Source organism: Aegilops tauschii, chromosome 2 (genome assembly GCF_002575655.3).
Source record: "Aegilops tauschii subsp. strangulata cultivar AL8/78 chromosome 2, Aet v6.0, whole genome shotgun sequence".
Taxonomy (NCBI): Eukaryota; Viridiplantae; Streptophyta; class Magnoliopsida; order Poales; family Poaceae; genus Aegilops; species Aegilops tauschii.
In genome coordinates this window covers 166877484-166949572 of record NC_053036.3, presented here as the reverse complement: position 1 = coordinate 166949572, position 72089 = coordinate 166877484, and the positions used below count along the sequence as shown (strand labels likewise).

The window sequence follows — 72089 nt, the reverse complement described above, 5'->3', positions numbered from 1 at the left end:
TCGTTTATCAGGATGCTTGGGTCAGCCTTGACTTTGAAGGGAGGAATTTCATGAAACTTTTCATAATCTTCAGACATGTCTGTCTTGCCCTCCACTCCCACAATGTCCCTTTTTCCTGAAAGAACTATGTGCCGCTTTGGCTCATCGTATGATGTATTCGCTTCCTTATCTTTTCTTTTCCTCGGTCTGGTAGACATGTCCTTCACATAGATAACCTGTGCCACATCATTGGCTAGGACGAACGGTTCGTCAGTGTACCCAAGATTGTTCAGATCCACTGTTGTCATTCCGTACTGTGGGTCTACCTGTACCCCGCCTCCTGACAGATTGACCCATTTGCACTTAAACAAAGGGACCTTAAAATCATGTCCGTAGTCAAGTTCCCATATGTCCATTATGTAACCATAATATGTGTCATTTCCCCTCTCGGTTGCTGCATCAAAGCGGACACCGCTGTTTTGGTTGGTGCTCTTTTGATCTTGGGCGATCGTGTAAAATGTATTACCATTTATCTCGTATCCTTTGTAAGTCAATACAGTCGAAGATGGTCCCCTGGACAACGAGTACAACTCATCACAAACAGTGGTGTCACCTCTGAGACGTGTTTCCAACCAACTGCTGAAAGTCCTGATGTGTTCACATGTAATCCAGTCGTCACACTGCTCCGGGTGTTTGGAGCGCAGACTGTTCTTGTGTTCATCGACATACGGGGTCACCAAGGTAGAGTTCTATAGAACTGTGTAGTGTGCTTCAGAGCAAGAATATCCGTCCCTGCATATTATTGAGTCCCCCCCCTCCAAGCGTGCCTTTTCCAGTCAGTCTCCCCTCATACCGCGATTTAGGGAGACCTATCTTCTTAAGGCCAGGAATGAAGTCAACACAAAACCCAATGACATCCTCTGTTTGATGGCCCATGGAGATGCTTCCTTCTGGCCTAGCGCGGTTACGGACATATTTCTTTAGGACTCCCATGAACCTCTCAAAAGGGAACATATTGTGTAGAAATACGGGCCCCAGAATGACAATCTCGTCGACTAGATGAACTAGGACGTGCGTCATGATATTGAAGAAGGATGGTGGGAACACCAGCTCGAAACTGACAAGACATTGCGCCACATCACTCCTTAGCCTTGGTATGATTTCTGGATCGATCACCTTTTGAGAGATTGCATTGAGGAATGCACATAGCTTCACAATGGCTAATCGGACGTTTTCCGGTAGAAGCCCCCTGAATGCAACCGGAAGCAGTTGCGTCATAATCACGTGGCAGTCATGAGACTTTAGGTTCTGGAACTTTTTCTCTGGCATATTTATTATTCCCTTTATATTCGACGAGAAGCCAGTCGGGACCTTCATACTGAGCAGGCATTCAAAGAAGATTTCTTTCTCTTCTTTCGTAAGAGCGTAGCTGGCAGGACCTTCATACTGCTTCGGAGGCATGCCGTCTTTTTCGTGCAAACGTTGCAGGTCCTCCCGTGCCTCAGGTGTATCTTTTGTCTTCCCATACATGCCCAAGAAGCCTAGCAGGCTCACGCAAAGGTTCTTCGTCACGTGCATCACGTCGATTGAAGAGCGGACCTCTAGCTCTTTCCAGTAGGGTAGGTCCCAAAATATAGATTTCTTCTTCCACATGGGTGCGTGTCCCTCAGCGTCATTCGGAACAGCTAGTCCGCCGGGACCCTTTCCAAAGATTACGTGTAAATCATTGACCATAGCAAGTACGTGATCACTGGTACACATGGCGGGCTTCTTCCGGTGATCTGCCTCGCCTTTGAAATGCTTGCCTTTCTTTCGACATTGATGGTTGGTCGGAAGAAATCGATGATGGCCCAGGTACACATTCTTCCTGCTTTTGTCCAGGTATATACTTTCAGTGTCATCTAAACAGTGCGTGCATGCATGGTATCCCTTGTTTGTCTGTCCTGAAAGGTTACTGAGAGCGGGCCAATCGTTGATGGTTACAAACAGCAACACGTGCAGGTTAAATTCCTCCTGTTTGTGCTCATCCCACGTACGTACACCGTTTCCATTCCATAGCTGTAAAAGTTCTTCAACTAATGGCCTTAGGTACACATCAATGTCGTTGCCGGGTTGCTTAGGGCCTTGGATGAGAACTGGCATCATAATGAACTTCCGCTTCATGCACATCCAAGGAGGAAGGTTATACATACATAGAGTCACGGGCCAGGTGCTGTGATTGCTGCTCTGCTCCCCGAAAGGATTAATGCCATCCGCGCTTAAACCAAACCATACGTTCCTTGGGTCAGCTGCAAACTCAGCCCAGTACTTTCTCTCGATTTTTCTCCACTGCGACGCGTCAGCGGGTGCTCTCAACTTCCTGTCTTTCTTACGGTCCTCACTGTGCCATCGCATCAACTTGGCATGCTCTTCGTTTCTGAACAGACGTTTCAACCGTGGTATTATAGGAGCATACCACATCACCTTCGCAGGAACCCTCTTCCTGGGGGGCTCGCCGTCAACATCACCAGGGTCATCTCGTCTGATCTTATACCGCAATGCACCGCATACCGGGCATGCGTTCAGATCCTTGTACGCACCGCGATAGAGGATGCAGTCATTAGGGCATGCATGTATCTTCTGCACCTCCAATCCTAGAGGGCATACGACCTTCTTTGCTGCGTATGTACTGTCGGGCAATTCGTTATCCTTTGGAAGCTTCTTCTTCAATATTTTCAATAGCTTCTCAAATCATTTGTCAGGCACAGCATTCTCTGCCTTCCACTGCAGCAATTCCAGTACGGTACCGAGCTTTGTGTTGCCATCTTCGCAATTGGGGTACAACCCTTTTTTGTGATCCTCTAACATGCGATCGAACTTCAGCTTCTCCTTTTGACTTTCGCATTGCGTCCTTGCATCGACTATGACCCGGCGGAGATCATCATCATCGGGCACTGGTTCCTCTTGATCTTCAGCAGCTTCCCCCCTTGCAGCATCATTGGGCACATCGTCTGGTTCCTCTTGATCTTCAGCAGCTTCCCCCGTTGCAGCATCACCGTATTCAGGGGGCACATAGTTGTCATCGTCCTCTTCTTCTTCGCCGTCTTCCATCATAACCCCCATTTCTCCGTGCCTCGTCCAAACATTATAGTGTGGCATGAAACCCTTGTAAAGCAGGTGGGCGTGAAGGATTTTCCGGTCAGAGTAAGACTTCGTATTCCCACATATAGGGCATGGACAACACATAAAACCATTCTGCTTGTTTGCCTCAGCCACTTCGAGAAAATCATGCACGCCCTTAATGTACTCGGAGGTGTGTCTGTCACCGTACATCCATTGCCGGTTCATCTGCATGCATTATATATAATTAAGTGTGTCAAAAACCATTACAGAACATCATGAATAGATAATTAAGTGACCAAATATATAGTTCTCATCTAACAACATATATATAGCTCTCCAGAGCATCTAATTAATTAAACCACACATTGAAACTATGTAAAACATTTCAATGCGAAAACAAATGCGATCATAATTGCAACCAAGGTAACAATTGATCCAACGGCATAATGATACCAAGCCTCGGTATGAATGGCATATTTTCTAATCTTTCTAATCTTCAAGCGCATTGCATCCATCTTAATCTTGTGATCATCGACAACATCCGCAACATGCAACTCCAATATCATCTTCTCCTCCTCAATTTTTTTTCCTTCAAGTAATTGTTTTCTTCTTCAACTAAATTTAACCTCTCGACAATAGGGTCGGTTAGAATTTCCGGTTCAACCACCTCCTAGATAAATAAAATCTATGTCACGCTGGTCGGTATATTTGTCATAAACAATAAATGAATCAAATAGTTATAAAAAGATAATATATACCACATCCGAATCATAGACAGGACGAGGGCCGACGCGGGCGGATACCAAAACCATCGCACTATGTAATAAGAAGGAATAAAATAGTAAGAAAATTAGACAAGTATCTATCTAAAGTAAGAATATTTTTTTCTTTCAAAAAGAAGATAAGAACAAGAGGCTCACCACGGTGGTGCCGGCGACGAGATCGGCGCGGGCGGTCGACGGCGGTGAAGACGGGAATGGGACGTGACGGGCCGCTAAACCTAGACAAATCTCGAGGAAAATGGAGCTTTGAGGTCGAGCTTCGAGAGGACAAAGCTTAACTAGTGTGGATCGGGCATTTCATCGAACACCTCATGTGCATAGGAGGTGAGCTAGAGCACCACAAAGCCCTCCCCTCGCCGGCCAGAGAAAAACAGAGCACTGGAGTGCTCTGCTCGCGGGCGAGGGGTATATATAGGCACCTCATTGGTCCCGGTTCGTGGCATGAACCGGTACTAAATCCGGGCCTTCTGTCCCGGTTCATGCCAAGAACCGGGACCAATGCTTGTGGGCCAGGAGCGAGGACCATTAGTCCCGGTTCATGGCTCGAACCGGGACAAATGGTTCCATACGAACCGGGACCAATGCCCACGAGGCCCCGGCTGGCCCCCTGGGCTCACGAACCGGGACGAATGCCCCCATGGGTCCCGGTTCGTGACTGAACCGGGACTAATGGGCTTGCCATGCCCGAACGAAAGCCCTGTTTTCTACTAGTCATGAACGCGGTCATGTATTGTCGGTCTGGGCAACTTCATCCAACAATACCGCCGAATCAAAGTATGACATGCTGGTAAGCAGTATGACTAGTATCGCCCACAAATCTTTGTGTTCTACTCGTGCATATAACTTCTATGCATAGACCTGGCTCGGATGCCACTGTTGGGGAACGTAATATTTCAAAAAAAATCCCACGATCACGCAAGATCTATCTAGGGGAAGCATAGCAATGAGCGGCGAGAGTGTGTCCACGTACCCTCATAGACCGAAAGCGGAAGCGTTTAAGTAACGCGGTTGATGTAGTCGAACGTCTTTGCGATCCAACCGATCAAGTACCGACCGCATGACACCTCCACGATCTGCACACGTTCAGCTCGGTGACGTCCCTCGAACTTCTAGATCCAGCTGAGGTCGAGGGAGAGTTTCGTCAGCACGATGGCGTGTTGACGGTGATGATGAAGTTACCGACGCAGGGCTTCGCCTAAGCACTACGACAATATGACCGAGGTGGAAATATGTGGAGGGGGGCACCGCACACGGCTAAGAATCAACTTGTGTGTCTATGGAGTGCCCCCTCCCCCGTATATAAAGGAGTGGAGGAAGGGGAGGGCCGGCCTCCTATGGCGCGCCCCAAGGGGGGATTCCTACTCCTACTAGGAGTAGGTTTCCCCCCTTTCCTAGTCCAACTAGGAGGGGGAAGGAAGGGGAAGAGGGAGAGAAGGAAAGGGGGGCCCGGCCCCCCTCCCCAATTCAGATTGGGCCTGGGGGGCTCGCCCCACCAGTTGGCCGCCTCCTCCTCTCTTCCACCATGGCCCATTAAGGCCCATTAACTCCCCAGGGGGTCCCGGTAACCCCCCGTACTCCAGAAAATGCCCGAACTCATCCAAAACCTTTCCAGTGTCCAAACATAACCTTCAAATATATCAATCTTCATGTCTCGGCCATTTCGAGACTCCTCGTCATGTCCGTGATCACATCCGGGACTCCGAACAACCTTCGGTACATCAAATCACAAAACTCATAATACATATTGTCATCGAACGTTAAGCGTGCGGACCCTACGGGTTTGAGAACTATGTAGACATGTCCGAGACTCATCTCCGGTCAATAACCAATAGCGAAACCTGGATGCTCATATTGCTTCCTACATATTCTATGAAGATCTTTATCGGTCAAACCGCACAACAACATACGTTGTTCCCTTTGTCATCGGAATGTTACTTGCCCGAGATTCGATCGTCGGTATCATCATACCTAGTTCAATCTCGTTACCGGCAAGTCTCTTTACTCGTTCTGTAATGCATCATCCCGCAACTAACTCATTAGTCACATTGCTTGCAAGGCTTATAGTGATGTGCATTATCGAGAGGGCCCAGAGATACTTCTCCGACAATCGGAGTGACAAATCCTAATCTCGATCTATGCCAACTCAACAAACACCATCGGAGACACCTGTAGAGCATCGTTATAATCACCCAGTTACGTTGTGACATTTGATAGCACACTAAGTGTTCCTTCGGTATTCGGGAGTTGCATAATCTCATAGTCATAGGAACATGTATAAGTCATGAAGAAAGCAATAGCAACAAACTAAACGATCATAGTGCTAAGCTAACGGATGGGTCTTGTCAATCACATCATTCTCTAATGATGTGATCCCGTTCATCAAATGACAACTCATGTCTATGGCTAGGAAACTTAACCATCTTTGATTAATGAGCTAGTCAAGTAGAGGCATACTAGTGACACTCTGTTTGTCTATCTATTCACACATGTACTAAGTTTCCGGTTAATACAATTCTAGCATGAATAATAAACATTTATCATGATATAAGGAAATATAAATAGCAACTTTATTATTGCCTCTAGGGTATATTTCCTTCACGCACGTGAAGCCAAGATCCAGGAGGAAGTTGCCCGGAGGGTGGCGAAGGCTCGTGTGGATCTTGCCACGAGTACGACCTGAAGATGAAGTTCTCGAAGGCCGAAGCTGAGGGCAGGACCTCTGCCCTTAGGTCTAGGCTGGATGAGGCAGAGCAGCGCGAGAGGACCGCTGCAGCGGCCCAGACTTCCGCCCAGGCCGACCTGGCCGAGGCTCGCGCTGATCTGCATTTGCTTCAGCAGCAGATTGATCATGCTGCTTCCCTCGCGCAGCAGAACAGGGAGGAGGCGTGTCCTCGGTAGATGTTGCAGCGTGAGCACGCCCCCATGCTCCAGGCCCTCGGAGTGAGGGCCAATCGAGCACTGGGCGTCATCTGTGAGGAGAACATCCCTCATCCCCGCGTGGAAGACTACGCCAGCCACCTTCGCTTCTTCACCAACGTCGTGACGTGCCTGGAGGACCGGGCTGCGAGGGCTCGCGAGCTTGTTGAGGAAAGGAGCCGGGGTATCCTTGGGCGCGCGTTCTCGGCGTCTTCGGCCATCTCCAGAACCCTGACCCCCACTTCGACTTTGATGCCGCCATTGCTCCAGTGCCCGGGGCCATCCAGGACAACCTGTCGCACTAGGTGGACAATCATGTGGATGCCCTGGTCAGGGCGTTTGCCAGCGAGGACGACGCGGTGGTGGTCATGGCAGATGAAGACGGCATAATCGACGACGGCGAAGACGATACTAGCGACAGCGCCAGCAGCGCGTACGAGAGTGACGAGGACGACGTTGCATGCGACATGTCCGAATAAGTCGTTCCTTCGCTTGAACCTACACATAGAGACCTGGGCACAGCCCTGTAGGGCGTGAGAGCATTTTGGAGGGGGAGCCCCTCGTGTATGTAAATTGATGTTATATCTCTTAGGCCGAACCTGAAACGCGCTTTTACAAGCTTGCAAGTCCCTCAGCAGGGTTGTCAATGTGACTTACCTTGGTTCCTGTAGGCCTTGCACGGGCTTTGGGGTTGCTGATGCGTCCTTCTCCTGAGGGGAGCCTTTTAGGGGCTCGCGAGATTTTAGATCTCCCGAGGAGCCTGCTAATCTGGCCGAGAGAGCCTCGCGAGGAACAGATGCCAGCAGCGGCAGGGTGTGCGCACGGTGATCCTGCGGCAATGGTACTCTCGACCCTGCGGGGTTTTTCGCCACCCGGGCTTGCCTGAGCGCGGTCGGCGCGCGCATACCGCGCCCAGCCCCCGCTCGCGAGGCGCTCGCAAGGGGAGGGGAAGCAGGCGTGAGCCTCAAAATAAAGCACGCAACCAAGACGCAAGAAATCAACACGAACAAGAGAAGACTCCCCCCATGCTTGGCAATAAAAAAGACTTCAAGTTCAATCCAAAAGGGCGGCGAGCCGAGTTACAGAAAAGCGGATGAAAGCAAATGGCCGCGTCCGGCACCTAGCTAGTCTTCTTGTCTTCCCACCAGCGCGGAGCTAAGTGCTTTCACTGGCTGTGAGCATAGTCATTGGGGGACAGTGTTGACGGCCAGCACGGAGCATGGTGCTTCCACTAGGGCGTGGGCGGGAGCCCCCGAGGCCCGAGGGCGGCACTCCGGAGACTCCGGGGCATGTACAGCCCCACTCATTATTACATGAGAGTGTCACGAGCGGAGACCTTCACAGGCGTGAGCCTTGCTTCATATCGCCAGACGAGGACCCCGCCCTGCGCAACCCCCTACCACCATTGGGGCGTCCGGAAACAAGGACGAGTCCAAAGGGGCAAGGGGGACGCTGGCGGCGCCCTCGGCGACCACGGGCCCTCTGCTAGGGGGAGAGCTCGCCGACGCCTGACGGTGTCCTGGACTAGGGGGTACTCACCGTGTTGTCTCCCGATGTTCGATTGGGCCGAGGACCCCCATGGCCGTTTGCTCATGGGCCAGTTCGAACAGCCAATGTATACACGAGGAAGATTCCACAAGACTTGGTGATCAAGACAAGGACTCCTCTCCACCGGCGTATTCGACTAGGACTCTTGTTATCCTAGGCCTCTGGTACATTATATAAGCCGAGGCCAGGCTAGTCGATAGGGTATCATGACATTACTCATCATACCTCTAGGGTTTAGACCACAACATATGATCTCGAGGTAGATCAACTCTGTAATCATACGCATCGAATACAATCAAAAGCAACATGTAGGGTATTATCTCTTCGAGAGAGCCCGAAGCTGGGTAAAATACCGTGTCCATGTTACCATCAATCCTAAGACACGCAGCATGTAGGGTGATGTAAGACTACATCAACCGCGTTGTCATAACGCTTCCGCTTAATGGTCTACAAGGGTATGTGGACGACACTCTCCCCTCTCGTTGCTATGCATCACCATGATCTTGCGTGTGCGTAGGAATTTTTTTGAAATTACTACGTTCCCCAACAGTGGTATCCGAGCCAGGTTTATGCGTAGATGTTATATGCACGAGTAGAACACAAGTGAGTTGTGGGCGATACAAGTCATACTGCTTACCAGCATGTCATACTTTGGTTCGGCGGTATTGTTGGATGAAGCGGCCCGGACTGACATTACGCGTACGCTTACACGAGACTGGTTCTACCGACGTGCTTTGCACACAGGTGGCTGGCGGGTGTCAGTTTCTCCAACTTTAGTTGAACCGAGTATGGCTATGCCCGGTCCTTGAGAAGGTTAAAACAACACTAACTTGACGACTATCGCTGTGGTTTTGATGGTTGGTAAGAACGGTTCTTGCTCAGCCCGTAGCAGCCACGTAAAATTCGCAACAACAAAGTAGAGGACGGCTAACTTGTTTTTGCAGGGCATGTTGTGATGTGATATGGTCACGACATGATGCTATATTTTATTGTATGAGATGATCATGTTTTGTAACGGAGTTATCAGCAACTGGAAGGAGCCATATGGTTGTCACTTTATTGTATGCAATGCAATCGCCCTGTAATTGCTTTACTTTATCACTAAGCGGTAGCGATAGTCGTAGAAGAAATAGTTGGCGAGACGACAACGATGCTACGATGGAGATCAAGGTGTCGTGACGGTGACGATGGTGATCATGACGGTGCTTTGGAGATGGAGATCAAAGGCACAAGATGATGATGGCCATATCATATCACTTATATTGATTGCATGTCATGTTTATCCTTTATGCATCTTATTCTGCTTTGTTTGACGGTAGCATTATAATATGATCTCTCACTAAACTTCAAGGTAAAAGTGTTCTCCCTGAGTATGCACCGTTGCCAAAGTTCGTCGTGCCGAGACACCACGTGATGATCGGGTGTGATAAGCTCAACGTTCATCTACAACGGGTGTAAGACAGTTTTGCACACGCAGAATACTCGGGTTAAACTTGACGAGCCTATCATATGCAGATATGGCCTCGGAACACTGAGACTGAAAGGTCGAGCGTGAATCATATAGTAGATATGATCAACATAGTGATGTTCACCATTGAAAACTACTCCATTTCACGTGATGATCGGTTATGGTTTAGTTGATATGGATCACGTGATCACTTAGATGATTAGAGGGATGTCTATCTAAGTGGGAGTTCTTAAGTAATATGATTAATTGAACTTAAATTTATCATGAACTTAGTACCTGATAGTATTTTGCTTGTCTATGTTGTTTTAGATAGATGGCCGGTGTTGTTGTTCCGTTGAATATTAATGCGTTCCTTGAGAAAGCAAAGTTGAAAGATGATGGTAGCAATTACACGGACTGGGTCTGTAACTTGAGGATTATCCTCATTGCTGCACAGAAGAATTACGTCCTGGAAGCACCGCTAGGTGCCAGGCCTGCTGCAGATGCAACTGACGATGTTAAGAACGTCTGGCAGGGCAAAGCTGATGACTGCTCGATAGTTCAGTGTGCCATGCTTTACGGCTTAGAACCGGGACTTCAATGACGTTTTGAACGTCATGGAGCATATGAGATGTTCCAAGAGTTGAAGCTAATATTTCAAGCAAATGCCCGGATTGAGAGATACGAAGTCTCCAATAAGTTCTACAGCTGCAAGATGGAGGAGAATAGTTCTGTCAGTGAACATATACTCAAAATGTCTGGGTATAACAATCACTTGATTCAACTGGGAGTTAATCTTCCGGATGATAGTGTCATCGACAGAATTCTTCAATCACTGCCACCAAGCTACAAGAGCTTCGTGATGAACTATAATATGCAAGCGATGGATAAGACAATTCTGGAGCTCTTCACAATGCTAAAGGCTACAAAGGTAGAAATCAAGAAGGAGCATCAAGTGTTGATGGTCAACAAGACCACCAGTTACAAGAAAAAGGGTAAAGGGAAGAAGAAGGGGAACTTCAAGAAGAACGGCAAACAAGTTGCTGCTCAAGAGAAGAAACCCAAGTCTGGACCTAAACCTGAGACTGAGTGCTTCTACTGCAAATAGACTGGTCACTGGAAGCGGAACTGCCCCAAGTATTTGGTGGATAAGAAGGATGGCAAGGTGAACAAAGGTATATTTGATATACATGTTATTGATGTGTACCTTACTAATGCTCGTAGTAGCGCCTAGGTATTTTATACTGGTTCTGTTGCTAATATTTGCAACTCGAAACAGGGGCTACAGATTAAGTGAAGATTGGCTAAGGACGAGGTGACGATGCGTGTGGGAAATGGTTCCAAAGTCAATGTGATCGCCGTCGGTGCGCTACCTCTACATCTACCTTCGGGATTAGTTTTAGACGTGAATAATTGTTATTTGGTGCCAGCGTTAAGCATGAACATTATATCTGGATCTTGTTTGATGCGAGACGGTTATTCATTTAAATCAGAGAATAATGGTTGTTCTATTTATATGAGTAATATCTTTTATGGTCATGCACCCTTGATGAGTGGTCTATTTTTACTAAATCTCGATAGTAGTGATACACATATTCATAGTATTGAAGCCAAAAGATATAAGTTTAATAATGATAGTGCAACTTATTTGTGGCACTGCCATTTGGGCCATATTGGTGTAAAGTGCATGAAGAAACTCCATTCTGATGGGCTTTTGAAATCACTTGATTATGAATCACTTGATGCTTGCGAACCATGCCTCATGGGCAAGATGACTAAAACTCCGTTCTTCGGAACAATGGAGCGAGCAACAGACTTGTTGGAAATAATACATACTGATGTATGCGGTTCGATGAGTGTTGATGCTCGCGGGGGGTACTCGCGGGGGGTATCCTTATTTTCTGACCTTCACACATGATTTGAGCAGATATGGGTATATCTACTTGATGTAACATAAGTCTGAAACATTTGAAAAGTTCAAAGAATTTCAGAGTGAAGTGGAAAATCATCGTAACAAGAAAATAAAGTTTCTACGATCTGATCGTGGAGGAGAATATTTGAGTTATGAGTTTGGTCTTCATTTGAAACAATGCGGAATAGTTTCACAACTCACACCACCCAGAACACCACAGCATAATGGTGTGTGTCCGAACGTCGTAATCGTACTTTATTAGATATGGTGCGATCTATGATGTCTCTTACTGATTTACCGCTGTTTTTTGGGGTTATGCTTTAGAGACGGCTGCATTCACGTTAAATAGGGCATCATCTAAATCCGTTGAGACGACACCATATGAACTGTGGTTTGGCCAAAAAAAACCAAGTTGTCGTCTCATAAAGTTTGGGGCTGCGATGCTTATGTGAAAAAGCTTCAGCCTGATAAGCTCGAACCCAAATCAGAGAAATGTGTCTTCATAGGATACCCAAAGGAGACTGTTGGTTACACCTTCTATCACAGATCCGAAGGCAAGATATTCGCTGCTAAGAATGGATCCTTTCTAGAGAAGGAGTTTCTCTCGAAAGAAGTGAGTGGGAGGAAAGTAGAACTTGATGAGGTAATTGTACCTGCTCCCTTATTGGAAAGTAGTTCATCATAGAAATCAGTTCCAGTGATTCCTACACCAGTAAGTGAGGAAGTTAATGATGAGATCATGAAACTTCTGATCAAGTTACTACCGAACCTCGTAGGTCAACCAGAGTAAGATTCACACCAGAGTGGTACGATAATCCTATTCTGGAGGTCATGTTACTTGACCATCACGAACCTACGAACTATGAGGAAGCGATGATGAGCCCAGATTCTGCAAAATGGATTGAGGCCATGAAATCTGAGATGGGATCCATGTATGAGAACAAAGTGTGGACTTTGGTGGACTTGCCCATTAATCGGCAAGCCATAGAGAATAAATGGATCTTCAAGAAGAAGACTGACGCTGACGGTAATATTACTGTCTACAAAGCTCGACTTATTGCGAAAGGTTTTCGACAAGTTCAAGGAGTTTACTACGATGAGACCTTCTCACCCGTAGCGATGCTTAAGTCCGTCCGAATCATGTTAGCAATTTCCGCATTTTATGATTATCAAATTTGGCAAATGGATGTCAAAACTGCATTCCTTAATGGATATCTTAAAGAAGAGTTGTATATGATGCAACCGGAAGGTTTTGTCGATCCAAAAGGTGCTAACAAAGTGTGCAAGCTCCAGCGATCCATTTATGGACTTTTGCAAGCCTCTAGGAGTTGGAATATACGCTTTGATAGTGTGATCAAAGCATATGGTTTTATACAAACTTTGGAAGAAGCCTATATTTACAAGAAAGTGAGTGGGAGCTCTGTAGCATTTTTGATATTATATGGGGATGACATATTGTTAATCGGAAATGATACTGAATTTCTGAATAGCATAAAAGGATACTTGAATAAGAATTTTTCAATGAAAGACCTCGGTGAAGCTGCTTATATATTAGGCATCAAGATTTATAGAGATAGATCAAGCCGCTTAATTGGACTTTCACAAAGCACATACCTTGATAAATTTTTGAAGAAGTTCAAAATGGATCAAGCAAAGAAAGGGTTCTTGCCTGTGTTACAAGGTGTGAAGTTGAGTCAGACTCAATGCCCGACCACTGCAGAAGATAGAGAGAAAATGAAAGTCATTGCCTATGCTTCGGCCATAGGTTCTATCATCTATGCAATGCTGTGTACCAGACCTGATGTGTGCCTTGCTATTACTTTAGCAGGGAGAAACCAAAGTAATCCAGGAGTGGATCACTGGACAGCGGTCAAGAACATCCTGAAGTACCTGAAAAGGACTAAGGATATGTTTCTCGTTTATGGAGGTGACAAGGAGCTCGTCGTAAACGGTTACATCGATGCAAGCTTTGACACTGATTCGGATGACTCTAAGTCACAAACCGGATACGTATTTTTATTGAATGGTGAAGCTGTCAGTTGGTGCAGTTCCAAGCAGAGCGTCGTGGCGGCATCTACGTGTGAAGCAGAGTACATAGCTGCTTCAGAAGCAGCAAATGAAGGAGTCTGGATGAAGGAGTTCATATCCGATCTAGGTGTCATACCTAGTGCATCGGGTCCAATGAAAATCTTTTGTGACAATACTGGTGCAATTGCCTTAGCAAAGGAATTCAGATTTCACAAGAGAACCAAGCACATCAAGAGACGCTTCAATTCCATCCGCGATCAAGTCAAGGAGCGAGACATAAAGATTTGCAAAATACATACGGATATGAATGTTGCAGACCCGTTGACTAATCCTCTCTCACGAGCAAAACATGATCAGCACCAAGACTCCATGGGTGTTAGAATCATTATAATGTAATCTAGATTATTGACTCTAGTGCAAGTGGGAGACTGAAGGAAATATGCCCTAGAGGCAATAATAAAGTTGTTATTTATATTTCCTTATATCATGATAAATGTTTATTATTCATGCTAGAATTGTATTAACCGGAAACTTAGTACATGTGTGAATACATAGACAAATAGAGTGTCACTAGTATGCCTCTACTTGACTAGCTCGTTAATCAAAGATGGTTAAGTTTCCTAGCCATGGACAAGAGTTGTCATTTGATGAACGGGATCACATCATTAGAGAATGATGTGATTGACTTGACACATCTGTTAGCTTAGCACTATGATCGTTTAGTTTATTGCTATTGCTTTCTTCATAACTTATACATGTTCCTATGACTATGAGATTATGCAACTCCCGAATACCGGAGGAACACTTAGTGTGCTCTCAAACGTCACAACGTAACTGGGTGACTATAAAGATGCTCTACAGGTGTCTCCGATGGTGTTTGTTGAGTTGGCATAGATCGAGATTAGGATTTGTCACTCCGATTGTCGGAGAGGTATCTCTGGGCCCTCTCGGTAATGCACATCACTATAAGCCTTGCAAGAAATGTCACTAATGAGTTAGCCATGGGATGATGCATTACGGAACGAGTAAAGAGACTTGCCGGTAACGAGATTGAACTAGGTATTGAGATACCGACGATCGAATCTCGGGCAAGTAACATACTGATGACAAAGGGAACAATGTATGTTGTTATGCGGTTTGACTGATAAAGATCTTCCTAGAATATGTAGGAACCAATATGAGCATCTAGGTTTCGCTATTGGTTATTGACCGGAAGTGAGTCTCGATCATTTCTACATAGTTCTCGAACCTATAGGGTCCGCACGCTTAACGTTCGATGATGATCGGTATTATTGTTTATGTGTTTTGATTTACCGAAGGTTGTTCGGAGTCCCGGATGTGATCACGGACATGACGAGGAGTCTCGAAATGGTCGATACATAAAGATCGATATATTGGAAGGCTATGTTTGGACACCGAAAGGGTTCCGGATGAGTTCGGGCATTTACCGGAGTACTAGGGGGTTACCGGAACCCCCCAGGGAGTCAATGGGCCTTATTGGGCCTTAGTGGGAGAGAGGAGGAGGCGGCCAGGTGGAGGGCGCCCCCCCAAGCCCAATCCGAACTGGGTGGGGGCCGCCCCCCCTCCCCTTTCCTTCCCTCTCTCTCCCTCTTCCTTCTTCTCCTACTCCAACAAGGGAAAGGGGGGAAACCTACTCCTACTGGGAGTAGGACTCCCCCCTTGGGCGCGCCCTATGAGGGCCAGCCCTCCCCTCCTCCCCTCCTTTATATACGAGGGAGGGGGGCACCCCATAGACACACAAGTTGACAGTTGTCTTAGCCGTGTGCGGTGCCCCCCTCCACAGATTTCCACCTCGGTCATATCGTCGTAGTGCTTAGGCAAAGCCCTGCGTCGGTAACTTCATCAACACCGTCACCACACTGTTGTGCTGACGGAACTCTCCCTCGGCCTCAGCTGGATCAAGAGTACGAGGGACGTCACCGAGATGAACGTGTGCAGATCGCGGAGGTGCCGTGCGTTTGGTACTTGGATCGGTTGGATCGCGAAGACGTTCGACTACATCAACCGCGTTACTAAACGCTTCCGCTTTCGGTCTACGAGGGTACGTGGACACACTCTCCCCGCTAGTTGCTATGCATCACCTAGATGGATCTTGCGTGTGCGTAGGTAAATTTTTTGAGATACTATGTTCCACAACATGTTATTGCGGAAACACTCTGTGTAGCATCTACAAGGGGTGGAAGCCGACGATGGGCCACTTTCAACTAATAAACGGTCGCAATGGAGTCAAAATAAACATATCATCGGCATTTGTATTTAATATACAAGGGTCACCTTCTGTAATCATCATTATAAAGCCATAAATATGCATCAATTTGGCTTAAGATTTCGGTCAAGCTGGGTTGCCTGCTCCTGTGATTACCCCTATGTTCCCGATTGTTTGGCTAGGAGGTAAAGGGAGCACCTCTGTTATTGTTACTTCCGGGTCATCCATGTTAGTACCGCAGACTGGGAGAAGCCGAAAGCTAGCCCATCTTAAAGAATATAATTGGTCGGCAACGACGGAAGTGAAAATTTTGGTCCATTAAAAGCCACAGAGATCGGGAACTTACCCCGAACTAAATCCTCAATATTTTTTCCTGCATCGATCGGAGTTGAGGTTTCATGATCATGGTCGGCATGGCAACCCAAAGAAAGGAACTGATAGCGGGATTATTTTCTTTGGGAGATGTTTCTTACATCAAATAGTAATATAACATTCTCTCCGCATACCTTTGTTTATAAAACCATATGGCCAGATTGCCTTGTTTGTCGTAAACCTTTGCCCTTGTAAAGGCTTTATAAAGTAGGACAAACACTCCCCGGCCACTGGCCGAGGAGGTTGAAGCCGATGGTCGGTCAACAAGGTGTTGTACAATGCGGATCTGAGCATTCATGATGTAAAGTACTTGGATACATAGAATCATTACACATAAAAATTGCGAGTAAAATCCATTTACTGCAATCCATCTTTTAAACCCCTTGGGGCCTACCTTGGCGAGCTCGGATTTCGACCAGCTCTAAGCTCCTTTAAGAGATCTTTATTCTCTTTCCGAGAAGTTTGTGTTAAACACAACAAATTTTGCTGCCAAATGGATATTGATCCTTAATTCGGCCACCCGTGCCCACATTAAGGCTCGGGAGCTACTGGGCTTCGCGTTCATTATTTATAAATATTAAAGAGGCACATCGATCCCCGGATTTGGTGTTGCCACCCGACCAGTGGCTCCGGGGCTACTGCATTGCCTATTCAATGTAGAAAATTCAAAGTGCTCGGTGTTCGGCATGGCCGAACTATGGACAAGCACGTCTTCGGACAACAATAAGTACCATCTGGGACTTATCCACCATCAATCTAATATATCACGGTGAATTCTCATGACCCTCTCTCAGGGGCCCGTCCACCGATCACTGTTACCTCTAATATATTACACTGCGTTTCTATTCCTACGTATGCTGTCGAGCTAGGAGTTGATCCTCAGGTCGATTTCGTGAATCGACCTGAGTCTCAGGGGCTACTAGGATCAGCAGTTTTATGTTTTCCTTCAGGTGCATCTCGGATTTTAGACCGACACACGCCTTGAGGGCTACTGGATATACATATACTGGTTATATATCTCGGTAGAGAATAAATTGCACCAATCAAAAATATTCACAAAAAATTCAGCCCGCAGTCGGGGTGGTGCACCACCTCGGAAGCAGTCCGGCATAAAGCTTGGGCGCCAGTGGCTGGCTCCATAGAGGACATTTCCGGCATTAAGCTCGGCTGAATTCGTTCAATCTTTTAAAATACCGAGGTAGTTTACGACACCTCGGACGTTGACCATCGTTGGAGCTCGGAAGTGGTCCGGCATAAAGCTCGGATTTGAATGGCTCCTTCCATAGAGAACTTTTTAGCGTTAAACTTGGATAACCTCCTTCAAACTTTTTCAAGCCAAGGTGATCTATGACACCTCGGATATAGTCTGGCGTTGGAGCTCGGATATAATCCAGCGTTGGTGCTCAGCTGCAAAAGATATCTCGAATGCAGTCCGGCGTTGAAGCTCAGATGCAAGAGGACACCGCCGCATGGGAACAACTTCAAACCCGAGGTGTGGCGTAAAAAATAATAACAAGGCATTGATAAAGTCCGAGAACTTAAAGGGGCTCCTCGGATACCCGACGTGTAAACTCTTCGGATTCACTTTGGCGATCCTCAGATCGAAGATGAGATGATTTGTTGAACCAGTTTTCAAGACCGACGACCGAAGATGAAGAACAGTTCGGAAGAATCGAGGAGCATCCCCAACTTGAAGACCGGTTCAGGGGGCTACTGACGATGTCCTGGACTAGGGGGTACTCACCATGCCGTCTCCCGGTCAGTTGGATTGGGCCGAGGACCCCCATGGCCGTTTGCTCATGGCCAGTTCGGACAGCCGATGTATACACGAGGAAGATTCCACAAGACTTGGTGATCAAGACAAGGACTCCTCTCCACCGGCGTATTCAACTAGGACTCTTGTTATCCTAGGCCTCTGGTACATTATATAAGTCGAGGCCAGGCTAGTCGATAGGGTATCATGACATTACTCATCATACCTCTAGGGTTTAGACCATAACATATGATCTCGAGGTAGATCAACTTTGTAATCATACGCATCGAATACAATCAAAAGCAGCATGTAGGGTATTATCTCTTTGAGAGAGCCTGAAGCTGGGTAAAATCCCGTGTCCATGTCACCATCGATCCTAAGACACGGTGCATGGGACCCCCTACCCGAGATGCCGGTTTTGACACTGAGAGCGCCTCCCCCGGTAGAGAACCTACCTCCATGCAGCGCCTTGCTCCGTGCGGCATGGGGGAGGCCCTGGCTCTAGGCCCCGCCCACGCAGCCCCCAGTGCACCACTCCCGTCGGGGGCGGAGCCACCGCTCTGGGGTCTCCGACTGCTGCGGCGGCCTGGTTCACCTGCAGCCCATGGTTAGTGTAAACTTCCTCCTGAGATGTTGGCTGTACCCCATCATCATCGTCGCTGAAGGGGTCGGCAAAGCCTCCGGGCGACTCATGGAAGGCCCCTGCTTCGGGTGTTCCGACCTCCCATCCTGGCTCGGGGAACGGGTTGGGGCCTTCCCTTGGCATCAACCCCAGGTTCACCATGCGGGGCACGTAGGCGTCTTCGGTCGCCCCGCCGGAGCCATCGCCTGGATGCCCCGCGCCTCGAGCTACTTGCTGGGGCGCCTGGTTCTGGTGGCCGCTGGGTGGCACTCCAGCACGTCCTCAGGGCAGTCCGTCAGCACTTGTCCCTCCTGGCGACGGCGCCGCCACGGCAGGAAGGGCCGCACCGGGGTCCATCTTGGTGTTGTCGGGTCCCCCTGGCGCTCCAAGAGGCGCGCGAGCTTCTTGTTGGGGAACGTAGTAATTTCAAAAAAATTCCTACGCACACGCAAGATCATGGTGATGCATAGCAACGAGAGGGGAGAGTGTTGTCCACGTACCCTCGTAGACCGACAGCGGAAGCGTTATCACAACGCGGTTGATGTAGTCGTACGTCTTCACGATCCGACCGATCAAGTACCGAACGTACGGCACCTCCGAGTTCAGCACACATTCAGCTCGATGACGTCCCTCGAACTCCGATCCAGCCGAGTGTTGAGGGAGAGTTTCGTCAGCACGACGGCGTGGTGACGATGATGATGTTCCACCGACGCAGGGCTTCGCCTAAGCTCCGCAACGGTATTATCGAGGTGTAATATGGTGGAGGGGGGCACCGCACACGGCTAAGAGATCTCAAGGATCAATTGTTGTGTCTCTGGGGTGCCCCCTTGCCCCCGTATATAAAGGAGCAAGGGAGGAGGAGGCCAGCCCTAGGAGGGGGCGCACCAAGTGTGGAGTCCTACTAGGACTCCCTAGTCCTAGTAGGATTCCACCTCCCATATGGAATAGGAAAAGAGGAAGGGAAAAAGAGAAGGAAGGAAGGGGGCGCCCCCCTTCCCTAGTCCAATTCGGACCAGACCAAGGGGAGGGGTGCGGCCACCTTTGAGGCCCTTTTCCTTCTTTCCCGTATGGCCCAATAAGGCCCAATACGTATTCCCGTAACTCTCCGGTACTCCGAAAAATACCCGAATCACTCGGAACCTTTCCGAAGTCCGAATATAGTCGTCCAATATATCGATCTTTACGTCTCGACCATTTCGAGACTCCTCGTCATGTCCCCGATCTCATCCGGGACTCCGAACTCCTTCGGTACATCAACATACATAAACTCATAATAAAACTGTCATCGTAGCTTTAAGCGTGCGGACCCTACGGGTTCGAGAACTATGTAGACATGACGGAGACACGTCTCCGGTCAATAACCAATAGCGGGACCTGGATGCCCATATTGGCTCCCACATATTCTACGAAGATCTTTATCGGTCAGACCGCATAACAACATACGTTGTTCCCTTTGTCATCAGTATGTTACTTGCCCGAGATTCGATCGTCGGTATCTCGATACCTAGTTCAATCTCGTTACCGGCAAGTCTCTTTACTCGTTCCGTAATACATCATCCCGCAACTAACTCATTAGTCACAATGCTTGCAAGGCTTATAGTGATGTGCATTACCGAGTGGGCCCAGAGATACCTCTCCGACAATTGAAGTGACAAATCCTAATCTCGAAATACGCCAACCCAACAAGTACCTTTGGAGACACCTGTAGAGCACCTTTATAATCACCCATTTACGTTGTGACGTTTGGTAGCACACAAAGTGTTCCTCCGGTAAACAGGAGTTGCATAATCTCATAGTCATAGGAACATGTATAAGTCATGAAGAAAGCAATAGCAACATACTAAACGATCGAGTGCTAAGCTAACGGAATGGGTCAAGTCAATCACGTCATTCTCCTAATGAGGTGATCTCGTTAATCAAATGACAACTTATGTCTATGACTAGGAAACATAACCATCTTTGATTAACGAGCTAGTCAAGTAGAGGCATACTAGTGACACTCTATTTGTCTATATATTCACACATGTATTATGTTTCTGGTTAATACAATTCTAGCATGAATAATAAACATTTATCATGATATAAGGAAATAAATAATAACTTTATTATTGCCTCTAGGGCATATTTCCTTCACTTCTGCCACAACCTGAGGCGTGGGCAAGGAGCAGAAAGGCAGCGTACCTCTAGAGGCAGCGTCCACCAGCTCGCCGGCGCGTTCCAGTAGCGCATCACGGCCGCTCTCCGCCAGCCGGCATCGCAGCAGCTCCCGCGCCACGATGAGCGCGGCTCGCATGTTCGCCTGCTCCCGTCGGGTGTGCGGTGCCGTTGCCGCAGCGTAGCCTCAATACCGCATGGCAGTGCGCGTTGATGTCTACTACACAACCTTCTTCTTGTAGACGTTGTTGGGCCTCCAAGTGCAGAGGTTTCTAGGACAGTAGCAAATTTCCCTCAAGTGGATGACCTATGGTTTATCAATCCGTGGGAGGCGCAGGATGAAGATGGTCTCTCTCAAGCAACCCTGCAACAAAATAACAAAGAGTCTCTTGTGTCCCCAACACACCCAATACAATGGTAAATTGTATAGGTGCACTAGTTCGGCGAAGAGATGGTGATACTAGTGCAATATGGATGGTAGATATAGGTTTTTGTAATCTGAAAATATAAAAACAGCAAGGTAACTAATGATAAAAGTGAGCGAAAATGATATTGCAATGCGTTGAAACAAGGCCTAGGGTTCATACTTTCACTAGTGCAAGTTCTCTCAACAATAATAACATAATTGGATCATATAACTATCCCTCAACATGCAACAAAGAGTCACTCCAAAGTTACTAATAGCGGGGAACAAATGAAGAGATTATTGTAGGGTACGAAACCACCTCAAAGTTATCCTTTCTGATCAATCTATTCAAGAGTCCGTAGTAAAATAACACAAAGCTATTATTTCCGTTCGATCTATCATAGAGTTCGTACTAGAATAACACCTTAAGACACAAATCAACCAAAACCCTAATGTCACCTAGATACTCCAATGTCACCTCAAGTATCCGTGGGTATGATTATACGATATGCATCACACAATCTCAGATTCATCTATTCAACCAACACAATGAACTTCAAAGAGTGCCCCACAGTTTGTACCGGAGAGTCAAGACGAAAACGTGTGCCAACCCCTATGCATAAGTTCACAAGGTCACGGAACTCGCAAGTTGATCACCAAAACATACATCAAGTGGATCACATGAATATCCCATTGTCAACACAAATAAGCACATGCAAGACATATATCAAGTGTTCTCAAATCCTTAAAGACTCAATCCGATAAGATAACTTCAAAGGGAAAACTCAGTCCATTACAAGAGAGTAGAGGGGGACAAACATCATAAGATCCAACTATAATAGCAAAGCTCGCGGTACATCAAGATCGTGCTGAATCAAGAACACGAGAGAGAGAGAGAGAGAGAGATCAAACACATAGCTACGGGTACATACCCTCAGCCCCGAGGGTGAACTACTCCCTCCTCGTCATGGAGAGCGCCGGGATGATGAAGATGGCCACCGGTGATGATTCCCCCTCCGGTAGGGTGCCGGAACAGGGTCCCGATTGGTTTTTGGTGGCTACAGAGGCTTGCGGCGGCGGAACTCCCGATCTAGGTTATGTTCTGGAAGTTTGGGTATATATATGAGGTTTTGGCGTCGGGAACAAGTCACGGGGGTCTCCGAGGCGGCCACGAGGTAGGGGGCGCGCCCAGGGGGGTAGGGCGCGCCCCCCACCCTCGTGGGTGCCTCGGGACTCTTCTATCCCATCTCCGATACTCCGTGGGCTTCTTCTGGTCCAAAAATAATCTTCGTGAAATTTTAGGTCAATTGGACTCCGTTTGGTTTTCCTTTTCTGCGATACTCAAAAACAAGGAAAAAACAAAAACTGGCACTGGGCTCTAGGTTAATAGGTTAGTCCCAAAATCATATAAAATAGCATATAAAATGCATATAAAACATCCTAGATGGATAATATAATAGCATGGAACAATCAAAAATTATAGATACGTTGGAGACGTATCAGCATCCCCAAGCTTAATTCCTTCTCGTCCTCGAGTAGGTAAATGATAAAAATAGAATTTTTGATGTGGAATGCTACCTAACATATTAATCAATGTAATCTTCTTTATTGTGGCAAGAATATTTAGATCCATAAGATTCAAAACAAAAGTTTAATATTGACATGAAAACAATAATACTTCAAGCATACTAACAAAGCAATCATGCCTTCTCAAAATAACATGGCCAAAGCAAGCTATCCCTACAAAATCATATAGTCTGGCTATGCTCTATCTTCATCACACAAAATATTTAAATCATGCACAACCCCGATGACAAGCCAAGCAATTGTTTCATACTTTTGATGTTCTCAAACCTTTTCAATCTTCACGCAATACATGAGCGTGAGCCATGGACATAGCACTATAGGTGGAATAGAATGGTGGTTGTGGAGAAGACAAAAAGGGAGAAGATTGTGACGCCCCAAGACCGACGCTTCAGACGCCTTCCATGTTTTTCGTTGTCGCCGTGTGTTTTATTTTGTTTGTTGCATTTCATCATGTCATCATGAGCATTGCATCTGCATGTTTTCTTAAAGTTTGCATCCGTTCGTAGTTGCCGCATACCTCCTCGCCTCCGTTGACCTTTTCTCAGACCCACCATTCTTTTGTTGCCCGATTGTTTGACCCTCTCTGCACAATGCACAAAACCCCTTCTCGCGCGCGTCCGAAACCTGTCCCGAACCCGACCCGCTCAGTCATCACCGTTGGGTCCGGATCATCCCCAAACATCTATAAAACATCTCCGTTTTCTTTATTGGACTCCACAGCCTATTTTTCTCGACCGTTCAATTTTGATCGGAGGGTCCGTTTTGCCTTAAGCTAGTCCACCTAGCTATTTAAACAGTCCAAACCCTATTTTCTAGGGATCCATTCCATCCATGCCCCTGTTTGCAATTATGGTGTGCCCTAGCATGACTCAATCTTGCTCTACTTTTGCTATAAAATATTTCTGGCAGATTCTTAACATGATATTCAATTTTGCCAAGGTTGTTGTAGTTGATCCATTCATGCTATGTATTTGCTCTTGCCATGGATAGCTTCATAAACATGCCATCTTGCTGTAGATATGCTTGTTTTGTCATGCATTGCTTTGTGGTGAGTGAATCAAGCTCACAAAGATGCCTTCATAATGCTGTTACTGCAATGCTCTGTTTTCTGCTAAGTCTGAAACCTGTTAACAAAACTTGCTATGTTTACATGGGCGCTATCATATTTTCTGGTCCTTTTTGGCTTATGGTCAGTAAGGGACTTTTGTTCTATGCATTTAGTAGATTCATGCCATGCCTTGTTTTGCTATGATAAATTCCTGTAGCATGTTGATTGCTTGCTCTGAACATTGCTATCTGATGCTGTTTCAGCCATGCCCAGTAATTTCACCAAGTCTGTGAACCCGATATCTTTTGCACTTTTGCCATGCCTGTTTGAACCTGTTATGTTGTGATCTAGCCGTAGCTCAGTGTTCATCTTTTGTCAAGCATCTCCTGTAGATTACTGTCATATGCTTCGTTGCTATGTTGGAGTGCTGTAGCATAGTTACTTGATGTATTCTAAGTGCTATCATGCTGTTAATCGCAGATCGTGTCATTCTTGTTTTGCTTGCCATTTGCAAACCGTGCATCCGTTTCCAGTGATCTTTATATCGATTTCGACCGAAATCATCTCATCTTTCCAGTGACATACTTGGTTTGCCAAGTTACTGCCTTGTTCATCATTTTTCTTCCGGAGCACGCATATGCGTCACATACCACATCTCGCATATCATACATGTTTTGCATCATGTTGCTTGTGCATTTCCCGTGATTGATTGTGGTTCCATTGCTTGTGTTCTTGCTGTGGGTAGATCGGGGAGACGAGTTCGTGAACGAGGAACCTGTTGAGTACGCTTACGAGGATCAAGCTTTCGACAACTCTGAGAACCTTGCAGGCAAGATGACCATACCCTCGAAATCACTTCTATCTTTGCTTTGCTAGTTGTTCGTTCTATTGCCATGCTGCGCTACCTACCACTTGCTATATCATGCCTCCCATATTTTCCATGTCAAGCCTCTAACCATCCTTTCCTAGCAAACCGTTGTTTAGCTAAGTTACCGCTTTTGCTCAGCCCTTCTTATAGCGTTGCTAGTTGCAGGTGAAGTTGAAGTTGGTTTCATGTTGGAACATGGATATTTTGGAATATCACAATATCTCTTATTTAATTAATGCATCTATATATTTGGTAAAGGGTGGAAGGCTCGGCCTTATGCCTGGTGTTTTGTTCCACTCTTGCCGCCCTAGTTTTCGTCATACCGGTATTATGTTCCTTGAGTTTGCGTTCCTTACGCGGTTGGGTGATTTATGGGACCCCCTTGACAGTTCGCCTTGAATAAAACTCCTCCAGCAAGGCCCAACCTTGGTTTTACCATTTGCCACCTAAGCCTTTTCCCTTGGGTTTTCGCGAGCCCGAGGGTCATCTTTATTTTAACCCCCGGGCCAGTGCTCCTCCGAGCGTTGGTCCAAACTAGAGCACCGTGCGGGACCATCCCTTGGCAACTTGGGTTACGTTGGTACATGTACGCTTAGCTTATCTAGTGTGCCCTGAGAACGAGATATGTGCAGCTCCTATCGGGATTTGTCGGCACAGCGGGTGGTCTTGCTGGTCTTGTTTTACCATTGTCGAAATGTCTTGTAAACCGGGATTCCGAGACTGATCGGGTCTTCCCGGGAGAAGGTTTATCCTTCGTTGACCGTGAGAGCTTATAATGGGCTAAGTTGGGACACCCCTGCAGGGTATTATCTTTTGAAAGCCGTGCCCGCGGTTATGAGGCAGATGGGAATTTGTTAATGTCCGGTTGTAGAGAACCTGTCACTTGACTTAATTAAAATACATCAACCGTGTGTGTAGCCGTGATGGTCTCTTCTCGGCGGAGTCCGGGAAGTGAACACGGTTTGAGTTATGCATGAACGTAAGTAGTTTCAGGATCACTTCTTGATCATGTCTAGCTTCGCGACCGTTGCGTTGCTTCTCTTCTCGCTCTCATTTGCGTATGTTAGCCACCATATATGCTTAGTGCCTGCTGCAGCTGCAGCTCCACCTCATTACCCCATCCTTTCCTATAAGCTTAAATAGTCTTGATCTCGCGGGTGTGAGATTGCTGAGTCCTCGTGACTCACAGATAAAAACAGTTGCAGGTGCCGACGATGCCAGTGCAGATGACGCAACCGAGCTCAAGTGGGAGTTCGATGAGGAACGTGGTCGTTACTATGTTTCGTTTCCTGATGATCAGTAGTGGAGCCCAGTTGGGACGATCGGGGATCTAGCATTTGGGGTTATCTTATTTTCATTTGGATTTGACCGTAGTCAGTCTATGTGTGGATTTTGGATGATGTATGAATTAATTTGTGTTTTGTGTGAAGTGGCGATTGTAAGCCAACTCTCGTTATCCCATCCTTGTTCATTACATGGGATTGTGTGAAGATGACCCTTCTTGCGACAATACGTACAATGCGGTTATGCCTCTAAGTCGTGCCTCGACACGTGGGAGATATAGCCGCATCGTGGGTGTTACAAAGATAGTCTCACATCAACTAGGCGTATCAACGGGCTATGAAGTTGCCCATCAATAGATATCAATATGAGTGAGTAGGGATTGCCATGCAACGGATGCACTAGAGCTATAAGTGTATGAAAGCTCAAAAAGAAACTAAGTGAGTGTGCATCCAACTCGCTTGCTCACGAAGACCTAGGGCATTTTGAGGAAGACCATCATTGGAATATACAAGCCAAGTTCTATAATGAAAGATTCCCACTAGTATATGAAAGTGACAACATAGGAGACTCTCTATCATGAAGATCATGGTGCTACTTTGAAGCACAAGTGTGGTAAAACAATAGTAGCATTGCCCCTTCTCTCTTTTTCTCTCTTTTTTTGTTTTTTGGCCTTTTTTATATGGCCTCTTTTTCTCTTCTTTTTTATTTTTGTCCGGAGTCTCATCCCGACTTGTGGGGGAATCATAGTCTCCATCATCCTTTCCTCACATGGGACAATGCTCTAATAATGATGACCATCGCACTTTTATTTACTTACAACTCAAGAATTACAACTCGATACTTAGAACAAAATATGACTCTATATGAATGCCTCTGGCGGTGTACCGGGATGTGCAATGAATCAAGAGTGACATGTATGAAAGAATTATGAATGGTGGCTTTGCCACAAATACAATGTCAACTACATGATCATGCAAAGCAATATGACAATGATGAAGCATGTCATAATAAACGGAACGGTGGAAAGTTGCATGGCAATATATCTCGGAATGGCTATGGAAATGCCATAATAGGTAGGTATGGTGGCTGTTTTGAGGAAGGTATATGGTGGGTGTATGGTACTGGCGAAAGTTGCGCGGCACAAGAGAGGCTAGCAATGGTGGAAGGGTGAGAGTGCGTATAATCCATGGACTCAACATTAGTCATAAAGAACTCATATACTTATTGCAAAAATCTATTAGTTATCGAAATGAAGTACTACGCGCATGCTCCTAGGGGGATAGATTGGTAGGAAAAGACCATCGCTCGTCCCCGACCGCCACTCATAAGGAAGACAATCAAAAATAAATCATGCTCCGACTTCATCACATAACGGTTCACCATACGTGCATACTACGGGAATCACAAACTTTAACACAATTATCTCTTAAATTCACAACTACTCACTAGCATGACTCTAATATTACCATCCTCATATCTCAAAACAATAATAAGGAATCAAACTTCTCATAGTATTCAATGCACTTATATGAAAGTTTTTATTATATCCCTCTTGGATGCCTATCATATTAGGACTAAATTCATAACCAAAGCAAATTACCATGCTGTTTAAGACTCTCAAAATAATATAATTGAATCATGAGAGTTCATCTATTTCTTCAAAATAAAACCACCGCCGTGCTCTAAAAGGATATAAGTGAAGCACTAGAGCAAATGACAAACTACTCTGAAAGATATAAGTGAAGATCAATGAGTAGTTGAATAATTATGCAACTATGTGAAGACTCTCTAACATTTAAGAAATTCAGATCTTGGGATATTATTCAAACAGCAAGCAAAACAAAAATGACGCTCCAAGCAAAACACCTATCATGTGGTGAATAAAAATATAGCTCCATGTAAAGTTACCGATGAACGAAGACGAAAGAGGGGATGCCATCCGGGGCATCCCCAAGCTTAGGCTCTTGGTTGTCCTTGAATATTACCTTGGGGTGCCTTGGGCATTCCCAAGCTTAGGCTCTTGACACTCCTTATTCCATAGTCCATCGAATCTTTACCCAAAACTTGAAAACTTCACAACACAAAACTTAACAGAAAACTCGTAAGCTCCATTAGTATAAGAAAATAAATCACCACTTTTGGTACTGTTGTGAACTCATTCTAAATTCATATTGGTGTAATATCTACTGTATTCCAACTTCTCTATGGTTCATACCCTCCGATACTACTCATAGATTCATCAAAATAAGCAAACAACACAATAAAAAACAGAATCTGTCAAAAACAGAACAGTCTGTAGTAATCTGTATCATTTGAATACTTCTGTAACTCCAAAAATTCTAAAATAAATTGGTGGACCTGAGTAATTTGTCTATTAATCATCTTCAAAAATAATCAACCTAAAATCACTCTCCAGTAAAAAATGGCAGCTAATCTCGTGAGCGCAAAAGTTTCTGTTTTTTACAGCAAGATCGCAAAGACTTCACCCAAGTCTTCCCAAAGGTTCTACTTGGCACAAAATCACTCTCCAGTAAAAAATGGCAGCTAATATCGTGAGCGCAAAAGTTTCTATTTTTTACAGCAAGATCGCAAATACTTCACCCAAGTCTTCCCAAAGGTTCTACTTGGCACAAACACTAATTAAAACAATCAAACCACATCTAAACAGAGGCTAGATGAATTATTTATTACTAAACAGGAGCAAAAGGCAAAGAACAAAAATAAAATTGGGTTGCCTCCCAACAAGCGCTAACGTTTAACGCCCCTAGCTAGGCATGATGATTTCAATGATGCTCACATAAAAGATAAGAATTGAAACATAAAGAGAGCATCATGAAGAATATGACTATCACATTTAAGTCTAACCCACTTCCTATGCATAGGGATTTTGTGAGCAAACAACTTATGGGGACAATAATCAACTAGCATAGGAAGGCAAAACAAGCATAACTTCAAAACTTTAAGCACATAGAGAGGAAACTTGATATTATTGCAATTCCTACAAGCATATGTTCCTCCCTCATAATAATTTTTAGTAGCATCATGAATGAATTCAACAATATAACCATCACATAAAGCATTCTTTTCATGATCTACAAGCATAGAAAATTTACTACTCTCCACATAAGCAAAATTCTTCTCATTCGGAATTGTGGGAGTACCATAAGAAACTCGAATACTATAAATTGTTTCCACATTAAAAGAGTAATGTTTAGAAAAAGGGTAATCATAATCATGACAAGTTTTAATATAATCATCACTACTTTTTATAGCATAAGTGTCATCACAATAATCATCATAAGTAGCAACTTTGTTCTCATCATAATCAATTGAAACCTCTTCCAAGATAGTGGAATCATTACTAAATAAAGTCATGACCTCTCCAAATCAAATTTCATAATTGTCACAATAAGATTCAACACCCTCCAAAATAGTGGGATCATAACTTCCTAAAGTTGACACTCTTCCAAACCCACTCTCATCAATATAACCATCATAAATAGGAGGCATGCTAGCATCATAATAAATTTTCATATCAAAACTTGGGAGGTTAAACATATCATCTTCATAAAACATAGCATCCCCAAGCTTGGGACAATCATTAATTGCAGCAAATAAATTCTCAAACTTTTCATTCTCATAAAACATGGCATCCCCAAGCTTGGGCCTTTTCATATCATAAGCATAATCACTCTCATCATTAATAGTATGGATAGCACCAACAGTATAGCAATTATCATCATCACAATGAGTAATAGGAGCAACATCATTTGGGAGGGATACCTTTTTACCTTTGCTTCTCCGTCTTTTCTTTTCCTTCTTCACTCATGTGTGGGTTTAATCCTCTTTTTGGAGCTCCTTATTAATGAGATTGGTTGAATAGAAAGCTCCTCCTCGTTACCTGATTCATCATAAGAAATAATAGGAGAATATTGGGAAATCTCTTCCCTTTCATTAGTATTCTCTTCATCTTCTATTTGTTTTCTTGTCTTTATGTAATTGGCAATATAAGGATTTTCAATGCAATTCACCGCACAATACATATAAATTTCCTCTAGATCAAAATCAAGAACTTTATCAAGGACAAATTCTGGAATATCCTTAGTTATACGTTTCATTTCATCATAACCCAAAAGCAAACTAAGTTCATTATGATGTGCAAGGGAAATCAAGTCATCACAATTTTTGGACACGATTTGATCATGAAACAATTTGCATTGGAGATTTAAATGACCACGTTCATTGCAAAGTTCACAAGTACGGCTAAGAAAATTTAAATTTTCAGAACAAACATCTAGCCTCTCTTGCAACCATTTAGTTTTTAAATACTTATGCCTCTTGCAAAATCTATCTTCCCTATTTGGTGTGTACTTGCAAACTCTATGCACTCCACAAAAGTTGACATGCTTATAAGAGACATTTTCATCATGACTAGTGCAATCATCATGAGTACTATGGATATTCAAAGAGTTCATACTAACAACATTGCAATCATGCTCATCATTCAAAGATTTAGTGCCAAACATTTTAATGCATTCTTCTTCTAGCATTTTGGCACAATTATCGGAATCCTTATTTTCACGGAAGATATTAAAAAGATGAAGTATATGAGGCACCCTCAATTCCATTTTTTTGTAGTTTTCTTATATAAACTAAACTAGTGATAAAACAAGAAACAAAAAGATTTCATTGCAAGATCTAAAGATATACCTTCAAGCACTCACCTCCCCGGCAACGGCGCCAGAAATTGCTTGATGTCTACTACACAACCTTCTTTTTGTAGACGTTGTTGGGCCTCCAAGTGCAGAGGTTTGTAGGACAGTAGCAAATTTCCCTCAAGTGGATGACCTAAGGTTTATCAGTCCGTGGGAGGCGCGGGATGAAGATGGTCTCTCTCAAGCAACCCTGCAACAAAATAACAAAGAGTCTCTTGTGCCCCCAACACACCCAATACAATGGTAAATTGTATAGGTGCACTAGTTCGGCGAAGAGATGGTGATACAAGTGCAATATGGATGGTAGATATAGGTTTTTGTAATCTGAAATTATAAAAACAGCAAGGTAACTAATGATAAAAGTGAGCGAAAATGGTATTGCAATGCATTGAAACAAGGCCTAGGGTTCATACTTTCACTAGTGCAAGTTCTCTCAACAATAATAACATAATTGGATCATATAACTATCCCTTAACATGCAACAAAGAGTCACTCCAAAGTTACTAATAGCGGGGAACAAACGAAGAGATTATTGTAGGGTACGAAACCACCTCAAAGTTATCCTTTCTGATCGATCTATTCAAGAGTCCGTAGTAAAATAACACGAAGCTATTCTTTCCGTTCGATCTATCATAGAGTTCGTACTAGAATAACCCCTTAAGACACAAATCAACCAAAACCCTAATGTCACCTAGATACTCCAATGTCACCTCAAGTATCTGTGGGTATGATTATACGATATGCATCACACAATCTCAGATTCATCTATTCAACCAACACAAAGAACTTCAAAGAGTGCCCCAAAGTTTCTACCGGAGAGTCAAGACGAAAACGTGTGCCAACCCCTATGCATAAGTTCACAAGGTCACGGAACTCGCAAGTTGATCACCAAAACATACATCAAGTGGATCACGTGAATATCCCATTGTCACCACAGATCAGCACATGCAAGACATACATCAAGTGTTCTCAAATCCTTAAAGACTCAATCCGATAAGATAACTTCAAAGGGAAAACTCAATCCATTACAAGAGAGTAGAGGGGGAGAAACATCATAAGATCCAACTATAATAGCAAAGCTCGCGATACATCAATATTGTGCCGAATCAAGAACATGAGAGAGAGAGATCAAACACATAGCTACTGGTACATACCCTCAGCCCTGAGGGTGAACTACTCCCTCCTCGTCATGGAGAGCGACGGGATGATGAAGATGGCCACCGGCGATGATTCCCCCTCCGGCAGGGTGCCGGAATAGGGTCCCAATTGGTTTTTGGTGGCTACAGAGGCTTGTGGCGGCGGAACTCCCGATCTAGGTTATGTTCTGGAAGTTTGGGTATATATATGAGGTTTTGGCGTCGGGAACAAGTCACGGGGGTCTCCGAGGCGGCCACGAGGTAGGGGGCGCCCCCCCTCCCCACCCTCGTGGGTGCCTGGGGACTCCTCTGGCCCATCTCTGATACTCTGTAGGCTTCTTCTGGTCCAAAAATAATCTCCGTGAAATTTCAGGTCAATTGGACTCCATTTGGTTTTCCTTTTCTGCGATACTCAAAAACAAGGAAAAAACAGAAACTGGCACTGGGCTCTAGGTTAATAGGTTAGTCCCAAAAATCATATAAAATAGCATATAAATGCATATAAAACATCCTAGATGGATAATATAATAGCATGGAACAATCAAAAATTAATGATACGTTGGAGACGTATCACGCGTGCGCCGCGGCGCGAGGGCGGAGGGCGTCGGTCCGCGCCGCCCGCGTCCGGCGGTGTTCGGCGGTGTGCGGGCCGCCTGGAGCGCGGAGTTGAGGTCTTCCTGGGCGGACGGCGCCGCCCGGACGGGCCAAGCGACCCAATGGTTGGCGTGAGTCCTCGGGTCGTCAAACATTGGAACCGCGGGGTGTCGGCAGGTCGATCAACGGAAGAGGGGCTTTGGCACACCCCTACCTGGCGCGCCAAATGTTGGATTTTGGGTTCCGGCAAACCCTTGTGAGGTTCGAACTCTGGGGTGCCCACGAAGAACACTCTCTTCCTAGCTCGCTCGCTCAACGATCTCACAACCTAGCTCGACAGACCCAAAGAACAAGAGACACGAGAGTTTATACTGGTTTGGTCCACCTTGCGGTGTAATACCCTACTCCAGTGTGTGGTGGATTGTCTCGAGGGGCTGAGGATGAGCTAGTACAGTGGATGAACAGCCTCAGGAGGTGAGGTGTTCTTGGGCTCGATGAGCTGGTGAGATGGTCCGGGTGGAAACGATCCGTCCGGTCTATGGTGGTGGCTAAGTCCTATTTATAGTGGCCTTGGTCCTCTTCCCAAATGTTAGGCGGGAAGGGATCCCACAATGGCCAAGTTTGAAGGGGGACAACTAGTACAAGCTATCCTGACAAAAGGTGGTCTTCGCCTGCCAAAGGCTCTGGTGGTGATGCTGTTGTGGGCTCCGCGATGACCTCCGTCCTGTTGGTCCTGGTCATGTTGCACCGATATGGAAACCTTTGCCTGATGCCTCGGGACCCCGCGCCTGCGCTTGCCTCCTTAGCACCAAAGAGGAAACTGGTACACTGCGCCCGCTGGCACCCGCCTGGCCTTGGTCGTCATGGCTCACGTCACGCGAACCTCGCGAGGTGTCCCTTTCATAGATATCTCCACTCCTCGGGAGACAGCCTAGTGAGACCACCCCCAGGGAGGTCTTGGTGTCGTCCGCCTCGCGAGGCTTGGCCCCTCGCGAGGGTCTTGTGTTGTCGCTGCTAAAGCTGGGCCGTTCCAGGCCGTTGGTGGAGCCACGCCTCGGGGCGCAGGCAGGCAAGTCTGGGCACCCCCGGGTCCAGAACGCCGACAAGTTCATGCTCCACAGGGTCGCCCGCAATAGTAATAAGGCATGTACTATCAGACACAAACACAAAACTCTTGAAGTAACTGTAGCTAGGTCATCTCTGTCATCAAAAGAGCCATAGCTTGCAACACATCCTCTACAGTCGAAGGGAAAACTGTATTTTGTTTCTACATCTTCCAGGCAATGAGAGAACCACCAAGAAAAACACATCAAGCAGAAAATGAATGATGATTCAGGGATCACTAGTCCACGTAGCATCCTAATAGGCCTGAAGTTGTAATTGAAAGGATTGATATGGTCGGCTAGAGGGGGGTTTCAATAGGTGACTAACAATTTTAACTTTGTTCCCGAATTTAGGCTCAACAAAAGATAGGTTATCTATATATGCAACTAGGTGGATAACCTATATGACAAGCACAATGAGCAACAAAATATAACAAGAGTAAACACAAGGCAGAAGCTAGCACAAAGTAAAGGAATGAGATAACCAAAAGTGGAGACGATGAAGACGAGGATGTGTTTCCAAAGTTCCCTCCTTTAGGGGACGTCAAGGAAATATGCCCTAGAGGCAATAATAAAGTTATTATTTATTTCCTTATATCATGATAAATGTTTATTATTCATGCTAGAATTGTATTAACCGGAAACATAATACATGTGTGAATACATAGACAAACAGAGTGTCACTAGTATGCCTCTACTTGACTAGCTCGTTAATCAAAGATGGTTATGTTTCCTAGCCATAGACATAAGTTGTCATTTGATTAACGAGATCACCTCATTAGGAGAATGACGTGATTGACTTGACCATTCCGTTAGCTTAGCACCCGATCGTTTAGTATGTTGCTATTGCTTTCTTCATGACTTATACATGTTCCTCTGACTATGAGATTATGCAACTCCCGTTTACCGGAGGAACACTTTGTGTGCTACCAAATGTCACAACGTAAATGGGTGATTATAAAGGTGATCTACAGGTGTCTCCAAAGGTACTTGTTGGGTTGGCGTATTTCGAGATTAGGATTTGTCACTCCGATTGTCGGAGAGGTATCTCTGGGCCCACTCGGTAATGCACATCAGTATAAGCCTTGCAAGCATTGTGACTAATAAGTTAGTTGCGGGATGATGTGTTACGGAACGAGTAAAGAGACTTGCCGGTAACGAGATTGAACTAGGTATCGAGATACCGACGATCGAATCTCGGGCAAGTAACATACTGATGACAAAGGGAACAACGTATGTTGTTATGCGGTCTGACCGATAAAGATCTTCGTAGAATATGTGGGAGCCAATATGGGCATCCAGGTCCCGCTATTGGTTATTGACCGGAGACGTGTCTCCGTCATGTCTACATAGTTCTCGAACCCGTAGGGTCCGCACGCTTAAAGCTACGATGACAGTTTTATTATGAGTTTATGTATGTTGATGTACCGAAGGAGTTCGGAGTCCCGGATGAGATCGGGGACATGACGAGGAGTCTCGAAATGGTCGAGACGTAAAGATCGATATATTGGACGACTATATTCGGACTTCGGAAAGGTTCCGAGTGATTCGGGTATTTTTCGGAGTACCGGAGAGTTACGGGAATACGTATTGGGCCTTATTGGGCCATACGGGAAAGAAGAAAAAGGGCCTCAAGGGTGGCCGCACCCCTCCCCTTGGTCTGGTCCGAATTGGACTAGGGAAGGGGGGCGCCCCCTTCCTTCCTTCTCTTTTTCCCTTCCTCTTTTCCTATTCTATATGGGAGGTGGAATCCTACTAGGACTAGGGAGTCCTAGTAGGACTCCACACTTGGTGCGCCCCCTCCTAGAGCCGGCCTCCTCTTCCCTTGCTCCTTTATATACGGGGGCAGGGGGCACCCCAGAGGCACAACAATTGATCCTTGAGATCTTTTAGCCGTGTGCGGTGCCCCCCTCCACCAAATTACACCTCGATAATATCATTGCGGAGCTTAGGCGAAGCCCTGCATCGGTAGAACATCATCATCGTCACCACGCCGTCGTGCTGACGAAACTCTCCCTCAACACTCGGCTGGATCGGAGTTCGAGGGACGTCATCGAGCTAAACGTGTGTAGAACTCGGAGGTGCCGTGCGTTCGGTACTTGATCGGTCGGATCGTGAAGACGTACGACTACATCAACCGCGTTGTGATAACGCTTCCGCTGTCGGTCTACGAGGGTACGTGGACAACACTCTCCCCTCTCGTTGCTATGCATCACCATGATCTTGCGTGTGCGTAGGAATTTTTTTGAAATTACTACGTTCCCCAACAGTGGCATCCGAGCCTGGTTTTATGCGTTGATGCTATGCACGAGTAGAACACAAGTGAGTTGTGGGCGATATAAGTCATACTGCTTACCAGCATGTCATACTTTGGTTCAGCGGTATTGTGAGATGAAGCGGCCCGGACCGACATTACGCGTACGCTTCCGCGAGACTGGTTTCACCGTTCGGAGCACTCGTTGCTTAAAGGTGACTGGCGGGTGTCTGTCTCTCTCACTTTAGTTGAACCGAGTGTGGCTACGCCCGGTCCTTGCGAAGGTTAAAACAGCACCAACTTGACAAACTATCGTTGTGGTTTTGATGCGTAGGTAAGAACGGTTCTTGCTAAGCCCGTAGCAGCCACGTAAAACTTGCAACAACAAAGTAGAGGACGTCTAACTTGTTTTTGCAGGGCATGTTGTGATGTGATATGGTCAAGACATGATGTGATATAATGTGTTGTATGAGATGATCATGTTTTGTAACCGAGTTATTGGCAACTGGCAGGAGCCATATGGTTGTCGCTTTATTGTATGAGATGCAATCGCCATGTAATAGTTTTACTTTATCACTAAGCGGTAGCGATAGTCGTAAAAGCAATAAGTTGGCGAGACAACAACGATGCTACGATGGAGATCAAGGTGTCGCGCCGGTGACGATGGTGATCATGACGGTGCTTCGGAGATGGAGATCACAAGCACAGTGCTTCGGAGATGGAGATCACAAGCACAAGATGATGATGGCCATATCATATCACTTATATTGATTGCATGTGATGTTAATCCTTTATGCATCTTATCTTGCTTTGATTGACGGTAGCATTATAAGATGATCTCTCACTAAAATTTCAAGATATAAGTGTTCTCCCTGAGTATGCACCGTTGCAAAAGTTCTTCGTGCTGAGACACCACGTGTTAATCGGGTGTGATAGGCTCTACATTCAAATACAACGGGTGCAAAACAGTTGCACACGCGGAACACTCAGGTTAAACTTGACGAGCCTAGCATATACAGATATGGCCTCGGAACACAGAGACCGAAAGGTCGAGCGTGAATCATATAGTAGATATGATCAACATAGTGATGTTCACCATTGAAACTACTCCATCTCACGTGTTAATCGGACATGGTTTAGTTGCTTTGGATCACGTTATCACTTAGATGATTAGAGAGATGTCTATCTAAGTGGGAGTTCTTAAGTAATATGATTAATTGAACTTAAATTTATCATGAACTTAGTCCTGATAGTATTTTGCAAATTATGTTGTAGATCAATAGCTCGCGTTGTTGCTTCCCTGTGTTTATTTTTTGTTCCTAGAGAAAAATTATGTTGAAATATGTTAGTAGCAAAGATGCGGATTGGATCCGTGATCTGAGGATTATCCTCATTGCTGCACAGAAAAATTATGTCCTTGATGCACCGCTAGGTGACAGACCTATTGCAGGAGCAGGTGCAGACGTTATGAACGTTTGGCTAGCTCAATATGGTGACTACTTGATAGTTTAGTGCACCATGCTTAACGGCTTAGAATCGGGACTTCAAAGACGTTTTGAACGTCATGGACCATATGAGATGTTCCAGGAGTTGAAGTTAATATTTCAAGCAAATACCCGAGTTGAGAGATATGAAATCTCCAACAAGTTCTATAGCAAAAAGATGGAGGAGAATCACTCAACTAGTGAGCATGTGCTCAGATTGTCTGGGTACTACAATCGCTTGAATCAAGTGGGAGTTTATCTTCCAGATAAAATAGTGATTGACAGAATTCTCTAGTCACCATCACCAAGTTAGTAGAACTTCGTGATGAACTATGGTATGCAAGGGATGACGAAAGTAATTCCCGAGCTCTTCGTGATGCTGAAATCGACGAAGGTAGAAATCAAGAAAAACATCAAGTGTTGATGGTTGACGAGACCACTTCAAGTGTTGATGGTTGACGAGACCGCTAGTTTCAAGAAAAGGGCAAAGGGAAAAAGGGGAACTTGAAAAAGAACGGCAAGCAAGTTGCTGCTCAAGTGAAGAAGCCTAAGTCTGGTCCTAAGCCTGAGACTAAGTGCTTCTACTGCAAAGGGACTGGTCACTGGAAGTGGAACTACCCCAACTATTTGGTGGGTAAGAAGGATGGCAAAGTGAACAAATGTATATTTGATATACAGATTATTGATGTGTACTTTACTAGTGTTTATAGCAATCCCTCGGTAATTGATACTGGTTCAGTTGCTAAGAGTAGTAACTCGAAACGGGAGTTGCAGAATAAACAGAGACTAGTAAAAGTGAACAAAGGTATATTTGATATACAGATTATTGATGTGTACTTTACTAGTGTTTATAGCAACCCCTCGGTAATTGATACTGGTTCAGTTGCTAAAGAGTAGTAACTCGAAAACGGGAGTTGCAGAATAAACAGAGACTAGTAAAAGGCGAGGTGACGATGTGTGTTGGAAGTAGTTCCAAGATTGATATGATCATCATCGCACACTCCCTGTACTTTCGGGATTAGTGTTGAAACTAAATAAGTGTTATTTGGTGTTTGCGTTGAGCATGAATATGATCTGATCATGTTTATTGCAATACGGTTATTCATTTAAGTTAGAGAACAATTGTTGTTCTGTTTACATGAATAAAACCTTTATGGTCATACACACCAACGAAAATGGTTTGTTGGATCTTGATCATAGTGATACACATATTCATAATATTGAAGCCAAAAGATGCAAAGTTAATAATGATAGTGCAACTTATTTGTGGTACTGCCGTTTAGGTCATATTGGTATAAAGCGCATGAAGAAACTCCATACAGATGGGATTTTGGAATCACTTGATTATGAATCACTTGATGCTTGCGAACCGTGCCTCATGGGCAAGATGACTAAAACGCCGTTCTCCGGAACTATGGAGAGAGCAACAGATTTGTTGGAAATCATACATACAGATGTATGTGGTCCGATGAATATTGAGGCTCGTAGCAGGTATCATTATTTTCTGATCTTCACAGATGATTTGAGCAGATATGGGTATATCTACTTGATGAAACACAAAGTCTGAAACATTTGAAAAGTTCAAAGAATTTCAGAGTGAAGTGGAGTATCATCGTAACAAAAAAATAAAAGTTTCTACGATATGATCGCAGAGGTAAAATATTTGAGTTACGAGTTTGGCCTTCAGTTAAAACAATGTGAAATAGTTTCACTACTCACGCCACCTGGAACACCACAGTGTAATGGTGTGTCCGAACGTCATAACCGTACTTTATTGGATATAGTGCAATCTATGATGTCTCTTACAAATTTACCACTATCGTTTTGGGTTATGCATTAGAGACAGCTACATTCACGTTAAATAGGGCACCATCAAAATCCGTTGAGACGACGCCTTATGAACTGTGGTTTGGCAAGAAACCAAAGTTGTCGTTTCTTAAAATTTTGGGGTTGTGATGCTTATGTGAAAAAATTTCATCCTGATAAGCTCAAACCCAAATCGGAGAAATGTGTCTTCATAGGATACCCAAAGGAGACAGTTGGGTACACCTTCTATCACAGATCCGAAGGCAAGACATTCGTTGCTAAGTATGGATCCTTTCTAGAGAAGGAGTTTCTCTCGAAAGATGTGAGTGGGAGGAAAGTAGAACTTGATGAGGTAACTGTACCTGCTCCCTTATTGGATCACAGAAATCTGTTCCTGTGACTTCTACACCAATTAGTGAGGAAGTTAATGATGATGATCATGTAACTTCAGATCAAGTTACTACCAAACCTCGTAGGTAAACCAGAGTAAGATCCGCACGAGAGTGGTACGGTAATCCTGTTCTGGAGGTTATGTTACTAGACCATGACGAACCTACAAACTATGAAGAAGCGATGGTGAGCCCAGATTCCGCAAAATGGCTTGAGGCCATGAAATCTGAGATGAGATCCATGTATGAGAACAAAGTGTGGACTTTGGTTGACTTGCCTGATGATCGGCAAGCAATTGAGAAAAAATGGATTGTCAAGAGGAAGACGGACGCCGATAGTAGTATCACTATCTACAAAGCTAGAATTGTCGCAAAAAGGTTTTCGACAAGTTCAAGATGTTGACTACGATGAGAGTTTCTCACTCGTATCTATGCTTAAGTCTGTCCGAATCATGTTAGCAATTGCCGCATTTTATGAAATCTGGCAAAGGGATAAACAAAACTGCATTCCTTGATGGATTTATTAAAGAAGAGTTGTATATGATACAACCAGAAGGTTTTGTCAATCCTAAAGGTGCTAACAAAATATGCAAGCTCCAGCGATCCATCAATGGACTGGTGCAAGCATCTCGGAGTTGGAATATACGCTTTGATAAGTTGATCAAAGCATATAGTTGTATACAGACTTGCGGTGAAGCCTGTATTTACAAGAAAGTGAGTGGGAGCACTATAGCATTTCTGATAAGTATATGTGAATGACATATTGTTGATCGGAAATAATGTAGAATTATTCTGTAAAGCATAAAGGAGTGTTTTGAAATGAGTTTTTCAAAGAAAGACCTCGGTGAAGCTGCTTACATATTGAGCATCAAGATCTATAGAGATAGATGAAGACGCTTGATGAGTTTTTCAATGAGTACATACCTTAACAAGATTTTGAAGTAGTTCAAAATAGAACAGTCAAAGAAAAGAGTTCTTGCCTGTGTTACAAGGTGTGAAATTGAGTAAAGACTCAAAGCCCGACCACGGCAAAAGATAGAAAGAGAATGAAAGTCATTCCCTATGCCTTGGCCATAGGTTCTATAAAGTATGCCATGCTGTGTACCAGATCTATTGTATACCCTACACTGATTTTGGCAAGGGAGTACAATAGTGATCTAGGAGTAGATCACTAGACAGCGGTCAAAATTATCCTTACTGGAATAAGGATATGTTTCTCGATTATGGAAGTGACAAAAGGCTCGTCGTAAAAGGTTACGTCGATGCAAGTTTTGACACTAATCTAGATGACTCTAAGTCTCGGTCTAGATACATATTGAAAGTGGGAGCAATTAGCTAGAGTAGCTCCATGCAGAGCATTGTAGACATAGAAATTTGCAAAATACTTACGGATCTGAATGTGACAGACCCGTTGACTAAAATTATCTCACAAGCAAAACATGATCACACCTTAGTACTCTTTGGGTGTTAATCACATAGCGATGTGAACTAGATTACTGAGTCTAGTAAACCCTTTGGGTGATGGTCACATGACGATGTGAACCATGGGTGTTAATCACATGGTGATGTGAACTATTCATGTTAAATCACATGGCGATGTGAACTAGATTATTGACTCTAGTGCAAATGGGAGACTGAAGGAAATATGCCCTAGAGGCAATAATAAAGTTATTATTTATTTCCTTATATCATGATAAATGTTTATTATTCATGCTAGAATTGTATTAACCGGAAACATAATACATGTGTGAATACATAGACAAACAGAGTGTCGCTAGTATGCCTCTACTTGACTAGCTCATTAATCAAAGATGGTTATGTTTCCTAGCCATAGACATAAGTTGTCATTTGATTAACGAGATCACCTCATTAGGAGAATGACGTGATTGACTTGACCCATTCCGTTAGCTTAGCACCCGATCGTTTAGTATGTTGCTATTGCTTTCTTCATGACTTATACATGTTCCTCTGACTATGAGATTATGCAACTCCCGTTTACCGGAGGAACACTTTGTGTGCTACCAAACGTCACAACGTAAATGGGTGATTATAAAGGTGATCTACAGGTGTCTCCAAAGGTACTTGTTGGGTTGGCGTATTTCGAGATTAGGATTTGTCACTCCGATTGTCGGAGAGGTATCTCTGGGCCCACTCGGTAATGCACATCACTATAAGCCTTGCAAGCATTGTGACTAATAAGTTAGTTGCGGGATGATGTGTTACGGAACGAGTAAAGAGACTTGCCGGTAACGAGATTGAACTAGGTATCGAGAGACCGACGATCGAATCTCGGGCAAGTAACATACTGATGACAAAGGGAACAACGTATGTTGTTATGCGGTCTGACCGATAAAGATCTTCGTAGAATATGTGGGAGCCAATATGGGCATCCAGGTCCCGCTATTGGTTATTGACCGGAGACGTGTCTCCGTCATGTCTACATAGTTCTCGAACCCGTAGGGTCCGCACGCTTAAAGCTACGATGACAGTTTTATTATGAGTTTATGTATGTTGATGTACCGAAGGAGTTCGGAGTCCCGGATGAGATTGGGGACATGACGAGGAGTCTCGAAATGGTCGAGACGTAAAGATCGATATATTGGACGACTATATTCGGACTTTGGAAAGGTTCCGAGTGATTCGGGTATTTTTCGGAGTACCGGAGAGTTACGGGAATACGTATTGGGCCTTATTGGGCCATACGGGAAAGAAGAAAAAGGGCCTCAAGGGTGGCCACACCCCTCCCCTTGGTCTGGTCCGAATTGGACTAGGGAAGGGGGCGCCCCCTTCCTTCCTTCTCTTTTTCCCTTCCTCTTTTCCTATTCCATATGGGAGGTGGAATCCTACTAGGACTAGGGAGTCCTAGTAGGACTCCACACTTGGTGCGCCCCCTCCTAGAGCCGGCCTCCTCCTCCCTTGCTCCTTTATATACGGGGGCAGGGGGCACCCCAGAGACACAACAATTGATCCTTGAGATCTTTTAGCCGTGTGCGGTGCCCCTCTCCACCAAATTACACCTCGATAATATCATTGCGGAGCTTAGGCGAAGCCCTGCGTCGGTAGAACATCATCATCGTCACCACACCATCGTGCTGACGAAACTCTCCCTCAACACTCGGCTGGATCGGAGTTCGAGGGACGTCATCGAGCTGAACGTGTGTAGAACTCGGAGGTGCCGTGCGTTCGGTGCTTGATCGGTCGGATCGTGAAGACGTACGACTACATCAACCGCGTTGTGATAACGCTTCCGCTGTCGGTCTACGAGGGTACGTGGACAACACTCTCCCCTCTCGTTGCTATGAATCATCATGATCTTGCGTGTGCGTAGGAATTTTTTTGAAATTACTACGTTCCCCAACAGGACGTATGTCCGTTGAAGGGGTGTGGAGGCACAATGCTCCACAAGTGTCACAAGGACTCACCCTATTCTCCTCACGCTCTCACACTATGCAGGGTGCCATGAATCCACTAGCGGTGCCTTTGAAGGCGGCAACCAGAACCTTTACAAACAAGGCTGGGGCTCTCTCCACAACTTAATTGAAAGCTCCCAACACCACCACGAAGATTCACTAATGGATTGTGGCTCCGAGGTGACCTCGTCCATCTCGGGTGCCCAAACACCCAAGAGTAATAAGATCCGCAAGAAATATATGGGGGAATCAAATTTCCTTTGCTGGAAGTGTAGATCTAGGTCTCCTCCCTCACTCCCTAGCAAATCAACAAGTTTGGTTGGCTAGAGAAGGAACCGTTATGCTGAAAACGCATGGGAGCGGTACAACCACCCCAAATCCCGGGGGAGCCATCTGCCATGCATATGCAGTACAACCGCCCAGGTGCGTGGTACAACGACGCAAGGCGAGAGTGTTGTTGGGAGGGTACAGCGGTACAACCGCCCTCTTCACCGGTTGTACTTGTTATTAACATAATAACTCGTGCAACCGTTCTGGCACAGCTCTGTACTGCTTGCCTAACCGAAGATAAACCCACTTGGGCGGTAGTTGCCCCGGTACAGGGGTCGGTAGTACCGCGCCAGGGGAAGCAGCGGTACAACCGCCCAAGTCACCGGTACGACCGCCAGGTAGGCTTGCGTCTACCCACTCCCACATAGGAGTGGTACGATCGCAAGCCCTAGTGGTACAACCGCTTGGGTGCATTTGCCTACATAGATTAGAATTGTGGTTTTCTCCTCGAGGTGGAAGGAAGATATGGTGGGTGCAATATGAACGTGTACGTGATTTGATTCCACCCATACCTTTCGATACGGACCCCCTCTCTCAATAGTACAGGTTTCCTACGACCAAAGAAAAACACGTCAAAAATGTTGTCATCGCTCTTTTCCTTCCAGAGGGGTGCCCAATTGCATTCTGCCATATATATATATATATATATATATATATATATATATATATATATATATATATGCATGTGTATTTTAAACACACGGTTAGTCCGCAAATTTGCTTGTCATCAACACCAAAATATTTAAGGCAGGAAATGCCATTTCAGTAATGAACTGGAGCATGGAAAGAGCAGACGGTGAGAGCTCATGCCACGAAGATATCAAAGAGCACGAAGGAGGTGACTATAGTGAAGAAAAGTGGGAACAATGGGAAACTAACTCAAAATATGAACAAAATAGGAGATATCTGAATAAATGATAGCTAGATAGACAAGATGACAAATTTTCATGTTATATATCTTGCTATCGCTTAGTTTTTTATCTTGCTTAGCATAAGTTGTGCACATATGTGAGCCTAGTTGTTTTAGGTTTTTTGCTTGACAAATTAAACACTAGTTTTATTCCACATTTGTTCAAGCCTAAATCGTAATTATTTTAAAGAGCATATTCACCCCCCTCTAGGCGTCATCCACGATCTTTCAGTAGTGCCTGGGGTACGGGGCATTTAAAGTGCGACCGTTTTTGATGTCGCACGACTCCCTTGGACACTGAGCTTTCATCCTTCGTTTGTCCTCCTAAAGGGGCTTGGAAGGGGAGAGTGACCCTCCACTTGAGTGTATTCAAGTGAGAGTGAGTAAGTTACATGCCCATGAGAAGCTTTATATAGTCTACAGGTCGTTGACAAATGACCAAGGCTAGCCTTGAAGTAAGGAGGTGGGAGAGTAGAACTAGGTAATTTTCTGTCCTGTAGCCAATGTGCTCCTTATTGGGCTAGGAGGTGGATTGTGGCCCATTAGGGGGGAAATACCTACACTAGGATATTTCTTGTTTGGGCTTGGGCCCCTTTGCTCTCTTTCCTTCTCTTTTGACTTATTCTTTTATGCGGTCTTCCTTCTTTGACTTGTTAGCCATGAAGTCTTGCTTTGATTTTTTTGATCAGGGTAGCTTGGACTATTGTTGACTGCCTTGACTTGTGTTGACCGCTTGGGTGGCATTCCATGTAGGATAGGGGTGGGACCTCAAGTAGGGTTAAAATCCACCACTACAACACCATTGAAGAAGACGAAGGCCGCCATAGCGTAGAGCCATATCATGACTAAAGTAGCTGCTCCAGTGGTTTCCTCCCCCTCTCCCCCTTCCATCCCACCGCCAAGCATGGAGGAGCCGGTCTCACCCGTTGCCACAACCTCCCCCGTCCAGAACATGTTGATGATGTGTCCAAAAGGTATAAGAATTTATTTTTCTTTGGTTTTTCAATCTTTGTCACGCATTTTACTATTTTAATACAATTGTCATGTGATGCGTGTCTATATTCTTTAATTTTGGTGTATGTAGTGTCCATGATGTAAACTTTTCTGCAACACACGAATGTTGCATTTCAAGATTTTATCTCTCAAGAACATGAAGCACAATATGGTGACTTGATGAGCCTCGTATTGACATGGATGAGGAGTTTTTTTATGCAACTCCAAAGGGAAGAACAACAAGCTACCATGCTGATGAAGACAAGTTGCTATGTTTAGCATGGAAGAAAATTGGTCATGATTTGATCGTCTGTGTGGAGAAACCAATGAATACTTATTGGAAGTGTATCAAAGAGTTCTTCGATGCACGTAACACTAGTGGTAACGAACGACTGCAAGCTTCACTCCGCCATCGATGGTCACCAACTGTCAAAAGTGGTCGGCTTGCTTGTCACAAGTTAAACGTGTGACCCAAGTGGTACAAATGATGGCAATAAGGTGATTGTTTGCTCAAATTCAACAATTATTTTCTTTATCTCTTATATGTATTGGTGGCTAACTTGTTTTCTCAATTGTGTATGTATACCAACATTGCTCAAGATTTATACAAGGGAAAAGAAAAAAAGGCTCAAATAAAGGTAAACCATTCACTTTGCATTATTATTGGACGAAGCTTGAACATGAGGAGAAGTGGAAGAACCACGATACATATGAAGCTCCGAGGAAGAACTCCAAGAGTTCGGTTGGAGATGCAATAATAGTTGATGATGATGAGGAGGAGGAGGAAGAGGAGGAGGAGAAGGAGGAGGAGGAGAACAGTGATAATGCATCAAGTGGCGAGGAAGGAAAAAAGAAGCTCCACTCCCAACTCGGTTGCTCCTACAAAAAGGCCCGATGGAAGAAAGAAAGGCAAAAAAAAGGCAAAGAATGGAGGAGATAATGAAATGAAGGAATCAATGGACGTCATCATGAATGCAAGAAAAGAGATGGCCGAGAAAGGAAAATGATGAAGTTCAAAGAAATTGACGAGAGGGCGGTGGCCGAGGAGAGGCAGGCGGCGGTGCAGGAGAGGAGCCAGCAGACGAGGAGGCAAAGGTTGTGGCTGAGGAGAGGAAGGTGATAGTTGAGGAGAGGAAGATGGCCATGGAAGAACACATCCAAGCCATGGAACAAGAGCAAAAGTTTATGCCCATGGGCACATGTGGTCTTAATGAGTAGGCAAAATCATACGTTGGGCTTTGTCACGACCAAGTGTTGGCGATGAGGTCCATGGGCATGGTGGGAGAGGATATGGGAGGAGACATGGGTGCCATGGGTAGCGGCATGGGAGGATTCATGGGCGTCATGGGAGGTGGCATGAGAGGAGGATTCATGCCTTCTATGGGAGGTGGCATGGGAGGATTCATGTGTGCCATGGGTGGTGCCATGGAAGGAGGCATGGGTGAGATGGATGGTGCCTCATATGCAAATGAAGACAATGAAGCCAATGGTGCCAATGAAGAGGAAGCAACCCATGAAGAATTGAAAATGCAAGCACAAGTGATGATAATGAAGGCAATGGCATTTGAGTGACTATGCATTTATGTGCTATGCTTGTAGTTGTGTTTGTGTTTGTGTTTGTAATGCACTATGCTTTGCTTTTGAAGTTCAATTTGATATGTGTTGATTATGTGTATGATGATGTTGCAAAGTTTAAACTCCATCGGTAGCTCATGTTTTGTGGTGCCCTATTTTACACCATTTGACACGCCAGAAAATTTTCCTGTACTCTGAAATCTTCTCTCCTTCCTGAAAACATTTTTTGGATGCCTTATTGCTCTTAGATGCCCTTACATACAAAGAAAAGGCAAAGCAAATAAACAAGGAACAATTGTTGATGGTCAATCATGTACCGTAGCGTTGAGCTCGGAGAAGGATACATGTCCTAAGAATATCCTCCGATGACGAACTCAAACAGTGCCGCCCGCGGAGCGCAACAACAGAGCAAGCGCGCGGTCGCTGTCGACGGCCGCGTCACCCTTCCGACTGTGCCGCTGCCGAGCACCAGCAGACAAGCGGCGAAACTATACAAAACAAAGCGCCAACTAGCCGCCCGCCCACCCGCCCGCCCAGTGCTGACCCTTTCCACCACCCCCTCTCCCCCCTCGGCCGGCCGGCAGCGGCAGCACTCCCGTCGCCCGCCACGCCCGCATGGTCGCTGCCGGGCCCGAGATATGGTCGCTCGCTTCCCCCTCCTCCTCCTCGTCTTCTCCGCGCAGCTCCTGATCACCTCCGCCGCCGCCGCCGCGTCGCCCCATGGACTCACACAAGGTATACGAGAGCAGCACAGCCCCTGAACTGTCGATCGATCACGGAACCAATCCAGTTACAATTTCGGGACAGATTTTCAGTTCTTTGGGTAGCTCGGTAGCCATGACTGCATAGTGTGGTCTTGCTGCTGGTTTGTTCGACCGATTGGCTGAACCGGTGTAAACTTCGGTGCCAAAGTACTCTGCATGTGATTGATGTGACCAGCACGCTTAATTTTGCTGTTCACTGCCAAATCTGATGCCTTTTTTTCTGACCTGATATGGACTTTCTTGCTGACCTTGTTGTGCAGTGGATGTGGCGAAGCGACTCAAGGAGGAGCTATGGCAAAGGAACCCAGGACATGAGATGCTCAAGTCATGGAATGGAGGAGACCCGTGCTCCCCATCTGCCTGGGAAGGCTTCTCTTGCCGATTACTAGATGGTAACCAGGTCGTAGCTAAGCTGTAAGTGCCCATGGAATCTTGACAATGCTCACACGATCCTTCTTCTTTCCTTTTTTACTGGCATCTATGTGCCTCTGTTTATTATTTTACCCTATGAATTAAGAGCCTAGAGACATTGAGTCTGAGAGGTGGTGTGCCGTTGCAACCAATCTGATATAGGCTGGTGTCTGAGCAGGAATTTTTCTTCGAAGGAACTGCAAGGGCCAATTCCCGCCGCGATCGGTAACCTGACGGAGCTAACTGAGATGTATGTTCAGTGCCTGTGTTTCTTTTTGAGTGTTCAATGCCTTGTTCTAGAGATTGTTCATGTGTTCTTATTACTTGTGGGTGCAGTGATCTGCAGGGCAATAACTTCACCGGGTCTATTCCGGAATCTTTCTCTGCTCTCACTCACCTGCTGAAGCTGTAAGCGTGTTTGCCTTGTTCCACTTCTTACCATAAAATGTGATTGTCCAGAACAAACTCACCCTGGGGCTTACTGGTTGGATCCTAGGCATCACTCAAATTAAAATGTTACTCCTTCCGTTCCTAAATAATTGTCTTTCTAGAGATTTCAACAAGTGACTACATTCGGAGCAAAATGAGTGAATCTACACTCTAAAATATGTCTTTATACATCCGTATGTGGTAGTCCATTTGAAATCTCTAAAAAGACGAATATTTAGGAACGGAGGGAATATTATATAGACCCAATCCGCGCGCTTTCAGTTCTGATCATTCTGTTTCCATTCGATATGCTTGAATGCTTCTAATGTCAGTATGATTTCCTTGATAAAAAAGACCTAACCAAGCATGGTTGTTGATCCAGGTCAGTGAAGTGCAACCCCTTGTTGAGCAATCAGCTACCTGATGGCCTGTCTACCAACCTGGATTTCAGGTGAGATTTATGTTCTGATGTTCACCTTGATCTGGTCATGATTAACGGTGACATAATTCTGCTGAAATTGCTATATGAAAATCATAAAGCGATGGAGGCTGTGCTGCTGGAGAGCACAGTAGTCCACCTGGAGCTGCCAATCAGAGAACATTTGTTGTTAGCGGTCTTGCTGGAGGATCTTTGGCATGTACTTTTGCACTTGGATTGTTCTTCACTTGTTTCAACAAACGCGAACGACGCTCTCAGAAATCAGACTGTGCTTCTACAACAAGTATGTCCCCTGCTGCCACACACAGCTATTAGATATTGTGCACATCTGCTTGTGTAGTTAGTTCATGTTGCGCAACTCTTCATTTTGTGTGCATCATTGAGTTCATCTGTGCATTTGCATGGTATCAGAAACCTTTATTTTGCTGCTGTGTATAACTTGTTAGATTAGTGAAATGAGGAAAATATGGAACGAGCAAATGAATGTGTTTCTTCATAATGGTCAATGCAGATCCTGTTTTCGAAGAACGCAGCATCCATATAACTACAAATCCTGCAGTACAACAGTTGTCCTACAAATCAATCCAGAGCGCAACAAATCACTTCAAGAAACTGATAGGAGGGGGTGGATTTGGAGCTGTTTATCAAGGTACTCTAGCACATGGCCAACAAGTCGCAGTAAAAGTCCGTTCACCTGCATCGACTCAGGGAACACGCGAGTTTAACAATGAGGTAATGGCAGATTCTGCACACAGCTCCATAAAGAAATCGTGCCAGCAATAGGTTGCTCTTATTTTTGGATACAAAAAAAATATTGTTCAGGTTGCATAACACTCTTCTCTCCGGTGATATTTCATAATCTATGCAAGCAGCAACCCGCATAAGCCCGCTTCATACTGTATGTTGCCCGAGTCGCCCGTTGATGGCATTTCAGTTACTTAGTACTATTTTTACAACTGCCGTGAGGTTTTGCGGGCTTAGCGGCATGCCACTTGCATCCTTGTAACCTGTAATTTGGCCAGCGCCCCTAACATAAATGCTCGATTGCTCCAGTTAGTTTGTTTATTCCAGTATCTCTGTACTAAAATAATCATTTTGCACGCAAAATTCCCCTAACGACTGAATTTGTCAGTTGACACAGTTTGCGCACAAAGTTCCTCTAACGACTGAATTTGTCGATTGACAGTTACGGCTACTTTCTACTGTGTGGCATGACAACTTGGTTCCTCTAATTGGCTATTGCTGTGAAAAGGATCAACAGATTTTGGTTTATCCACTCATGTCCAATGGCTCACTACAGGATCGCCTCTATGGTATAAAGCTTTGTGAAGATTTAGCTACTTTTCAACTTAAGATCTTTCTTTTCTGATTTATGCTTCATTTAGGTGAGGCATCAAAACGAAAAGTTCTTGATTGGCCAACCAGAATATCAGTTTGCATTGGTGCTGCTAAAGGTTAGTAATGCAGTTAATGTTTTTTTTTAAGTTCTTGATATTGTCTACAGTAAGATTTGAACTAATTGTTCTTATGTAATTTACGGCCACCAAATGCTACTTTATCTTCATTCTTCCTCTTCAAATATTTTAATATTGCAAATGCTTCTTTTGAGTTATTACAACTTAACATAAATCTGTTTCTTGCTCAGGACTAGTATATCTTCACAATTTTGCTGGCCGCTGCATCATACACAGAGATGTTAAGTCTAGCAACATACTTCTGGATCAGAGCATGTGTGGCAAGGTTGCCGACTTTGGGTTTTCAAAGTATGCGCCTCAGGAAGGCGACAGTGTTGCATCAATGGAAGTGAGAGGCACTGCTGGATACTTGGATCCTGAGTAAGTTTGTACACTGATCTCACATGCGAAAAATATTGGTACAAATCTGTCTGTGTTGATAGTAGTACTATTTTTGTGCATTGCATACTATGTATTCATTGCTTTACCATCTCTCTGACTGTGAATGCTCCATATCTTTTAGATACTATTCCACTCAGGTGTTATCGACCAAAAGCGACGTGTTCAGCTTCGGGGTGGTTCTCTTGGAAATCGTGACCGGAAGGGAGCCTCTCGATGTTCAGAGGCCTCGGAGCGAATGGAGCTTAGTCGAGTGGGCAAGTTTTCACTGCACACCATCAGAAACCATGCATTTTCATCTACAGCTGCTGCTAGTTCTGGTTACAGTACATTCCACGATTGTTAGAGGAAAACAGAGAACGGTAAACTTACAGTGGTCTCTGTTGTTACGCAGGCAAAGCCATACATACGGGACTTCAGGATCGAGGAGATCGTGGACCCCGGCATAAAGGGGCAGTACTGCTCGGAGGCCATGTGGAGGGTGCTGGAGGTGGCCACGGCGTGCACCGAGTCCTTCTCGACCTTCCGCCCGAGCATGGAGGACATCGCGCGGGAGCTGGAGGACGCGCTCATCATCGAGAACAACGCGTCCGAGTACATGCGGTCCATGGAGAGCACGGGGACCTTCGGCTCCAACCGCTACCTGTCCATCGACAGGAAGATGTTCGCGTCGGGCTCGGCCCGGATCGACCCGGCCAAGTTCGCGTCGGGCTCGGGCCGGATCGACGCGGGCAAAGGGCCTCTGCAGACCATGCCTTCGCTTCCGAGGTAGCACCCCAGCTCTGCCTCCGTCCGTAATATATGGTGGTCTCGTCTCATGGATGTGATGGTTGCTGAGGAAGACACAGCCGGAGTTTTATACCCGTAGACGCCATGAGTGGCCGAGGGGAGAGGAGGCTACACGACACAGGCCATGCAGTTAGTTACCACGGCAGTTTGCTGCGAGGAAAGTTTTCCCCTGGAGACAAAACAGAGGCAGTTTTGCCTGTAAAATTTGTATGTTGAATTCGATGCCTACATGTGCCATGCAACTATTCTTTGGACTTGGACTACTGTTGATGTATTCTTTGGCCAACTAAGGCTGGGCAGCATAAGTTCATTATTTCGGGCATTACAAAGTATAGAACATTTGGTGTATATCTGTTACCCTCCACTGAATTATACTATAAGGCATCCACACGTTTCATGATTTCTTTATATAGTACTTTTTTAGTCTTTGATCAAGAATTGGTCTTAGGAAACATAAGTTTTGCGACATAAAAGCAGGGCCAAAATACTCCTTAATGTAGGCTTTCTCTAGAACTAGGACGCATCAATAATGGGATGTTTGAGTGTTTTTCTCCTCAGCCAACATTCAAAGCACGGTTCCAAAACTAGTAAATGTTACAGAGCCATAATAGCCGGCTAAGCAAATCTAGCCCCATATACTGTCACTACCTACAACTCAAACTAAAAGAGCAAAAGCTCCAGAAATTTCGAACATTTGGAACACAGCACTAGCAAAAAAATAAATTAAACAAATATGCAATGAACATATCTGTTTTGCGTTCTCCTTTTGAATTACGGGACAAGGCAAGACTTCAAAGTTCAGCTAAGCTATGGTTCTTATATGGGCACACGATTACGCAGTTTTCTAGAAACTCCACATAGTACAGGCAAAAAAGGTAAAGAGTACGGGTATAACTCATCAGAAAAATCTCCACATAAATAAAATGAAGTAAAAGCTTCATGAGATGGCATCCTAACAACGAGGGCACGATTCTTGCACTCGCCATTTTCTTCATCTTTTTTCCCTTCATTTCTGGTGTCAAAAGGAATGACGGCAAACATCCATCACATGTTAGTTCAGGCTCATATGTTTTTGACAAGAATCAAGCCCAAACATCCGGAAAAGCACCGAACTACAGCTGAAATTCACAATTATCTGTATAAGCTTCCTCGATTCGTCTCCTAACCCAAAACAGAAATTTGACAGATTGGCATCTGTGATGTTTTGCTTTCTGACCACAAGATCATGGAATTCTCTTAACCAGCAACAAATTCATTCTGTGAAGGTTGAACAATTCAATGAAATTGCTGCGCATGTAGCTCCTTACTCGTTTTCATGCCATCTACAGAATGCCAGACAATTTCACGAGTTCCTTTATCAGTAGAGTTGTCTGCCCCAAACAATTCAAGAGTCCCTTTTTCACTGGAGTTATTTGAGGGGGCGCTGTGAAGTATTTGAAACTGATTATTACTCATGCGCCATTCATTGACAGCGATGGCTTGGTCACTAAAATGAGAACCACTCCCGACGCCATCAGAAGGAAATGGAACTGTAACATCAGTTGATCTTCGTGGTCGTCGGACAGGTCTGCTGCTCCTGCTAGAAGATGGGAAATTTCCCTCCCCACCTTTCTGCTTCCCCATAAAGCCACATGCAAGAGCTTCCAGAGCTCGGGATGTTGGTGGGCGGCTTCTGGTACTCTGCCTCCTCGAGTTGAAAGAAAGCTGCTCGCTTAAGATTGCATTACTAGAGGTATTGATATCTGGAAGGCAGTCATCCGCCTCCTTGGTTTCTGAGGGATGCATAGGTATGTCCATGATTACTGCATTATTGTCAGTTGGAGGTTGGATATAACTTGTAGTCGACTCATAATCAGAAGGCATTTGAGGGATATTCAGATCAATAACATGCTTACGTTGAGCTTTTTCCTTGTAAACCACTTCAACATTAGGGGGCACATTGTGAAGCTGTCCGCAATATGTGTGATTGCTATTAGTGCCAAAGGTTATGTTGGTTGATGAGCTTGAAATTGTGCTCCATACAAAAGGGTTGGCCCCTGCACTTGCTTCATTTGCTTTAGGCACAGGTTGCAGTGGGGTGTCAGCTTGCTTCCCGTAATGCCTTTTACTGACAGCAGTTCCTTTGCGACCAGTTCTTTCATTCTTGAAAGAAACTAACCTTCTTCTCTTTGGCATAGGTGCTAAGAAAACTTGAGGTTCAGGATTTACTCTTGGATCAAACTGAAAATTAATTTCAGTTGAAGAATTAGTAGCATGTATCCTCTGATTACCAACAGGAAGAACTGTTCCAGCCGAAGAGCAGACATTATTCTTTGTGCCAACACATTGATCAACTGAAACGTGACCATTGACCCTGCCTGGAAAGGAAGAAATCTTATGAAGTACATCAGCAGCCATCTTATCACCAGTTGGGGGATTGTTTTTTCTCTCCTCGTCAACACAGCTTGCATCAGTTTCCCTCTGATTGGTATCCAGATCTTCATAAGGTTCAGAACTGTCTTCTGAATCTGAATGTTCTTCTGAGTTCACGCTGACAGAATCGCCAGAATGTGGTGAAGAACTGTAGCCATGACCAGCATCTGTAGGTAGATTTCTTAGTGACCTTACCTTACATGGTTCTTCCCCTTGACCAAAACTAGTGTCCACCACAGTAAATTTCATAAGCTCGGGGGAACACCCTGGTTCACTGGGCCGGATATAGGAAGCAGGTTTCTTGTCAGCAAGTGTGCTTTTGTCAGGTTCAACATCATTGATCCATCCAATTGCAATCTTAACCTCACCTCCATTATTATCACCTTCAACTCCAAAATCAAGCAGCCTCGGTTCAGACGCAACTTTTCTCAAGACATCGCTGACAGAATCAAAGTAATGATTTCCTTTGACGAGTTTCTTTCTGGAAAATTTCTTTACACCTGGAATGAGGAAGACTAAGGCCTGCTTACCGACTAGTGAGGAATCTTTCGGCTGCTCGGAGTGCCACCCTCTCGCAAGTAAGCGAGGCCAGACAGCTTCCCAAAATAGATCATTAGATTTTGCCTTGCTTAGTCTGAAATCACCAGTCAAATACTTTATGATATCTCCAGACGAAAGCGATGAGCAAGCCTTGCCAATAGGTATTTCTGCACGGCCCGAAATAGCATGGTTTCTACTAGGATCTAATGCAAATCCAGTCAAGTCATACTTTCCCTTGCCAATTCCAACTGCTTCTACAAGAACCTGTGCACCAACTGTGGACTTTAAGCATAAAATAAACTGCTCAAAGTCAGATATCCCCTCATTGAATGTCTTGAAGACCTGCAGATGGTAATATATAATTGTCAGCCTCTAAAAAAAACTAGCAGGAGCATAAACTGGTATTGGTGAACATCAATGCAAAGACATGTTATGCGAAAATGCAGGGGCATCCTACAGAAAATAAGTAAGACGACAACAACAACATAATTAAATAGAGGTGATAAAGTATACAAAATTCCAGGACTTCTTCAAAAGCAGAAGAGATATGATTGTAATGATCGTACCATGGAAAAAATATTGTGGCTGTGCTAATGAAAGGAAGCCCATCCCAAAACATCGGCTTTCCATGTGCCAATGATTCAAAGGATCTAACACAGTAAAAGAATAGGAACAAAAAGGAGGAAATTAAAGTTCAACACACCTCGAGCAAAGGATCTTGAACCTCCCTTGCTACGCCAGCAAGCAAACGTGACAACAGTTCCTGCTGCCTGGAACCAGAAAATATACGCAACCCAAGTATACATCTCCTGCTTCTTACTTTTCTACATGCAGACCATCGTTTATATGCATCAGACTTAAAAAAATCTCCATAGTAGTAGGATAGAACTTCTCCCATTGTCTTGCTCTTTATAAATTTCGTCACCTGAACAAGATTTTTGCCAAAAATGTAGAGACCAAGAAGTAAAGTCTGTTCCTCTTCAACAGACCAGACGTATCTTGACATTCCAGGCAATGGAATATAATCACTGACCTCCCTCTTTACACAAGAACAGCTTAAAACTTCGCTTTTCGGCAAGCAGTACATATCTTGCCCAGTAGATTTTGGGAATTTCTCACCATGATCATCATATTCAACCTTACAGCGCAGACAATCTGGATAAATGCTTTGTTGAGGTAAACTTCTTGGGATAATTGCACTGATGTGGCTGTTATGATCATCTTCTGAAGCACACGAAGTGTGTCCTGAAAATTCCCTCCACTCTCCTTTAACATGAGTGCTTGTATTTGGGGTCCATGTGACTGGAATAGTTAATCCAACCACTACAGGATACTCAAAACCGAACATTCTGCTACCATCAACTGGCAAAGACCTTAATTTCATGCGTTCCTCTTCTGTTGTTAGATTTGGAACTTCCACCTGGTACTCATCCCCCACACGAGGGTATACTCGTGTATCTTCATTGACTTCCTCTGGACATATGGGTTCTAGAAAATGCAGCTGGTCAACAAGCATCTCTTCAGGATTCCCTTCGTTATCCTTGATTTGAATAGGATCCATCTGCGCACACAAAAGAAAAAAAAAAACGGAGGTATAAGATTGGAATCCATGATATGTAAAAACATAGCTCCGATATAATATATACACATGAACAAACAGATTTACCAGATATTCTTCTCCGTTCTTGATTTCAAGATAATTCATCTGTAACATAGCGAAGGACACAGAGTATATTAGTCCATGTTTTGTCAACTTTCATCTGAACAGCAGAACATAAAACTAGGATAAATCTGCAATATACTTTTCATGCAGATAAGAAGGGAAATAGTCTTACCATGAAAGTTGGTGGATATAAAATTGGCTTTAGCCAGACCAAAATCAAAGGACAACTTGTGTCTTAGTATTCACAGATATACTGCACAAAAGAAGCATATAGCAGTTAAGGTGTTTGTTGGAACATAGTGAATTAAGTACTACTAGAACTATCGAGAAACTTATTTACTAACAGTACAAAATATGCCAAAGAAAGTAGCTGTCCAAACAAATAAAGTTAACAGTAACAACTATGTACCTAGCTAGAAGCCTAGAAGGAAAACTACTTTGATATAAGTATCAATTGATTTCAACTCGTTTCCTGAGATAAATGAGGCGTAGATGAGTTTGGACCAGGACCATCTCCAAGACCTGACTAAAACTTAGTAGCTGATAACAGTATAGCTCAAAACACGAAGTGCGGAACATACAGAGAATAGAATAATAAACACATGAGTGGTTTAGGGTGTGTATGCTCACATGTGGTAAAAAGCACTTGTACATTTCGAAATTTGAGTAAAAAATCATATGCGCACATTCTACGAATATATGTGTACCCCTATAGCAAATAATTGAATCAAAATAAGTATATTTCTGAGCTGTATGAGAAATGTACGTGCATAGTTACAACATTAGTCATTTATCTCTCTGCATTTTTGTACAGATAATAAACTACCATATTCTAGCACAAGGTTTTGCTAGCACATATATTTTTGCACAATTTAGAGATATTTTTTTCACAAGTTGTGAAAACATGGGAGTACCTTTTTCAAGCTAATAGAAGAGGATGCACATGGGCGCCGAAGATCCTGACTCAGAAAGCTACAATTGAAGGAATACAGTAAGAATGAGTTATTGCATGAACCAGGTGATATTGTGTAATATGCCAAAGACATTGTTTAAAGTCTTAACAGATCATCCTTTTGCATTCGTATGAAAAACAAATTGGACAAGGAAACATGGGCCAAGAACAAACAAGTGTTTATTACGCTGATATCTCGCGGTTCTAGAAAATCCTGCAGAATGTTTCCATGACAGTTGGGGTTCTAGTCCAACAAATCATCCCATATATATGGAATACTAGATTATCAAGTGGTATTACTCCATACACAGCAAATAAATTCACAATAAACTGAATGTATCATTGATCACGAGGATGTTGACAGGGGATCTCTGGCTGGAGAAGGCCACACGGGAGATCAGAAAAAGTTGCATCAGAACGAGGGGGCAGGTGGGAGTGCTCGCCAAGCCGGGTTACCAGATCTGGTGAACAGTAGAATCAAAGTATGTAACTCACAACATATATGCTAACACATAACTCAGTTACCTTTTCTACTGGAGTTTTGGTTAAAATGTTTGTCTTGGGGACCTCTTGAATAACGACCTACATCTAAAAGTGTTATTATCATTGAAACTGGCTGCAGGGCAGCCATCTGCTAGTGCCATGTTGAACTATAGCAACATCAGCTGCCAACTGCAGAGCTACAAGTGGCCAAGCAGATCATTCCTCCCATATCTAAACTGTAACTTTGTGGGCACTGGCTAACCTACATCTAAACAGGAAAAGAAAAGTAACTCACGGTGCCTAAAACCTACACATAGTAAATTTGTTAGCTTGTTGTTTCATATGCAGTGCATAGAAAATTCAGGAGTTTGTTGCAGCCTGAAAAAGTGACATTAGTTTCTAGAACCGATTGAATCGAGTACTACTACAATTGTTCATAAAATAAGAAGTTATAACTCCCAAGCTAGCACGAAGGCAAACTATCCCAGTACAAGTATCAATGGATTCAACCAGTTTTTCTGACTGGAATATGGCCAAGGAAACAACATTTAGGCATGAGTCTGGACCACCTAAGATCTGACTAAAACTTAGCAGCTGATAACAGCATAGCTGAAACACTCATAAACGGAAGTACGGAACATAGAGAGAATAGAAGCCACAGTTCACGGAACAGAAGTCACAATGATCATTGCACGGACAAGGCAACAGGTATTACGTCAAATACACCATGTACAAAATTCGTATTAGAACATTGCTTTGCATTTCAGTGCATGGTTCTAAAAAATCCTGGGGATTGAGCCCACAATTGAGGCTCCAACAAACCATACAACAATTTAGGCTCCAACAATATAGAGTACTGGGTTAATATCAATTGGTAGCCTCTTCTGTAGATATTGCTCCTGGCAGTTGTTTGTACCTACGGTGTCTGAATGTCTAATTTACCAATGGTTATTAACATGTATAGATTTGAATTACACATTTGCTAGGAAATGGATAAAAACTTCCCCAAAATGAGCAGTAAGGACGACCAGAGTTTAAAAGTCCAGCAAACATAATGTGTGCAAAAGCATAAACTACTTCTGCATTCAAACATTTCTTACTCTAAAATCCAAATCTAGGCGGTATTACTGCGACGAAGCAAACCCCCAAAAAAAGTAATTTTTCGACAACCACGGCTGCATTTTGCAGTCACTTCGCTCACCAACATTTTTACTAACACTTGACAGAAATTACAGGATATGGTCGATCCACACTGATCAGCACCCAAAAAAAGGGGGAGGGAGCAAAAAGTGCACCCGCAATTTGGGTTCAAAGTCATACACGGTCAACTGAGATCGATCTCGCGCGCCGAAAAACAGAAGACATAATCCAGCCATGGGTGGGTGGATCGGATTAGTACAGCACCACGCAGCTAACAAATCTCCGTGTTACCACTGACGAGGAGATAAACGAAAAGGATTTGGATTCGATTGCACGCACGCAGGCAGCAACGAAAAGATCCATCGAACCGTGGGTGTATGGATGGATGGATCGGGTAAGCACAGTGCGACGCAGCTGACAATCCGTCGGACGAAGTTAGGCGCGCTTACCAAGAAGAGAGGCCAATCTCACGGCTGGGATGGATCTCCACTGCACGCCACGCCTCGCCAGCCCACACTCCTCCGGCGAAGAGCAGGAGGACGACGAGGCGGCTGCGAGCCGTGAGCTCCTACGAGGCGGCGAGCGTGGCTGGGTGGAATGGAAGGAGTGGGAGAATGGAGGCGCTGGCGAGGACGACGGTGTGAGAGGGGTGCGTGCGTTGTTGAGACCAACGGAGGATGCAGGGGTAGAGCCGTACAGGTGGCCTAAGCCGGGCCCGGACCGGGCCGGGCCGGGCTGACCGGAGGCGGAGACGCTCCCGTCGGCCGTGCGTGTACGGGTCGCACACAGCTTTGGCAGGATGCGTGCTGTGTGCTACTGCCTCGCCGTCGCCGAGACGAATCGAGGAGGCTTGCGATGGGTAGCTGACGATGATTTTGCGTTCTTGATGATAATAAATAATGAGGTGGAAACTTTGCCACTTCCGAAATTGGAGAAATGTCGTTGCTCGAATATGACTTTTTTTTCTCGGGCTTGTTGCGTCTTTTTCCAGCGTGACACCAAATACGAGAGCTTGGAAGGGAAAAGTTATAGGATCTGAATCAGAAATACTATTATGCACCATCATGATCCAGCTGTTACCACGCTCCTTTTTTTGTTTATTTATAGTACAAGCTACTAGCTGTTACCACGCTCTTGCCCGTGGATTTTGTGGCATCAATTTAGAGATGTGTGCATTTTGGGTTGTTGCGTAAGTGTCTGAAATAGTTAAGCAAAGGTTAGTATGGGTCCATAGATTCCTAATCACTCTACTCACCATTACGAACCTAGTAGGCCCTTAAAATAGGGATGGGGCATCTATTTACGCAATGTTGTCCCCACTTTCTATTCTGTCAATATATGTCAGAAAACGACAAAGAAAAAACGCATGCTTAAAATTTATCGATTATATCTTGCAACAAAATCCCCATCAAAAATATATATTTTGCAGTAGAAAAACAGAAAATGTATCCGGCGAACCACATCCTTTTTTCAACAAAACCGAACGCACTCAATGCCATCTGTTTTAGAGCGCACGACTCTTATTGTTCTTTGTTGGTTTCGTTCGCGGGCAAGGCGTGCAGCCGTCATGGGTAGTGGGTCTTTCCGTGTGCATGGATGTTTTCTTCTAACCGTTTACTCTATGGTCGCTGGGCCACAGCAAAGCACCGCACCGGGAGCCAATCGTCATGAGTCATCCCATTGCATCTAGTTCCACCCGCCATCTACAATTTAAGGGGTGCGCCTGTTTGAGTTTTGGAAACCACGTTGCACTTCCCCCATTTCTCTTTCGTTCTCCTCTTCTCGACGAGCGGTTGAATCGGCAATTGTCTTCTCGGTGGTCGACGGTGGATCGTCGGTGAGCTCGCATTCTAAATCCTTACCGTCGGTGAGCTCGCATTCTAAATCCTTACCGCCGTTGATTTGTGGAGGAGGGAGAGCGCGCGAGTGCTCATGGGCGGCAGGATCCGCGCATTTGCATCTTTGTGTTTGATGGTTGTAGTGTGGTTGTAGTTCCGATTTGCGCGGGGAGTCCACATGTTGGTTGAATTCAATGGGTGGAGGAGGGGGTGGTCCTGCAATCCGGCGGGAATCGGCACCTATCCCCCTTGGTCAACGATTTGATGTTGAATTTGTGTTAGATTCGTGGTTGTTGATTTTTAGTGTAGAGTTTTGGGTGGGTTTTTTCGTGCGGAATTCAACACCATGTTTCGCCGTTGTGTCTGATCAATTCACTAGTTTGACTACAGGAATTGCGCCAGTCTATTAGTGCTTTCTTTGATGCATTGCTGGATTTCCTAGGAAAAACAGTGCTCTATCCCATAGGAATTTACCATGCTGGTTTAAATGGATGTATCGTGCTTGTTATCACAAACCTACCAGGGTCTATAAAATATTACTCCTAGAAATGATGTTGGAGAACTCGCCTCATCGGGGATTTGGCACGTTAGAGTGTCCTCCATGTTGTCTTTTTGCCTGCGCCTCACGCCACTAGCTCCCTGGCGCTCTCCCGACCGTCTGATCTCCACGGTCGCCCACACCCGACTGGCTTTCCTCGGAGGTCTATGATGTGTGGCTGTAGGCGCGTCCGGGCACCTCTCTGTGGTGGGTTTTTTCGCACTCGCGTGCGCCCTCTCGCACGAAGCTTCACGCGTGACGGGTGAGGCTGGGTCGCCCTGTCAACATCCACATGCGCCGGGTAGACCCGGTTGGCGTGCCGGCCGCCGGGTGAGGGTTCCCGCATGCATGGTCTCGCACGCTGCCCCGCGTGCCTCTAGTAAGGCCGAGTTGGCCTGTCAGGGTCGTTCTCCCCGTGCTGCGATGTTTCGCTCACGTCAGCCGGGCACGCGCACGCCCGGCTCGGCTTGTGAGGGTCGGTTGCGGCCGACCTAGCTGGGTAGCCTATTGCTTCACGTCCGGCTCGGCATGCTGCGAAGCGGGTGAAGCATGTTTTTTATGCTCATCACATCTTTGTATAAACCGGTTTATCTTATAAAATCTGAGGTATTCCCTCTGATATGGTCACTAATGACTAATGAAATGCATGAGATTATGAAATCCTCTCTTTATTTTTGTTTCCACGGGAAAAGAGGCTATACATGGATAAAAATCGTCACTTATATGGAAAGAAGCAAAATGGAGAAAGAAGATATCAATTGGGAGGTGCACCAGAGGAAACAGAGCGCAAGACGATGTCTGAGCATGTGCGCTCGTACCAGCACTCGTACCAAGTGCCCACGACACCGTGGCGTCCAACACTCCAACTTCTATAAAGGGCTCTGTACTAGCATCGTGAAAGAGCATCGCCAGGAACCTCCATCTATGCACCAGAAGCCATTCACAAACCCTAGCCGCCACCATTTCCCATCTCATCTCCATAGCCACCACCATCTTCACCACCTCAGCAATCCACCTCCAAGTTAGCCATACCTGTAATTGATGGCCTGCAAGTGCACATGGTTTAGTTGTAGTCTTTTCGAAGTAAGAGTATCGATCCCATAGGGAGCACCGGAATTAAGTGTTGTCTCTTGTAGTGAATTATGGATTTATGCCTGCAAGTAATTGTAGACTCCAAGCAAAGTGAGGGCAGAAATTGTTGGCGAACGTTGCATGGAAAACAAAAAAAAATCCATGCACACGCAAGATCTATCCATGGAGATGCATAGCAACGAGAGGGAAGAGTGTGTCTACGTACCCTCGTAGATCGTAAGCGGAAGCGTTTGTTAACGCGGTTAATGTAGTCAAACTTCTTTGCGATCCAACCTATCGAGTACAGAACGTACGGCACCTCCGCGTTCAACACACGTTCAGCTTGGTGACGTCCTCGCCTTCTTGATCCAGCAAGACGGCGAAGTAGTGGATGAGTCCCGGCATCACGACGGCGTGGTGACGGTGGTGGTGATGCTATCTCCGCAGGGCTTCGCCTAAGCACTACGAAAATATGATCGAGGAACTAAACTGTGGAGGGGGGCGCCGGACACGGCTAAGCAATTGTCGTGGGTGTGCTAGGCGCCCTCCTCCCACATATATATAGGTGGGGGAGGAGGGAGCAGCCAGGAGCGCCCCCAAGTAGGCTGAATCCTACTTGGGGTCCTTCCCAAGTGGCGCCCCCCTTACCATATTTGTCGGAGGGGGAAGGAAAAGGGGAAGAGGGAGGCCGAACCCCCCCCCCCCCCCCGTTTCCTTTCCCCCACTTGGGCGGCTGCCATAGGAGGGTGTACCAGCCCCTTGTGGGCTGGTGTGCTCCCCTCTAATGGCCGAATAGGCCCATTACCCTCCCGGGGGTGTCCGGTACCCCCTCCGGTATTCCGATGACTGCCCGGTACACTCCGAAACACTTTCGGTGTCCGAATACCATTGTCCTACATATCAATCTTTACCTCTCGACCATTTCGAGACTCCTCGTCATGTCCGTGATCTCATCCGGGACTCCGGACAACATTCAGTCACAAAATCATATAACACTATATCGTCAACGAACGTTAAGTGTGCGGACCCTACGGGTTCGAGAACTATGTAGACATGACCAAGACACCTCTCCGGTCAATAACCAATAGCGGAACCTAGATGCCCATATTGGCTCCTACATATTCTACAAAGATCTTTATCGGTCGAACCTTATGACAACATACGTAATTCTCTTTGTCCATCGGTATGTTACTTGCCCGAGATTCGATCGTCGGTATCTTCATACCTAGTTCAATCTCGTTACTGGCAAATCTCTTTCCTCGTTCTGTAATACATCATCTTGCAACTAACTCCTTAGTCACTTTGCTTGCAAGGCTTCTTATGATGTGTATTACCGAGAGGGCCTAGAGATACCTCTCCGATATTCGGAGTGACAAATCCTAATCTCGATCTATGTCAACTCAACAAACACTTTCGGAGATACCTGTAGAGCATCTTTATGATCACCTAGTTACGTTGTGACGTTTGATAGCACACAAGGTATTCCTCGGTATCCGGGAGTTGCATAATCTCATAGTCGAAGGAATATGTATTTGTCATCAAGAAAGGAGTAGCAATAAACTGAACGATCAATATGCTAAGCTAACAGATGGGTCTTGTCCATCACATCATTCTCCTAATGATGTGATCCCGTTATAAATGACAACACATGTCTATGGTTAGGAAACCTTAACCATCTTGGATCAACGAGCTAGTTGATACGTCTCCAACGTATCTATAATTTTTTATTGTTCCATGCTATTATATTATCTGTTTTGGATGTTTTATATGCATTAATATGCTATTTATATTATTTTTGGGACTAACTTATTAACCTAGAGCCCAGTGTCAGTTTCTGTTTTTCCCTTGTTTTGAGTTTTACAGAAAAGGAATATCAAACGGAGTCCAAACGGAATAAAACTTTCGCGATGATTTTTCTTGGACCAGAAGACACACGTAGGACTTAGAGATGAAGTCAAAGGAGTCCCGAGGAGGCCACAAGCCTCCAGGGCGCGCCCTAGGGGGGACGCCCCCTGGCTAGTGGGCCCCTCAGAGCTCCTCTAACCCTAATTCTTGTCCTATAAATTCCCAAATATTCCCAAACGACTAGAAGCGTCCACCAAAACACTTTTCCACCGCCGTAACCTTCTGTTCCTGTGAGATCCCATCTTCGGGCCTTTTCTGGCATCCTGCCGGAGGGGGATTCGATCACGGAGGGCATCTACATCAACTCTATTGCCCTTCCGATGAAGCGTGAGTTAGTTTACCATAGACCTATGGGTCCATAGCTAGTAGGTAGATGACTTCTTCTCTCTCTTTGATCCTCAATACAATGTTCTCCTCGATGTTCTTGGAGATCTATCCGATGTAATCTTCTTTTGCGGTGTGTTTGTCGAGATCGATGAATTGTGGATTTGTGATCAGCTTATCTATGAATATTATTTGAATCTTCTCTGAATTCTTATATGCATGATTTGGTATCTTTGTATTTCTCTTTGAATTATCGGTTTGGTTTGGCCAACTAGATTGGTTTTTCTTGCAATGGGAGAGGTGCTTAGTTTTGGGTTCAATCTTGCGGCGTCCTCACCCAGTGACAAAGTAGGGGTAGCGAGGCACGTATTTGTATTGTTGCCATCAAGGGTAAAAAGATGGGGTTTTCATCATATTGCTTGAGTTTATCCATCTACATCATGTCATCTTGCTTAAGGTGTTACTCCGTTCTTATGAACTTAATACTCTAGATGCATGCTGCATAGTGGTCGATGTGTAGAGTAATAGTAGTAGATGTAGGCAGGAGTCGGTCTACTTGACATGGACGTGGTGCCTATATTCATAATCATTGCCTTGGATATCATCATAACTTTATGCTTTTCTATCAATTGCTCGACAGTAATTGTTCACCCACCGTATTATTTGCCTTCAAGAGAGAAGCCTCTAGTGAAACATATGGCCCCCGGGTCTATTTTCCATCTTATATTTTCAGATCTATATACCAAAAATACCTTGCTGCAATTTATTTACTTTTATTTTATTTAAATTTTTAGTAATCTTTTATATCTATCTCTATCAGATCTCACCTTTGCAAGTGACCGTGAAGGGATTGACAACCCCTTTATCACGTTGGGTGCAAGTGTTTGATTGTTTGTGTAGGTGCATATATCGGGGACTTGCGTGTTTCTCCTACTAGATTGATACCTTGGTTCTTAACTGAGGGAAATACTTATCTCTACTTTGCTGCATCACCCTTTCCTCTTCAAGAGAAAAATCAACACAAGCTCAAGAAGTAGCAGGAAGAATTTCTGGCGCCGTTGCCAGTGAGATCTACATCAAGCCTACCAAGTACCCACCATAAACTCTCATCTTTTGCATTACATTATTTTCCATTTGCCTCTCGTTTTCCTCTCCCCCACTTCTAAAATGTTTTCAGAAAAACACAAAAAGATTTGCCCTTTTATTCGCCTTCTTTCCATATGCCTTTTTGCTCATTTTCTATCTTTGCTTGTGTTGCCATGTGCCTTCTATTTGCTTGCATCTTTGCTTGCTAAAAATCTACTGATATGGATCCACTTAAAGTTTTCTACTTGGATCATCTTCGATCCATATGTGCTCGTGCTGAAACTCCAACTAGTTTAGTTGAGGGAAAATCTTTAGATGAGCATGCTCATTTTTTGCGTCACTGTTTGTTTGAAAAAGGGAGACTCTTATGGAATCAAATAAATTGTTTGCTATGTTATGCTTGGAATCTTTGTGAACTTTGTGGTTTTACTTGTTGCTCTAAGAACCCTAAGAAACACCTTCCCTACCTATGTGAGTTTAATGATAATGAAATATTATCTTCTTATGAAAAGGGTGTTTATAGTTACTATGATATCGAACAAATTGAAGAATTTGTTGCTTTTAAGGGTGCTTATGAAGTTTCTTCTTTAATTGAAAAGTATGAAATTACTCTCTACAAATCTAATTTTTTTGACATACTTAAATATTGCTATGAAAACTATGCTCATAATGCCTATGTTAAGGAATTTATTGAGAGAATGACCGTTGCTTTGGAAGAAAATAATGATATGCATGAATCTATAGATAATTATGATTCTGATGATTTGATTGAAATATCCCTTGATGAACATGATGGTTTCTATTCTTATGGCCATGATGCCAGTATTTATAGAGATGAATTTGCTGTAGTTCCTTATGTTAAACATGAGATTATTGCTATTGCACCCATACTTGATAGTTCCTTGAATCAAAAGCATGATTGCAATGATGTTATTATGAATTCTATTAAGGTCAATTGTGCTAATAATATGCAAAACCCCAAGCTTGGGGATGCAAGTTTTGCTATGTCCGCTACTTATTGCAATGATCATGACTGGGGTGATAACGCTTCTTATGATCTTGAAATTTTATTTAAGCCTCATGATGAATATGTTAGCTATAATATTGAAAGTAGATTTGGAAGAGTGTCAACTTTAGGAATTAATGGTCCCACTACTTTGGAGCTTGATTGATCTTATGAAATTTTTGATAAAAGTGGGCTTAGATAAGTAATGACTTTATTTTATGTTGATCCCACTATTTTGGAAAAGTGTCAACTTTGCATGCATGAGGATCATAAAGAGAAAATTTTATGTGATAGCTATATTGCTGAATTTTATTATGATCCTACATGTAATTATTACGAGAGAGGAAAATATGGTTGTGGAAATCTTCATGTTACTAAATTACCTCTCGTTATGTTGAGATTGCTATTGTTTCTTTCTTCTTCTTTGCATATGCTAGGATATGCTTGCCTTGATAATTTGTTTGCCTATAAGATGCCTATGCATAGGAAGTATGTTATACTTAGATGTGTTTTTCACGTACTATATGATGCTCTCTTTGTGCTTCAATTCTTGTCTTTCATGTGAGCATCATTAAAATTATCAACGCCTAGCTAAAAGGCTTTAAAGAAAAGCGCTTGTTGGGAGACAACCCAATATTTTTATTTCCTTTTTTTGGATAATTCTGTCATCTAGCCTCTGGTTAGATGTATTTTGGAGTTTTAATTTAGTGTTTGAGCCAAGTAAGACCTTTGGGATGGCTTATGGTGATAGTTAATTTGATCTTGCTGAAAACAGAAATTTTTGCGCCAAGTCACAGAATTGTTAAAAATCACAGAAGCGTGATAAAACTCTGAATGTTTTACACAAGATTGATATACAAATTGCCCAGGTTGTCCTAATTTTTCAGAATTTTTGGAGTTACAAAAGTATTCGAAGTTTTCAGATTGCTACACACTGTTCTGTTTTTCACAAATTCTGTTTTCTATGTGTTGTTTGCTTATTTTGATGAATCTATGGGTAGTATCGGGGGGTATGAACCATGGAGAAGTTGGAATACAGTAGATATTACACCAATATAAATAAAGAATGAGTTCACAACAGTACCAAAAAGTGGTGATTTATTTTCTTATACCAACGAATCTCATGAGTTTTCTTGTTGAGTTTTGTGTTGTGATGTTTTTAAGTTATGGGTAAAGATTTGATGGACTACGGAATAAGGAGTGGCAAGAGCCTAAGCTTGGGGATGCCCAAGGCACCCCAAGGTAATATTCAAGGACAACCAAGCATCTAAGCTTGGGGATGCCCCGGATGGCATCCCCTCTTTCGTCTTCTTTTTATAGGTAAACTTACTTGAGGCTATATTTTTACCACATGATATGTGTTTTGCTTGGAGCGTCTTGTATGATATGAGTCTTTACTTTTCATTTTGCCACAATCATCCTTGTTGTACACACCTATTGAGAGGGACACGCATGAATCGTGATTTATTAGAATACTCTATGTGCTTCACTTATATCTTTTGAGCTAGGCAATTTTGCTCTAGTGCTTCACTTATATCTTTTTAGAGCACGGCGGTGGCTTTATTTTATAGAAATTGTTGAATTCTCAGGCTTCACTTATATTATTTTGAGAGTCTTTCTAAACAGCATGGTAATTTGCTTTGGTTACGAATTTAGTCCTAATATGATGGGCATCCAAGAGGGTTATAATAAAAACTTTCATATAAAGAGCGTTGAATGATATGAGAAGTTTGATTCCTTATGATTGTTTTGAGATATAGAGATGGTGATATTAGAGTCATGCTAGTGAGTAATTGTGGATTGGTAGAAATACTTGTGTTAAAGTTTGTGATTCTCGTAGCATGCACGTATGGTGAACCGTTATGTGATGAAGTCGGAGCATGATTTATTTATTGATTGTCTTCCTTATGAGTGGCGGTCGGGGACGAGCGATGGTCTTTTCCTACCAATCTATCCCCCTAGGAGCATACGTGTAGTACTTTGTTTTGATAGCTAATAGACTTTTGCAATAAGTATGTGAGTTCTTTATGACTAATGTTGAGTCCATGGATTATACGCACTCTCACCCTTCCACCATTGCTAGCCTCTCTAGTACCGCGCAACTTTCGCTGGTGCATTAAACCCACCATATACCCTTCCTCACAACATCCACCATACCTACCTATTATGGCATTTCCATAGCCATTCCGAGATATATTGCCATGTAACTTCCACTGTTCCGTTTTATTATGACACGTACCATCATTGTCATATTGCTTTGCATGATCGTAAGATAGCTAGCATGATGTTTTCATGGCTTGTCTATTTTTTGATGTCATTTGATACGCTAGATCATTGCACATCCCGGTACACTGCCGGAGGCATTCATATAGAGTCGTATTTTGTTCTAGTATCGAGTTGTAATTCTTGAGTTGTAAGTAAATAAAAGTGTGATGATCATCATTATTAGAGCATTGTCCCATGTGAGGAAAGGATGATGGGAGCTATGATTCCCTCACAAGTTGGGATGAGTCTCCGGACTTTATAAAAAATAAAAGAGGCCAAAGAAGCCCACAAAAAAAGAGGCCAAAGAAGCCCACCAAAAAAATGAGAGAAAAGAGAGAAGGGACAATGTTACTATTCCTTTTCCACACTTGCGCTACAAAGTAGCACCATGATCTTCATGATAGAGAGTCTCCTATGTTGTCACTTTCATATACTCGTGGGAATTTTTCATTATATAACTTGGCTTGTATATCCCAATGATGGGCTTCCTCAAATTGCCCTAGGTCTTCGTGAGCAAGCGAGTTGGATGCACACTCCGTTGCATGGCAATCCCCACTCACTCAAATTGATATGCTTGAAGGATCATTGTTTTTAAGTCAACATTAAACTTTTGTTTTGAATCTTATGGATTTGAACATTCATGCCACAATAAATAAAATTACATGGATAAATATGTTAGGTAGCATTCCATATCAAAATTTCTGTTTTTATCATTTACCTACTCGAGGACGAGTAGGAATTAAGCATGGGGATGCTTGATACGTCTCCAACATATCTATAATTTTTTACTGTTCCATGCTATTATATTATCTGTTTTCGATGTTTTATATGCATTAATATGCTATTTTATATTATTTTTGGGACTAACTTATTAACCTAGAGCCTAGTGCCAGTTTCTGTTTTTTCCTTGTTTTTGAGTTTTTCAGAAAAGGAATATCAAACGGAGTCCAAACGGAATAAAACTTTTGCGATGATTTTTCTTGGACCAGAAGACACATGTAGGACTTGGAGATGAAGTCAGAGGAGTCCCGAGGAGGCCACAAGCCTCCAGGGCGCGCCCTAGGGGGCGCCCCCTGCCTTGTGGGCCCCTCGGAGCTCCTCTAACCCTAATTCTTGGCCAAATATTCCCAAACGACCGGAAGCGTCCACCAAAATACTTTTCCACCGCCGTAACCTTCTGTTCGCGTGATATCCCATCTTCGGACCTTTTCTGGCATCCTGCCAGAGGGGGATTCGATCATGGAGGGCATCTACATCAACTCCATTGCCCTTTCGATAATGCATGAGTAGTTTACCACATACCTACGGGTCCATAGCTAGTAGGTAGATGGCTTCTTCTCTCTCTTTGATCCTCAATACAATGTTCTCCTCGATGTTCTTGGAGATCTATCCGATGTAATCTTCTTTTGCGGTGTGTTTGTCGAGATCGATGAATTGTGGATTTATGATCAGCTTATGTATGAATATTATTTGAATCTTCTTTGAATTCTTATATGCATGATTTGATATCTTTGTATTTCTCTTTGAATTATCAGTTTGGTTTAGCCAGCTAGATTGGTTTTTCTTGCAATGGGAGAGGTGCTTAGTTTTGGGTTCAATCTTGCGGTGTCCTCACCCAGTGAAAAAGTAGGGGTAGCGAGGCACGTATTTGTATGGTTGCCATCAAGGGTAAAAAGATGGGGGTTTCATCATATTGCTTGAGTTTATCCCTCTACATCATGTCATCTTGCTTAAGGCATTACTCCGTTCTTATGAACTTAATACTCTAGATGCATGCTGGATAGCAGTCGATGTGTGGAGTAATAGTAGTAGATGCAGGCAGGAGTCGGTCTACTTGACACGGACGTGATGCCTATATTCATAATCATTGCCTTCGATATCGTCATAACTTTGCGCTTTTCTATCAATTGCTCGACAGTAATTTGTTCACCCACCATATTATTTGCCATTAAGAGAGAAGCCTCTAGTGAAACCTATGGCCCCCGGGTCTATTTTCCATCTTATATTTTCAGATCTATATACCAAAAATACCTTGCTGCGATTTATTTAGGTTTTAGTAATCTTTTATATCTACCTCTATCAGATCTCACCTTTGCAAGTGACTTTGAAGGGATTGACAACCCATTTATCGCATTGGGTGCAAGTGTTTGATTGTTTGTGTAGGTGCATATATTGGGGACTTGCGTGTTTCTCGTACTGGATTGATACCTTGGTTCTTATCTGAGGGAAATACTTATCTCTACTTTGCTGCATCACCCTTTCCTCTTCAAGGGAAAAACCAACGCAAGCTCAAGATGTAGCACTAGTCTAGTAGAGGCTTACTAGGGACACGGTCTTTGTTTATGTATTCACACATGTATTTAAGTTTCTGATCAATACAATTCTAGCATGAATAATAAACCTTTATCATGAATAAGGAAATATTAAATAACAACTTTATTATTGCGTCTTGGGCATTTTTCCTTCAGTCTCCCACTTGCACTAGAGTCAATAATCCAGATTACATTGTAATGAATCTAACACCCATGGAGTCTTGGTGCTGATCATGTTTTGCTCGCGGAAGAGGCTTAGTCAATGGGTCTGCCACATTCAGATCCGTATGTATTTTGCAAATCTCTAGTCTCCATCCTTGACCTTTTCACGAATGGAGTTGAAGCATCTCTTGATGTGTTTGGTTCTCTTGTGAAACCTGGATTCCTTCGCTAAGGCAATTGCTCCAGTGTTGTCACAAAAGATTTTCATTGGACCCGATGCACTGGGTATTACACCCAGGTCGGATATGAACTCCTTCATCCAGACTCCTTCACGCGCTGCTTCCAAAGCAGCCATGTACTCCGCTTCACACGTAGATTCCGCCACGACGCTTTGCTTGGAACTGCACCAACTGACAGCTCCACCGTTCAATATAAATATGTATCCGGTTTGTGGCTTAGAGTCATCCGGATCAGTGTCGAAGCTAGCATCGACGTAACCATTTACGACGAGCTCTTCGTCACCTCCATAAATGAGAAACATATCCTTGGTCCTTTTCAGGTACTTTAGGATGTTCTTGACCATTGTCTAGTGATCCACTCCTGGATTACTTTGGTACCTCCCTGCCAGACTTATGGCAAGGCACACATCAGGTCTGGTACACAACATAGCATACATGATAGAACCTATGGCTGAGGCATAGGGAATGACTTTCATTTTCTCTCTATCTTTTGCAGTGGTTGGGCTTTGAGTCTGACTCAAATTCACACATTGTAACACAGGCAAGAACCCTTTCTTTGACTGATCCATTTTGAACTTCTTCAAAACTTTATCAAGGTATGTGCTTTGTGAAAGTCCTATCAAGCGTCTTGATCTATCTCTATAGATCTTGATGCCCAAAATATAAGCAGCTTCACCGAGGTCTTTCATTGAAAAATTCTTATTCAAGTATCCTTTTATGGTATCCAGAAATTC

General features: G+C 44.3%; 2 protein-coding genes across 2 annotated transcripts; one reads left to right on the top strand and one right to left on the bottom strand.

Moving 5' to 3' along the window:
• The first annotated feature begins 47263 nt into the window (after positions 1-47263).
• Positions 47264-51767, top strand: LOC109771572 (nodulation receptor kinase-like). Its single transcript, XM_020330270.4, has 12 exons — positions 47264-47469; positions 47759-47912; positions 48088-48159; positions 48246-48317; positions 48721-48789; positions 48879-49060; positions 49289-49509; positions 49964-50090; positions 50163-50231; positions 50423-50612; positions 50755-50887; positions 51025-51767. Exons 1-12 carry the CDS (start codon positions 47373-47375, stop codon positions 51400-51402), a joined length of 1764 nt encoding a protein of 587 aa, XP_020185859.3. The 5' UTR covers positions 47264-47372; the 3' UTR covers positions 51403-51767.
• Positions 51768-52127: 360 nt separating this feature from the next.
• Positions 52128-59474, bottom strand: LOC109771571 (uncharacterized). Its single transcript, XM_020330269.4, has 6 exons — positions 59059-59474; positions 56949-57006; positions 56207-56287; positions 56038-56076; positions 55075-55932; positions 52128-54713 (listed from the first exon to the last, which is right to left on the bottom strand). Exons 3-6 carry the CDS (start codon positions 56207-56209, stop codon positions 52695-52697), a joined length of 2919 nt encoding a protein of 972 aa, XP_020185858.1. The 5' UTR covers positions 56210-56287; positions 56949-57006; positions 59059-59474; the 3' UTR covers positions 52128-52694.
• Between the last annotated feature and the right edge of the window lie 12615 nt (positions 59475-72089).

What these genes read in the sequence shown, in the direction of transcription:
- LOC109771571 (XM_020330269.4), bottom strand. An exon ending in AGAACGGAGAAGAATATCTG is followed by an intron (nt 55,933 to 56,037) that starts GTAAATCTGTTT and finishes TTGTGTGCGCAG; the next exon opens with ATGGATCCTATTCAAATCAA. An exon ending in TTCAAGATCCTTTGCTCGAG is followed by an intron (nt 54,714 to 55,074) that starts GTGTGTTGAACT and finishes TACCATCTGCAG; the next exon opens with GTCTTCAAGACATTCAATGA.
- LOC109771572 (XM_020330270.4), top strand. Translation starts at nt 47,373, where the DNA reads ATGGTCGCTCGCTTCCCCCTCCTCCTCCTCGTCTTCTCCGCGCAGCTC. An exon ending in CTGACGGAGCTAACTGAGAT is followed by an intron (nt 48,160 to 48,245) that starts GTATGTTCAGTG and finishes TTGTGGGTGCAG; the next exon opens with TGATCTGCAGGGCAATAACT. An exon ending in ACTACAGGATCGCCTCTATG is followed by an intron (nt 50,091 to 50,162) that starts GTATAAAGCTTT and finishes TGCTTCATTTAG; the next exon opens with GTGAGGCATCAAAACGAAAA.